At 47.4% G+C, this 72,089-nt stretch overlaps 1 protein-coding gene, 1 long non-coding RNA gene and 2 pseudogenes across 2 annotated transcripts; all 4 read left to right on the forward strand.

Moving 5' to 3' along the window:
* Positions 1–22,528: 22,528 nt before the first annotated feature.
* On the forward strand, positions 22,529–23,186 carry LOC136551869 (uncharacterized). The gene is made up of 3 exons (XR_010782681.1): positions 22,529–22,709; positions 22,789–22,863; positions 22,943–23,186. It is a non-coding gene; the product is annotated as an uncharacterized lncRNA (long non-coding RNA).
* A 275-nt stretch (positions 23,187–23,461) lies between these two features.
* LOC136548717 (uncharacterized) lies at positions 23,462–25,399 on the forward strand (annotated as a pseudogene).
* A 4,404-nt stretch (positions 25,400–29,803) lies between these two features.
* LOC136551870 (uncharacterized) lies at positions 29,804–31,043 on the forward strand. Its single transcript, XM_066543408.1, has one exon. The coding sequence runs from the start codon at positions 29,894–29,896 to the stop codon at positions 30,392–30,394; it is 501 nt and encodes a 166-aa protein (XP_066399505.1). The 5' UTR covers positions 29,804–29,893; the 3' UTR covers positions 30,395–31,043.
* A 12,794-nt stretch (positions 31,044–43,837) lies between these two features.
* LOC136551871 (uncharacterized) lies at positions 43,838–55,217 on the forward strand (annotated as a pseudogene).
* The last annotated feature ends 16,872 nt before the right edge of the window (positions 55,218–72,089 follow it).

The raw sequence follows: 72,089 nt of genomic DNA on the forward strand, positions 1-72,089 counted from the left end.
GGACCTTCCACTGCAGCCGCAGCCGCAGCCGCAGCCGCAGGACATGATACACGGAAGGTGCAATTATGATTTCGAGCAAACAGGAGGACATATTTGCGATTCCTGGGCCTTGGGTTCGAAGCTTGTCTTCTTTTAGCTGCCCGATTGGCACCCTGCGTCCATTGCAATCTCGCACGAATCCAATCGAATCCAAACACAACTCTCTTCTCCCCGAATTCCTCGATTCCCAATGGCATCGGTGGACGATCTCAAGCAACCCTACTCCACTGCTTCCCCGTCCCCCATCGACTTACCACAGCCACCACCACCACCCGCCGCCAACATTTCCGCCCCCTCGATACGCCCTTCCCAATCCTACCGTGCGCGTGTCGCATTCCTAATCCTCGCGGCGCTGTCGTCCGCATCGTGGTTCGTCGAGCAGTTCGCTGCCGCCGCAGGCAACCTCCGCCTGCCCATGCCCGCCGCCGCCGCCGCCGTCGTTATCGTCCTACTCTTCGCAGCGCTCTTTTACGCTTCGATCCACTTCTTCAGATCTTTTTTCCTGGCACGTCCACCGGTCGCCGCGATGCTCCAGTGGGAGAGGATCGGTGCAATCGCCGCTGTTGGGGCCGGGTTCGCGGCCTGCCTCGTCGCCGCTAGCGGATTCGCGTATCGGTACGAGTACCCTCCAGCCCGTAGTTGATTTAGCATGGGTGGGTTGCAGTGGTTATTAGACTTGATATTATTGTGCACTTTGGATATAGTACGGTATAAACTAGTACAGTTGTAGGTTGTACACTTTACTGATGTACTAGAGTGTTTGTCAAGTGAAAATACAAAGAAGAGAGAGAGAGAGAGAGAGAGGACAATGTAGAAGAAGTATCAAAAAGGTAGAATGAAATAAAAGCTTTCTTCTGTGAGTTCATTATTTGAATTGTCTTGTTTTCTGCTTGCACGTGTTATATGAACAGGGTATACCTGTTGGACCCCCAAAATTTCGGCAATGTTCTACGGTGAATTCAGTATGCAGGAGTGCTTACCCGTGCTTGTGAAATTGCAGTAACTGCTTTCATTTGGCACTATCATCAATTAACATAAACTTGGCTGAAACTGGTTGAAAAACACTGTTCTGGCTGAATTATTGTAAGAGAAAAACACTGTCCCGGCTGAAAAAATAAGCCGAACAAACTGAATATAGGGTAAGCCGAACAGGGATCTAAAGATTGAGGTGAGAAGATTATGCCCTGTTTCCACAGACATTAGAAGCTAATTTCTTATTCATTACTGATTTACTGAGGACGCTAAGAGATTCACTGTCTGTGCACTTAAATCAATTGCTCGCTAGTTTATCAAAAAGAAAAAAAAATTGCTCACTACATTGCTATCTGTTCATTACTTATTTGCAGCAAGTCTTTCTGGTGGGTCTCAAATTTAGAAAAGGGGATATCTGTGCAGTACCGGAAATCAAGTTATTAAACAATGCTATTCAATCATCAAATACTGGTAGTTTGGTACTCCATTTGATAAGTAGCACCACTGAAAATTGAGCAGCAAACAATCCTTCTAAATAAAAGTAAATGTTCTCCAGTATATCAACTGAATTAATCTGTACATTCAGTTGAAAGTTATAGGAAGCTACATGCTAACTTTTCTGATTATGCCTTTTATTCCAAAAAATCTTAACATATTTGAACTTTCTTGAAGATTTTTTTACATGTTTGCGCGGTAAACTGATGAGCCAAAGCTAGCAACAGAGCACTCCCGTTCAAAGAAAACCGAGAACAAGATCCACATCATTTTTTCGTGACACTCCCAGAAATTCCTTAATGCAATAGGATGTTTTGGAACTTTTACTTTTACTAATTGTACATACAGGAGATGCAGGATGCTACTCCACATTTTGAGGTATAAAACATCTTTGTTCTTGTACTGTGCATTGATTCAGAAAATGCTGGGATGTTCATATTGTGCTGTGTGTTTGGCAAAGTAAGAATAATGCTTCTCAACAAGATTTCATTTGGTCATTGGTAATCATCATATGATGTCATACATGATCTAGCACAATATTCTTGGAAACAATTGGAAAACCAGAGTCAGCATTGACTAGAGAATCATGAGATCTCATCGTGATGATATACCACATTTTTGTAAAAAAAACAACAGGGCGTACCCAGTGCAGGGGGAAGGGTGTCAGTGGCAAGCCTTACCCTCGCCTGTGCAATGCGAGGAGACCGCAACTCGAACCCGGGGCCTTCCGGTCACAGGCGGTAAGACTCTACCGCTTACACTAGGCCCGCCCTTCATTTTTGTAAAAAAAAAACATATCAATTTATTTGTCTCAGGAGTTAAATGATGTTCTCCGGATTAGAAAAAAAAAGATTTGGCAGTAGGGACATGAATATTGAATGGTTCCTGCTTTGGTCTATGAGGCTCTGATTCTTTCTAATTGAAATATATGGTTCCAATGACTTATATAATTTAGTTGAACAAATCTATTATCACCCTTTTCCCTCTTAGAACAACTTGCCACATCTGGCACTCATATAACTGGTATCCTAAAAGTGTTGCTACTTTTGTTTTCTGTGTTAGTTGTGCTTAGACTGGGAATGTTTCCCCATCTTCGCTTACTCTCCTGTGTTCTGACTTGTTTAATTTGCATTTTCTAAACAAATTCTGACTGTTGAGATCACTATGCTTTTCCTGCAACCTTATAATATTTCCTGTGGTACTGTATATTACATTTTAATTGCTATTGACCTTTATATCGATGTGTCTTTACTGAATTGGTCATCTGAAGAGAGATCATTCGATCATGATAATGCTGCAGGTTGCAGGTTTTCTGCTTTTCCTGCAACCTTATAATATTTCCTGTGGTACTGTATAGTACATTTTAATTGCTATTGACCTTTATATCGATGTGTCTTTACTGAATTGGTCATCTGAAGAGAGATCATTCGATCATGATAATGCTGCAGGTTGCAGGTTTTCTGCTTTTCCTGCAACCTTATAATATTTCCTGTGGTACTGTATATTACATTTTAATTGCTATTGACCTTTATATCGATGTGTCTTTACTGAATTGGTCATCTGAAGAGAGATCATTCGATCATGATAATGCTGCAGGTTGCAGGTTTTCCAAGTTAGGCTGTGTTTAGTTCGTGAATTTTGGGAATTTGGCTACTGTAGCACTTTCGTTTTTATTTAGCAATTGTTGTTCAATCATGGACTAATTAGGCTCAAAGCGTTCGTCTCGTAATTTTCAACCAAACTGTGCAATTAGTTTTTTTTCGTCTACATTTAATGCTCCATGTACTGTATCGTAAGATTGGATATGATGACTACTGTAGCATTTTTTGGGAAAGTTTTTGGGAACTAAACAAGCACTTACCTCATTCTTCTATCACCCTGTTCGCTTGTTGGTTTCAGCCAGCCAACAGTATCTTCCTCTAACAACAAACCAGCACCAGCTAGCCCAAACCAGGCCAGAAACCAACCAGCGAACAGGCCGTATGTCTGTCTCTCTGCTAGAGTATGCTATTTTGGGTAAAATTGCAGTTCCGGTGGAAATTTGTGCAGTTTGTGTATGATGCCGTGCACCAATGACTCGTTCTGAACCTTCGTACCTTTCGTCCCCGGATTCCTCCAAAAGGTTGCAGTCCAGGTTAGAGGAGAAACAGGATTCTGGTAAGTACTGTGTATGATTGCTATCTTTTGCATGACTGCATGAGCGAGATATCTCTTGACTCTTGCCTAGCTAGCTCTGAAACTTCCTTCTGCAACAGGTATGCTGAGGAAGCTATCCACACAGACACAGCTGTTGCAGTGTTGCCTGTTGATGTAGCCTGGAAGAAGCTTCCAAACGCAGAGCAGGAGCAGCAGCAGTACTACTACTACTAGGAGTAGCAGCGGCAGCGGCAGCGGCAGCGGCAGGAGGAGTAGTAGTAGTAGCTGTTGATGTAGCCTGGAAGAAGCTTCCAAACGCAGAGCAGCAGCAGCAGCAGCACTTCGAAGCTTTGCATATCCAAACCTGGCGCTGCCTGGTGGCCAATAGCTGGAAAAAGGACTGACGTCTTGGGGCGCGGTAGCGCACGCGGTAGCGCGCGTACGACTCCTGCCTTGGGCCTTGTTGAGTTCCCTTCAAAGTTCCAGGTTTTTTCACTCTCTCTCCATCACATCAATTTTTGGACGCTTGCATGGAGCATTAAATATAGGTAAAAAAAAACTAATTGTACAGTTTAGTTGGAAATCACGAGATGAATCTTTTGAGCTTAGTTGGTCCACGATTGGACAATATTTACCAAATAAGACGAAAGTGCTACTATTCATCAAGTTGAAATTTTCTTCGATCTAAACAAGGCCTTGTTTAGTTCCACCCTAGATTCTCAAAAAATGCTATAGTACCTATCACATCGAATATTTGTGGTCCGTACATGGAGCATTAAATATAGATAAAAAAAAACTAATTATACAGTTTGGTGGGAAATTGCGAGACGAATGTTTTGAGCCTAATTAGTCCATAATTGAACACTAATTACTAAATAAAAATAAAAATGCTATAATAATTTCAAATTTCTTCCTGAAACTAAACACGCGCTTGCCACTCCGGTATCAGACCTCTCTCTCTATCTGCTACAAAGACCCCACGGCGCTACCATTCCATTTTTGGGCCTGAGAACTGAGAAAGCGAGCGCAGACCATTGCATTCTATGGGCTCGTACGTGCCAAAAGATGCGATGCCGTGTAACGCAGACAGTAGCAATTTATGGTCAAATCGAAGGTTTGAGCCCTTGTTTAGCCCTCTTTAGTTCTCGATCTAAAACTTTATACCCTGTCACATTAAATATTTGAACATATATGTGAAGTATTAAATATAGACTAAAAAATAACTAATTATATAGTTTGCGACTAATTTGTGAGATGAATCTTTTAAGCCTAATTAGTCCTATAATTCGATAATAAAGTGCTACAGTAACACATATGCTAATGATAGATTAATTAGGCTTAATAAATTTGTCTCGCGGTTTACTGGCGGATTCTGTAATTTATTTTTTTATTAGTATCCGAAGACTCAATGCGATATCCTCATATAACATCTGATGTGACATCCCAAAACTTTACATGCTGGATCTAAACAAGGCCTTATAGTTCCCACACCAAAATTTTACACCATGTCACATCAAATGTTTGGACACATGTATTAAATATAGACTAAAAAATAACTAATTGCACAATTTATGACTAATTTGCGAGATGAATCTTTTAAGCTTAATTAGTCTATAATTTGACAATAAAGTGCTACATTACACATGTGCTAATGATGGATTAATTAGGCTTAATAAATTCGTCTCGTGGTTTACTGATGGATTCTGTAATTTTTTTATTAGTATCCTAACACCCTATACGACACCCCATGTAACATCCGATGTGACACCTCAAAACTTCACGGCCAGGATCTAAACCAGGCCTGAATTGCTAAGGATAGGAATAGGATAGCGAGCTAGCGACCAAACCGCGCGTGTCATTTCTTCAGTCCGTCCAACTCCGACCCCGAGCCGACCAGACACGCACATACAGTACACACCAAACAAAAGGTAAGGCCATGTTCGCTTGGAGAAATTTGGAGGAAATCTGAATGAATATGAAGGGAATTTGAAGAGAGAGTGAACAGTAAATTTCAGCCATGAACAATGAATTCCAACTAAAATTCACACCAGCCGAACGGCCCCTAAAAGTGGAGGATCGTTTTTATGCCGTCGCGGGATGTGTACTCGCGCGCTAAATCAGCTCACATATCTATGTGTTGATCGACCAGTTCTTGTGTAGTACCATTTGTTCAAAAATTCAAAAAAGTCGCCTGTTCTTGCAATGCACTGTAGAAAATCATAACTAAACCGGTTTATTACAAAAACTAGGTAAAAAAAGCCACGCTTAAATTATACCGGTGTGTCTTGTAAAATTATCGGCACAAAGTGAACTGTGCGTAGATATGGAAAGCATTGCTAGACAAATTCTGCCTCCGATCCAAACGCAACTACTCATGGTCAACAACCAAAATTTGTCCGGCCGGGTTGCTATGGTGTACACCCATCCATCTAAACGTGCCCAAAGAGCCACCATTGTAGTGTAGGAACGTCTAGCGATGTCTCTGACAATGACAACTTTACTTGAATAGAGATAATTTTTTACACTATACAAGCAGTTTACTAAAGTATGTTTTCCTTCTTGTATAAAAGAATTTGTGACGCTGTATGAGATGGAAGTTGGTATTGTTAGTTTTTTTGTGCAATGATCGATGGAATCGTCTACACAAGCCCCCTCTTGTCACGTTACGGAAATGATTTCCTGGGAGAATATGTGCCGTATCCGATCTCGGGTTCGATGGCTCAGTTCGCATGGAGCGAATTCCATCCGAAGGGGCTCACGATCTTTTTTTTCTTTTCTGATAAGCCAGGCTGAAAATACTATTGACTGATTTGTCATAAAAAAACATTATTCGTTTACTAAAAAAAATACGGCTCATAAGACACGTAAATAGGGCCTTAGCTTCTCCCGATTCTGCTCCACGTCCAATTTAACGAACAAAACATCTTCCTCTCTTCCCAGTCCTCACCCGTACTATCTCTCTCTCCCGAAGCTTTCCCCTCCCGGCTTCCAAATTGTGAATCCGCCAATCGCCAACTCTCGGGATATTTAACTTTTTATCATCATAACGGATGACGCATCCTTAAATAGTAGCTTTAGGTTTGACGCTACGCTTTTAGCAGTAGAGAGAGAGAAAAACGATACACATTTACCACTTTTGCTCGCGTGGCACGCCAACTCCGCTTGTCCAGCTCGGATCCGAGTCAGCAGGCTCAGGTAAAAAGACCTCCCCTGCCCCTTGCGTCTTTATCCTCCCCGCGCGGCCCGGCCCACTCCACTCTCCCTCCCTCCCACTTCTGACTCCGACCCGCTCCTCCGGGGATGCGTCGAATCCCTGTTTATAGCTCATCTCCGGCTAGCGCAATCAGAGCCGACTAGGACCAACCGACCGGGGACACCCGCTCGGTAAAGACCAGGAAACAGACAGAGAAAGTAAGGCGGCGCACTCAAGTCAACTGCAATACCAAGGAACCATACCCTGTACACCTGCAGGACAATACCCTGCGACCTCCCTGACATGATAGAACCCAAGCAGTGTTATAGACGCCGACATTTTCCCCTACAGTGTTGTGGGCGCCGTCAACTCTCATACCAGACAAATACGGTAAGGCTCCCCCCACGCGCCTCTGAGGCATCGACAGTGTTGTGGGCATCGGCGTTTACCGTGCCAGGCGAACATGGTAAAACCCTCTGCATGCCTTTCGGCATCAACAGTATAGCAGGTACCGACATCTGCCATACCTGAAGAAGACGACGCAACCACCTACGTGCATCTGACATTCAATAGTATTGTGGACGCCTACCATCATCTTATACCCGTCGACGTGGGTAGCAAGACCTAGCAGCGAACATACTCTCTCCCTCTCACTTGTAAGGCCATCCCCTACATCTATAAAAGGGGATGCGCTTTCTTTCAATGGATAAGTCGATTTAGATCGATCAAGTTCACTAGTACACAACAACAGAACCACCGGGTTCAAACCTCGAACACATGCTCGAACACATAGCACACAGCGGAGCTCCCGTCGCTCTCGGCCTCTCTGACCAAACTCCGACCGGACCTCTTGTACCCTCATCTTTCTCCTTCTCATTTGTAACCCCACTGCAAACTTCGAGCACCTGGGCTCAGGAATAAAGTCATCGACCGACTCAAACTGGACATAGGGCACGCTGTCTGAACCAGTATAAACCCTGTGTCATTGAGTTATAGGCCACCTCCGATCACAACATACGGCAAAACTACAAATATTTACGTGTTGGTCACTTTCTGCACCGACAGTTGGCGCCATCCATAGAGAAGACATTGTACGTTCAACACTTTTGGTCATCAGATGGCCCACTTTTCCGCCACCTTCTCCATGGCAGGCTCAAGCTATACGACTCGCTTAGGCTCGCTGGAGTTTCCCGCACTCCCACCTGTTGGGATGCGGGTTCCATCCGTCTTCAAGCCTTCCTAGGCCTTCCTCTTCGAAGCCTGGACGTCGTCGCCGACCGGCTCGGCGTACTACACCTCCGCGAGGAGGCACTCGTTCTGGCGCCCGTCGGAGGGGCGCCCTCCATCGGCTCTGGGACACACGACGACTTCAACGACAAGGCGCCTGCGCTTCATTCTGAGCAAACTCTCTGCTCAAACCCCGCTGTGAGTAATGTACATGCTGTTATTTACTTGCTATTCTCTATCTTCCGCCGATTATCCGGAGGGACCCCATTGTCCCTGTCGCGACCGCCATGTGACCGGTTCCCCTACGGCCTCACGTCCCCCGTGGACGCATGCGCTCGGAGGCTTCGAGGGACGCTGGCGCCTCCCTCTCACATCCAAATTCGTGGGAATGGCGAGCTATCCTCCCAACACTTTCCACAAATTCTTGGATGACGAGGTCAAGAGCGACGGCTCCAGCATCGGCGACGTGGTGCCTAGACACCGTCCGTCCCGGGAGTGAGCTATGGCGGACGCTCCGAGGCAGCCGCCGGTGGTTGCGGAGTCTGCATAGACTCACACCCCTCCGGACCCATGTGCGGGGGCCCTCGTGTTTGCGCAAGAGCACGCTGAGGAACTATGACAACGGCGACAAAACCAGCCGCCGCTTGCGCTGGCGCGCTTGGTGCAGCACGTTGCGCCCCATGAGCATGACCCGGCGGGCGGCGCCCGGGGTCGCGCCTGCTAGGTCCAACACAACATCATGAACGTGGGGAACGATCTCCCATAGTTCGCTCGGGCTAGCCAGAACATCGCTGCTGTGGCAATTTTTCTGCGCGGCATTCCCGAGCCTGTTGACCCCTAGGAGCGGACGGTCTACCGAAACCTTCGGGCGCTGGTAGAAGCCATCGCCGTTCAACAGGCAGAAAGCTTCGTGTCATGACTCCGACACGCGCCCTCTCTCCCTACTAGGGGAGTGGGGACGTGCCAGACGGATCGCTCCATCCGCTTGCTACTACAGCCGCCAAACGCGGCTTGGGAGGCAGCGGCCGCGCTGCGGTTTGGCCTAGCGCCTGCTCTACACCTGACCACCGGTACGCGAAACGGCCCGGTCCGCACCAAGACGCTCACAGCATCATCAGCAACCGGCATCGAGCCTGGCATGATGATGACGTCCACTAGGTGGCGATGAGGGCAGGCGACACGGGTCCTGGCCAAATCATCGAGGGGAGCGGTGAAACGCGCCCCAGGCATGGTTGCTGGTCTAGACGACCGGAGTCCTAGCCCTGAGGGCCTAGGACCACGGGCCTTTGACCAGCGTATCTGAAGAGCGCCGTTCCCACAGTGCTTCTGACCGGCCACCAACATCACCAAGTACACCAGGGGAGACAAACCCCGGTATTTGGCTCGAAGATTTCTGGCTCGCCTGCCGAGCTGGAGGGGTGGATGATGACTATTTCATCATTCAGTATCTTCCCATCTACATGGGGGAACATGTTCAGGCATGGCTTAAATTCCTCCCACACGATAGCATCCATGACTGGGCGGACCTCAAGAGGGTTTTCGTCGGAAATTTCCAAGGGACGTATGTCCGCCCTGGTAACTCCTGGGACCTCAAGAGCTACCAGTAGGAGCCCAGCAAGTCCCTGCGGGATTACATCCATAGGTTCTCCCAATGATACAACTCCCTCCCTAATGTCATCGACACGAACATCATCAGTTTGTTCCTCTTCGGGATGACCTACGAGTCCCTAATTCACAAGCTTGGCTGCCTGAAGCCCCATACCACCTGCGACCTGCTTGACATCGCCACTAACCATGCCTCCGGCGAGGAGGCGGTCAGAGTGGTCTTCAATGGAGGCTAGGACAAAGGCAAGGCCAAGCGCGTGAACCAAGATGAGGGCCCCTACACATAGAGGGGCAAGAAGAACGAAAAGGATCGGCGCCGACCGGACAACACCGTGTTGGTCGCCGTGGCTGATCGCACGGGCAAGCAGCCCCAACAGGGACTACCTAACCAATTCAATAAGCTCATGGATAGCCCATGCACCAACCATGTCTACCCCGTCAAACACCTCTACAAGGACTGCAAGCTCCTCAAACGTTTCCTACGACTAGGCCGGTGGGCCAAAAGAAGGAGTCGGCAAAGAAGCGGCAGCCAAGAAAGGAGGCATGGCGGGCAAGGACGGAGATGGCTTTCCTGACCCTGAGGAATGCATCATGATCTTTGGTGGATCCGACGCCATCTGGTCCAAGCGCTAGCACAAGGTGCACTATAGGGAGGCATGCGCCACCGAGACGGTCGTCCCCTCCTTCCTTAGCTGGTCGGAATCTCCTATCACATTCGATTAGAAGGACCATCCCTCCCACGTTGTGAGACCAGGACGATACCCGCTCGTTGTTGACCCTATCGTCCGCAAGAAGTGCCTCACTAAGGTGCTGATGGATGGAGGCAGCGGCCTCAACATCCTCTATATTGACACCCTCAACGCCATGCGCATCCCAGGAGCGCAGGCATACCCGCTCGGGCAGATTGACCTGCCCGTCACGTTTGGCAACCGAGCCAACTTCTGCTCGGAGGTCCTCACCTTCGAAGTGGTAGACTTTCTAGGGTCCTACCACGCCATCTTGGGGCGGCCATGCTATGCCTAATTTATGGCAATCCCCAACTACACCTACCTCAAGCTGAAGATGCTGGGACCTAACGACATCATCACCGTGAGCAGTGCCTTCACGAACGCCTTCACGTGCAACCGTGAGCATTTCGAGCTCACCACTGTGGTCATCAACTCATTCGAGCTTCCGTGGCTCGGGGAGTCATCGACCCCAGCAGTCCCAGACTACAACAAACCAAACTCCTCGACGGCCTTCCACCCGCTCGAGGAAACCAAGGCGGTGGGAATCGACCCCACCGACCCAACCAAGATGGTATGGATTGGGACCCAACTCCCAGCCAAATAGGAAAGCGAGCTCGTCGACTTCCTGCACGTCAATCATGATGTCTTCACATGGAAGCCATTTGACATGCCGGGCATACCGTGGGACGTCGCCGAGCACGTGCTGCGCCTCATGCCAGGCTCAAAGCCTGCTAAGCAACGCCTGCGTCGTTTCGACGATGAGAGGAGTAGGGCCATAGGCGAAGAGATTGCCAAACTCCTGGTAGCCGGATTTATCAGAGAGGTATTCCACTCTGTCTGGCTTACCCATCCCGTTCTTATTAAAAAGAAGACCGGGAAATGGAGAATGTGTGTTGATTATACTGGCCTCAACAAAGCATGTCCAAAGGATCACTTTCCTTTGCCGCGCATAGACCAGATAGTCGACTCCACCTCGGGTTGCGAGATCCTATCCTTTTGGGATGCCTACTCAGGCTATCACCAGATCAGTGATGAAAGAGTCCGATCAGCTCGCAACCTTGTTCATCACCCCATATGGTTCGTACTACTATGTAACCATGCCTTTCAGCCTGAAGAATGCTGGCGTCCACCTACCAAAGGTGCATGCAGCAATGCTTCGCCTACCAAATTGACCCTACTCATCAGCCTGATCAAGCCGAGCAGGCCAAAATCAACAATCGACGTCTATGTTGATGACATAGTGGTCAAAACGGCTCAAGCTTGCGACCTAATCGCAAACTTGGCCGCAACAGTTAGTGAACCTCCTGAAGGTTCAACATCAGATTGAATCCTGAGAAATGTGTTTTTGGGGTTCCAAAGGGGAAGCTACTAGGATACATTGTATCCGAGCGCTGGCATCAAGGCCAACCTCGAAAAGATCATGGACATTTCCAACATGGGCCCCATATGCAACATCAAGGGCATACAAAGGCTCACCGGCTATCTGGCTACCCTAAGCCGATTCATCTCCTAGCTCGGCGAACGAGGGATACCACTCTACAAGCTCCTAAAAAAGACGAACGCCTTCGTTTGGACTGAGGAAGCTTAGCAGGCTCTGGAGAGCCTCAAAGCATCCCTAACATCGGCCCCAATCCTCGTCGCTCCTGAACAGGGAGAACCCCTCCTCCTCTATGTCGCAGCTAGCAACCATGTGGTAAGCGCCGCCCTTGTCGTCAAAAGGGAGGAGCCAGGACACCACCTTAAGGTCCAGTAGCCCGTATACTTCATCGAAGAGGTACTCACCGACCCCAAGGTCCGGTACGCCTAGGTGTAGAAACTCCTATACGCCGTACTAATGGTGACCCTGGAGCCCCTGTGCTATTTCACCGACCACAAAGTTGCAGTCGTCACTTCATACCCGCTCGGGGACATCATCCGCAACCATGACGCCATAGGACAGATCTCCAAGTGGGCACTCAAACTCATGGGCCATGACATTAGGTATATCCCCCGTACTGCCATTAAGTCTCAAGCTCTCATAGATTTTATTGCCAAATGGACGGAGGTCCAGCTACCGACCCCAGACGTCACCCACGAGTACTAGGACAATATACTTTGATGGATCCGTCATGGCATCCGGCTCAGGGGCTAGAGTGGTTCTAATCTCCCTAGATGGAGTAGGCTCCGCTATGCCATTCGCCTTTACTTTTAGCCTCAAACAACGCCACAGAGTATGAGGCCCTCATCAACGGACTACGCATCACCATCGAACTTGGTGCTACACGACTCTACATTCATGGCGACTTAGAGCTGGTCATCGATCAGGTCATGAAGGAGTCTTCTTGCAAAAGCCCCCTCATGGTAGCATACTGTCAAGAGGTGTGTAAGCTTGTGGACAAATTCTAGGGAATTGAGCTACATCATGTCCTCCGAAAGGACAATGATGCCGCCGATTTTCTCACAAAATTGGCCGTCAGGCGAGATCCATCCACGAGCGGGATCTTCATCAACAATCTCCACGAGCCGTTCGCTCGTGTCCTGGAAGGTTCGATCCAGACACACCACGATGCTAAGCCAGTGCCTGGGGGCTCTGACCCCAGTGCCTCTATGACAACGTCACCCGCCGATGTCGCCGTGTTGGCACTCGATCAATCCGACTAGCGAGCGCCGCTACTCGCCTACCTCCTCGAGGACATTCTCCCATCCGAAAGGACCTAAGCACGATGAATCGCCCGATGCGCCAAGACCTTCGTCAAGATTGGAAACGAACTCTACAAACAAAGTCTGTCGGGAATACTCATGAAGTGCATCTCGACCGACCGAGGGAAGCAACTCCTCCTTGAGATCCATGCCAGAATCTATGGACATCACATGGCAACAAGGTCGCTGGTCGGAAAAGCCTTTCGCCAAGGTTTTTACTGGTCCACCGCACTATAAGATGTAGAGGAGGTCATTCGCAGGTGTGAAGGATGCTAGTTCTATGCTCGACAAACCCATTTGCCAGCACAAGAGCTCCAAACCATCCCCATCACTTGGCCATTCGTGGTCTGGGGCCTCGACATGGTAGGACCCCTCAAAAATGGCCCAGGCGGCTTCACTCACCTACTCGTGGTGATCAATAAGTTCACCAAGTGGATAGAGGCCAAGCCCATCACCAACATCTACTCAGAAGAGGCGGTCAAATTCTTCCTTGACATCATCTACCGGTTCGGCGTTCCTAACTACATCATCACTGACCACGGGACTAACTTCACCAGGAAGAAGTCCCTGGACTTTGGTGATGGATACAACATCAGGTGTGGTAGAACCTCCTAAATTATAGGACCCACATGCACTTGTCACTGTCCAACGACCTTTGACAACAATGCATATGTTCCTGGTAACTTAAGAAGTCTGTCGGGTGTCCTCGGGGAACCCCGAATCATCCACGATTTCCAAGCAGGATCACATTACAAAGTTATTGCAGTATTACAACATTTATTCAAATATCGACACCAGAGTAAAAAACAGCGGAAGTCTTACGGTAACATAGTTTACAAACTAGTTGTTTCAAACCTTACAAACTAAGTTCGATAATTATTACAAACCATAGTAGTAGTGGAGTGGCATAATTAACATATACATTACATACAAAATAAACATCCTACCCAGGGATCACACATTTACTTCTTATCGTTAGAATGAACAATAGTCATGCAGTATGATCCAAAACAGATCTGCTCATGAGGCTCACCTGCAACAAGGGTCAACGAACTCTGAGTATAAAAGTACTCAACAAGACTTAACCAAAATATTAACTGATAAACTTAAGAATGCAGGCTCAGGGATTCAAGGTATAGCTTTACAATGATCAAAGTCCTTTTGCGTAAAAGCTCTTTTAACAAAATTCTTTATATAGAAAACTTCATAAGAATTATATACAAAGCTGACACGATCCGTGTTGAGATCATGAAACTTTATATCCAACACCTTCATAAGACTTATTCGAGTTCTAGTTATTAATACTATGATGATGAACAGTGAGTTGAGTCTCCATAACCGAGGAGCAACGACGATTCGAACCAATTATAAACCCAGCTGGGAATTCTAGACCACACGACATATGCAGGTCCCCGACCTACATATACCAACCTACCCTCGGATCCTCTAAAACAAGAATGGGTCCACACCACCCGAGAATACAGTACTCCACCATTCCAGCCCATGGCCATGTGGGTACATGCTATTCTCGCCATCTCTCCACTCCTAGTGCGCGAGTAGCCATTCTCATAATAGAATAGCTGAGCAAAGGCTTACCGGAGTATGTGGTTAGTACTACAAATTCTCACCTCATGCAATTCAATAACGGACGTGCCTTGATCGACACAGGCGGAAAGACCCCGCTCACAAGACCTCCATGTCTGGTGGCTCATACTCACCGAGTCCGCCCGGTCTAGATTTATTACTCCACATTCCCATATCACATGCTAACATAATTAACCAATGTTCCATTTAAAACTTGCAGGTGGCAGGTAGTCACCCGACTTTCATTGTTCTATGCATAGCTAAGCAAAACTAGGCATATACGAGTTTAAAACTGGTAATATGGTAAATATGGAATAACAAGGGTGGTAATGCACCAATTAGGCTCTTACTTAACTCCTAATCACTTAATGGAGTAACGGAAAGCAAAAGCGAAATTAATTTATAAAACACAAGGTAGGGTTGTATGCATCCGGGGCTTGCCTTCGTTGACGGAAAAGTCCGGTTCCTGCGACGTTTCACAAGTATTCGATCCGACCTCAACAGATGGATTAACCTCCTCAACAACTTGATTAACTACCATGTGTTCACCTTCGTTCACTACATGTAATAACAATGCCATGTTTAACATGATGCGGAATATGGAACATGATGCTCGATGATGGATGCAAAAATTAACAATTTGAATACAACTTTCCTTCGCGGTACAGTTGCAAGTCAAATAACTAAATCTTTTTCGTAACACATACATCAATTGCCAAGGATCATTATCAACTAATGACCCAAGGTCATCACTTAATCCAAAATTGCAAACAAAACCTAAATCATTAAAGGTTACTATTTGCTTTTATGAATTAATTATTTAATTCAAAATTATGAAATAAATCAACTTATTCTAATTGAGCTAAAAATTTTAGTAAATGTTCATTACATGATAAGTAAGTGGCAAAACAAATTTCATAATTTTTGGACAATTAAATAAGCCTAGAAAAATCATGGAAATCCATTTATTAATAAATTGAGCAATTTTTATCACTTTCAAAAAGTGCTGAAAAACAATATTTCATATTTTTATTAAATAATATATATCACAGAGGAGTCACACAAAAATTTTCATAATTTTTGGAGCTCTAAATAAATCTACACAAAAATAACAAAAACAAACACTATTCATTCAAATCTGAAAATAGAAAAATCCATTTGAACGCTGAGTCACTGACAACGGGTCCCACCTGTCATCCCTAACCTCGCGCGTTTGACCACAACGGCGACGGCGCTGACCGACGTAAACTCGTCGACGGTGAGTCCAAAGGCGACGGCCAACGTACCAAAATGATCACCAAGACTAGGCGCATCGATTGACGTCCCTACCAGCACTGTTTACGGCCCTATACTAGCTCGTCGTCGGCCACGGCGGATGCGGTGGCACGGCAGCGCTACGCTGGCGGTGTGCGACCGGTAGAGCTCAAACAAGGGATCCAAGAAGCACCGGTGGCTCACCCCGAACGCGTTGAAGCAAGGAGCGAGGTCGGAGAAGCAACGGAGAGGCGTGACGACGATCACGGTGATCACGGCGGAGCAAAGATCATTGGTGAGGAAGAACTGGCGACTGCAGTGATCAAAACGAGCAAGCAACACAGGATTAAGTACCACAGCATCGAGACGAAGCCATAGGTACACCGATCAAGGCCAACGGCTCACCGGAGTAGGCTGGCCGCGGTGAAACAGAGTCCCGGGTGAGGTTGCCGGCCGCGAGGAAGAAAGCAACGAATGGCGAACTCACGGCAAAATCAATCGACCAGAGCTAGCTAGCTGGGTGCGTAAGGAAACTGCGAAGCTATCTAGCACTATGCCTGTGATGACGTAGATGCAGGTTCAACGGCGAGGGCTCGACGGAGCTACGGCGGCGGTGACTGGAAAATAGAGAAGAGAAAACGAAGAACGGCGACGGTGGCTGGCTTATAACGCGACCAAGGAAGCACAAAGAAGCCACACAGAAGCTGTTTCCTGTGCCAGCGTGACGCCAAGGACGGCCACGACGCGCCTGGAACGCCGAAGAAGGTCGCCGGCGGTGTAGCGCAAGCGGTGAACACTGTTCATCGAAATTACAGAATTGCAATTCACCAAATTTCACAAATTACTCCCAAATTTTCATAACAACTCAAAAATCTCCAAAAACAAAAGTTGTTCAAAATCAAAAGTTCTACAACTTTGCTTTTATAACCATCTCCTAATTCGGTCTAGATTTTGAAATGAACTTTTGAATTTGAATAGGGAAATTTAACGAATTACGCCTTTTTGAATTACTCGAAATTTTTCTAAACAACTTGAAAAACTCCAAAGACAAACTTTGTATAACTTGCCAAGCTCTACACTTTTGCTTTTAGACTCAACCCCAAAATATGCTTAGATTTTTAAATAGATTTTCAGGGTAGGATTTAAATGCTGAAAAGCGAGTTTTTCTCGAAAAATTCAAAATCCAAACAAACTTTGAATGTGAGTCAAACAATACAATGCAACACATACCACATAAATATAAACTTGTTTTAGTGTATGCATCTCCAAGTTTTCACCAAATGCTAAATGCTTTGCAATGCATATGATGACATGTCAGATTTTAATATTTAAACACCCGAGGTGTTACATCAGGATTGACTAGGCCTCGATCGGACACCCATGTACTAATGGTCAGGTCAAGCATGCCAATGGCATGGTCCTCCAAGGACTTAAGCCACACATCTTCGACTAACTCAACAAGTACATCGGATGATGGATTGTAGAGGTCCCGGTGATCCTTTGGAGCCTGAGAACAACCCTGAACCGATCCACAGGGTTCACGCCCTTCTTCCTAGCCTACGGAGCTGAAGCAGTGCTGCCTTCCGACCTTGACCATGGCGCCCCAAGAGTGAAGGCTTTCGACCATGACCGAGCCATGAAGGCTCAGCAAGACATAGTCGACCTGCTCGAGGAGGCCCACGAGATGACCGTCATCCGCTCCGCTCGCTACCAGCAAACTCTTCGTAGGTACCACAAAAGGAAGATAAGGGGGAGAATCCTCAAAGTCGGTGATCTCGTGCTTCGAAGGACCCAATCGACGAAGAAAAAACATAAACTCTCTCCACCATAGGAAGGACCCTATACGGTGACCAAAGTAATCTAACCGGGCACCTACCAATTGCAGGATGACAACGGCAATGTTCTCACCAACACTTGGAACATTAAACAGCTACGTCATTTTCCCCCGTAAATTTGGTCTTACCGCTTTTTAGTCAACACTTGCTCCTGTAAAGCACCCCAGCCCGGACATTTTTAGTCTGGGTCGCTCAGGGGCTCCATAAGGGTGCAATACTAAATACTACCTCTCTTTCTTACTATCACATGGTAGAAACTTTTTACCCAAACAAAAGGGCACTCCATTCCTTTGATTACCCTACGTAATTGTGTTCTTACTCCTAACCGAACACACCCCTCCATGACCTACGGTTATGAGCAGCCGAGCCCCGCGGGTCATGCCCAGGTTCTTAAAAGCTGCAGCCTATGGAACGAACGGGCGGGTGCGAAAAAGAAAGGATAAAAACAAAGCTATGCTAGGATAAAAAATAAGGAACAGATAGTGACTCTATCACAAAAACAGAACTAATGTATTCATTGATATAGAAACTATTCAAACACGGGGGCTCTCCCAAACTTAACGATTACATTTGCTGACTACTTCTACTCCAAATACTACTGTGGCCGCTCGATAGCATCGGCTAACGCCAAAGGAGAAGCCACGACACACGCTGTCGGACATAACCACCGTCGCAAGGGCCCCGCCTAGTTTCGCTCCCTCGACTTTGGCGAGTGCAACAGGTACCTCAAGGGACCTGCCTGGTTCTGCTCCCTCGACTTCGGCAAGTGCAACGGGTACCTCAAGGGCGTCACACCCATAGATGCTCAGTAGAAGAGCATGGAGCTCCTGACCTTCTCATGCAGTTGAGGTAGCTCCTGGGCAGGGATGCTGCCACCGAGGTATGGCCACCATGGCTAGAAGAGATCTCATCAAACTTTATGAACTGGCCAACCTGAGCAGCTACAGGCACGGAACCCTCCACTAGCATGATCCTAGGCAGCTTCCCCTTTGACAAAGCTCACCCGGTGAAGATCCACCGGAAAGAATCCACGCATGGCTCCATCCTAAAAAGGCCTCGTAGATGAATCCAGCGCGCCACCCCCTTCGGCGGAAGCCACCCCTTCTTAGGCAAAGACAGCTAGCACCACCTCAGGCAGCCTCTAGCTTGACATTGCGCTCTAGATTCACGAAGGGATCTATGAGTCCTCCCCCTCGCTTACCCTCTCTCTCACTTAGGAACCGCCACAGGCATATAGGCACTCTCGATGAGGAGGAAGAAGGAGGAGAGGCGATAGTTGGAGAACATGCAAAAGACTATGATGAGAAGCCCTCTCCCTTCCCCTATCTAATGAGGAAAAGCGACAGCTAAAGAAGGGAAAAGGATCAAAGCAAAAAACTCTCTCCCTTCCCCCATTCAATGCAGACGTGAAACGATGGGACGTGCCCTGACCGATGGGACGTCCACTGACCGACGGAACGACGCCTGGTCAGACGGGACGTGGCCTAGGTATGGCCCACCACTACCACACATAGGGCACAAGAACCAAAGCGCCACCATGCGTAGGCAGCTCTCCACCTTCCCAGGTAGGACTTGAAAAAACCCAAAATAATGGGATCTCTGCCAAGAGAGACCATCGGGCTTCCTAAGTCAATCAAATGTCTTAGGAAAATGCCGAGAGATAGGTAAGGAGCAGAGGAACGCCCCATGTGGCCCATGCCGACTCTAGTCACGAACGACGAGCACGGGTCTCGATCGGACATTTCCGATTGGAGCTCTTCAAACCCCGTCACTCGAGTCATCAAGGTAACACTACCAACCCTCGCTATTTCTTTATATAATCATTCATACATTCGTACACGCATTCATTCCATACGCACTGTGCCTCCCGAATGATTCGGGCCCTAAATTGCCTGGGGGCTCAGGAACTAAGGCATCGCACGTGCAGTGAAATGCATTACAATGCTCCGTGTTGCATCACGAAGCGGCAGTTGCCTCATTCAACATGAGCAATGACCGATCGGGGTTCGAAGGCCAGCCCACAAAGGGCTCGAGGCCGCCTCGCGTCAAATAGAGCCAGGGAAGAAAACATAGATGAGCCCCGTGTGACCCTCGCCCAGTCTGCCCTGAAGCAGGACAGGATCATCTCAACCTTCTCGTTCGATCCAAAATCTCTCACTAAACCCACATAATCTCCATCGAGGGGAGGCCAGTGGGCCACTTGGGTCGGTCTCCTGGAACGACCCAGGTATCTACCGAGTTGCAGGTAAAGGAGCAATGGAATCTCATAAGAGGGCTATGCCTACCCTGTCATAAACTGACGGACCCGGATTCCACTCGATCATACCTGTTAGCAAACTCACTGAATGCGTCACTCGGGCCCAAGCGATCGAGGCAAGCGACAAAGCTCGGCCCCTCCGGTTGTGAGAAACCAAGGACAGGGTAACGCACAAAAACTCAAACCGACCCCTACCAAGCCCAACGGGGCCCGGGGGCTCAAGATCCCAAAACTAACTGCCTCGGCTACGTGGGCTACACCTGAGGCCAAGATCCATGAGCTTTGCCTCGCCCGATCCCTAAACTAACTGCCTCGGCTGCATGGGATGCACCGAGGCTAGGATCCGTGAGCTCCGCCTCATCCGATCCCAAAACGAACTACCTCGGCTGCGTGGGCTGCACCGACGCTAGGATCCACCACTCTGACTCGCCTGATCCCATGGCGCGCACCGACGCCAGGATCCGCGAGCTCCGTCTCGTCTAATCCCTAAAACTAACTACCTCAGCTTCGCGGGCTGCATCGACGCTAGGATCCATGACTCTGACTCGCCCGATCCCATAGTGCACAACGACGCCAGGATCCACGACTCTGACTTGCCCAATCCCACGACGCGCACCGATGCCAGGATCCACAAGCTCCGTCTCGCCCGATCCCTAAACTAACCGCCGACCCCGTCTTGACTAAAATACATGCACACACGCCCGCTAAACAAAACCCCCTAGACGATTCTACCCAAATCGCCCAGGGGCTCGGGGGCTACACCCGTGGGTGCGCTCGCGCGCACCCGCCATTGAGACAAAAATCTCCTAGACGATTCTACTCGAATCGCCCGGGGGCTTGGGGGCTCCTATCATGTTCATAAACCAAGAGTCCCTTATGGACCGGCTTCCCAACAAAAGCTCAGCCTAATAGACAACGTTGCGAGCAATGTGCAACTCATGGGTTGGCCCAAATACCTAGATGACAGGCCAGAAGGACGATCCAATCTTCGACTGGAAGGCCTGGCCGGGGAGGAACAACGCCCGCTTCCGACTCTGGCCCACCTTTCTGACCGGAGCGTTCACTTCGGTCTCCAGCCCGCCTCCGGACGGCCACTCCGACTGGAAGGTCCTGACTCAACACCACTTCTGACTCTGACCCGCTCCTCCAAGCGAGGATGCGCCGAACCCTTGCTTACAGCTCCTCTCCGGGTAGTGCAATCAGAGTCGACTAGGACCAACCGACCGGGGACACCTGCTCGGTAAGGACTAGGAAACAGACAGAGAAAGTAAGGCATCGCACTCAAGTCAACCGCAATACCAAGGACCGTACCCTATACACCTACAGGACAGTACTCTGTGACCTCCCTGACATGATAGAACCCAAGCAGTGTTGTTGGCGCCAACATTTCCCCTACATTGTTGTGGGCGCCGTCAACTCCCATACCAGACAAATATGGTAAGGCTCCCCCCCACGTGCCTCTGAGGCATCGACAGTGTTGTGGGCGTCGACATTTACCGTGCCAGATGAACATGGTAAAACCCCCTGCATGCCTCTCGGCATCAACAGTATAGCAGGTATCGATATCTGCCATACCTGAAGAAGACGACGCAACCTCCCACGTGCATTTGACATTCAACAGTATTGTGGGCGCCTACCATCATCTTGTACCCGCCGGCGTGGGCAGCAAGACTTAGCAAGCGAACGTACTCTCTCCCTCTCACTTGTAAGGCCATCCCCTTCATCTATAAAAGGGGATGCGCTCTCTTTCAACTAGATAAGTTGATTCAGATCGATCAAGTTTACTAGTACACAACAACAGAAACACCTGGTTCAAACCTTGAGCACACGCTCGAACACATAGCACACAACGGAGCTCCCGTCGCTCTCGACCCCTCTGACTAGAGTCCGACTAGGACCTCTTGTACCCCCATCTTTCTCCTTCTCGTTTGTAACCCCACTACAAACTTCGAGCATCTGGGCTTAGGAATAAAGTCACCTGATCGACTCAAACTGGACGTAGGGCACATTGCCTGAACCAGTATAAACCATGTGTCATTGAGTGCTAGGTCACCTCCGATCACAACGTACGACAAAACTACAAATATTTACGTATTGGTCACTTTCTGCACCGACAACTAGGTGAAGGTAGTGGAATTGCTGGAAATGTAGGAGGCAGTGGTTCTAATGTACCTGAGAATGCAGAGGGCACTGGTTCTAATAGTTCAGTTGGTTTTATAAGGTATGGTAATTAATTGAGAGCTTATATGGAAAGCTAAAATCGTCCCATTATTTTACCTAATGTCCTGTTACTGATTGACATCAGAGCTTGGGCATAAGCGCATTGTTTGGAATACTGGACATAGGAGCGTTAAGGATTTGTGATCTGGATTATGGTGGTACAGTGACTAGGAATGTACTTGGAGTTCAATGCTTGGGGAATGAGTTTTCTTCCTACCTCGGGCACACTTTAGATGGTTGCTGTAGTTCTTATATGTACTTTTGACATTATTATAGTTTGTATATGCACTTTTGACATTTATTATACAACAATGTTACACTTGCATGGAACTAAACGCTTCAATTTTCATGAGCTTTTATTGCTTTCGACGCGGCATCATGGGTTTTGGAACCAAGTTGTTAAAGCTGCATTTTGGATATTGAATCAGTTGTTTCTAGAACGTTTTGCAGGATCACCAGCAAGATCCAAATCTCCAAATGCTTCTGTAAGTTTCCTTCATCATTTTGATAATATTTTTGTTATTTTTGTTGCATAATTTTATATCTGCTAAAATGTCTATGTAGCCCGCAAATGGTGAAGCAGCAAGCCCCAGGAAGCAGAGTCCAAGCAGGAGCCCATCTGGCTCACGTTCTCCTGATGTAAAATGATTCTACTCGTATTTTCTGTACTTAATAGCAAACATAGCTGAACTGACAACAATGCGATCAAAATTTGTAGGCGAAACCTGAATAAAATTAATATGCTGTCGAGGATTGCAGATGGAGTCCAGAGATCTTTTCTAGATACTTATCCTCCATATTGTTCTAGTTCCATCTTTGTCTTAGCAACAGTACAAGATTCGATGATATTAACTATCAATATCAACTTGTATCGATGGACCCCTGTGTTGTCACTGTTGTGTTGAATAGTGCGCTGAAGGGCCCATTTACTTATGCTTAATTTTCTATTAGTGATTGTTGAATGCATGCTACGTGGATTTGTGCTATGTTGACTATGCCCCGTTCGGCTTGCTGAAACTTGGCTGAAAAACACTGTTCTGGCTGAAATGTTGTGAGAGAAAAATACTGTTCCAGCTGAAAAAAAAAGCTGAACAAGTCAAATATAGGGTAAGCCGAACGGGGCCATATCATGTTGTTTTGGATCTCATGCATGTTTTCTTCATTTCCGTAATTTATTTGGCGGTTGCTGCAGATTATGCTCAATTTTGCACCATGTGAAACACATAGGTTCGTTGCAATGATGCTGTCCTGTAATCTTGAGCTTTATTTGACTAGTGAAATAATGCTTCCCAGTAATCTTTAGCTTTATTTGACTAGTGAAATAATGCTGCCCTGTCAGCATAGTTAAACAGCATATTAATTTACACTGGCGGCGGCAGCGGCAGCGGCGGTGACGGGCGGGCGTTGCACGGAGCAGACAAAGACCGAAGAGGGGGGAGAGTGGAGTGGACCGGGCCGTGCGGAGAGGATAAAGACGCCAGGAGCAGGGGAGGTCTTTTTACCTGAGCCTGCTAACTCGGATTTGAGCTGGACAACGGAGTTGACGTGCCACATAAGCAAAAATAATAAATGTTTATGGTTTTTATCTCTCTGCTAACTTAAAGCTGTTATTCAAGGAGGTGGTTATGACGGTAAAAATTTAAATATCCCCCGACTCTCCGTGGCGCGCTGGGCTGACCTGCCACCAGATCTCCTCCGCCACATCGGAGACCGGCTCGACCTCAAGTGGTATACCATCGCGCGGGGCGCCTGCACGACGTGGCGCTGCGCGCCTCGTGCCGCCGTGCCCCGCGCTCCTCGTGTTCGCCGACGACGCCCCCTACGCCGCCTCCCTCCCCACGCGGAGGTCCTTCGAGCTCACCGCCATCGTGTCGGGGAGCCGCTGCGTCGGATCCAGCAACGGCTGGCTCGCGCTCTCCGTCGCCCTCTCTATCGACCAGACCATCTTCGTGCTCCTCAACCCCGTCGCAGCCGTGGAGATCCTCCTCCCGCCGCTGATCTACTACGGGCACGAGGACGGGATCCGCCGGGACTGGGTTTCCAAGGTCGTCTTCACCCCGAGCCCCGCCAAGGACGACTTCGCCGCCGCCGCAATCTGCGATTTAGACAGGATCGCGTACGTCACCGCCGGTGCCAAGAGGTGGGCCGTCATGGACCCCGTCCGCCTCACCAGCGAGAAGGACCAGCTCACTGACGTGGTATACACTGACAAAGGTAAGGTCTACTGCCTCACCAAGTGCGGGGACGTTCATGTGCTCTGTCTCCCTGAGCGCCGTCGCCGGAAGCCTGCCAACGCCGATGAGGCAGGGCCCTCATTGTCATTGCCAAAGTTCTCTTTTCTCCGGCCGTCGCCACCTGTTGGACGAGTGACTATTCTACGCTCACGGCGTCTGGAACAACAGAACGATTTTCTAACGGTAGCCCGAACAAGTGATCAGGAGCTATTGATAACGCTCATCCGGTACAAGGTGGTTCCACCTGAATTGTCACAAGGACCACACCTAAATGCGCCGGTCACTGTTGAGCCCCTGTTGCCACTGTCTTTGCTCCACCTTATGACACCGTCTCTGCGTTCACTAGTGCGAAGAACTTGGTGTTCTGTGAGGGCAATCTGTAGGAACACAAGCTGCACCGTTACTCTGAAGCTGCCTGCAGGGGGTCAGCACCGTGTCGCGGAAAATGAGATATTGGTGCTGAGGTACTATCCTCAATGTCAGTGTTGCTGCTGGGATGTGGTGAAGGACCTATAGCCCGATCGGCTGGGGCTGGTTGGCTGGGCTGGCTGGCTAGCCCCCTCACATGAATACTATTTACATGAACCAGCCAGCAGTACTTCTCTCTCACATAAACGAACCAGTAACGATACGAACCAGCCAACCGGCTAGGAGGTTACTCATTTTTTGAGGGATGCAACAATGCAGTGTCAATGTATGCAGAGGGTGTGGCAGGACTGAGAAGCAACTGTGTATACTGGATTGGCGGGCGCGGTAGAGATCAGGACATGGTCTTTGACCTGGAATCTGGGAGGAACACGCCGTGCAGGGCTCCTCAGGCTGGCCTTTTACCTGGTCATCATCCGCATAGCACAATCTGCTGGTACTTTATGAGCGATGTAAGGAGCATCAACAACAGTAGCAGCAGCAGCAGTGGATGAAGAAAAGTTTATCAGACCTGACTCCTGAGCAAGAGCACGAGCAGTCGTGAGCCACAAGGCCTATAGTTGCTACCCCTTCGAACTCGGAGCAGAAAACAGAAATCCAAGGGCAAAATGGGCAGTCATCTTAGCCCTAGCCTTGGGTTAAGGATTTCTTAGTCAAGATCATTTGCATACAACATTGATTTAGCTGCAACGTCATGTGGAAGTAACGTTGGTGATCAAGTGGCTGCAAAATGATAGTGGGGCCTGAAGATTGTTGATGATGTAGATAGCTAAAGCTATTTTTGGGCTTATGTATCAGTTCTGATGTGGTACTGTAGACTGCAGTAGCAACGTTTCTCTTTAGGTTTGTCGCTGATTTGTTTTTTTTATAATTAAAAGAGAATTGTCGCCGATTTGTTAATGCTCCAAGGTTCAGAGACTGTTTGTAGTATTTCTCATTGAGCTCATTTCCAGCTTGTTCTGAAGATATTTTTTTTCCATACTAAATGGAAACGGGGTTGCCTAATTTCTAACAGAATACATTGAATCATTCATACATGCACCTTTTTGGTAGAAACAAAAGAAATACGTAGTGGACTCCCAGACTCCCATACAAAATGCGGACATATATATTGCTGCATTAATCCATGTTCAATTCCACTTCTATGTTGGAAGACCCTGAATCTTCTGCTGCTATCCTTTCTTGGGCTCAGAAATTTGATGATTTAACTTAACTTACTTTTATGTACTCATTGCCTCACCCTCAAAATACCCTGTATGTCCCAGAACATGACATATTTATAAAAGTTCAGGCTGGTAATCACCTGCCGTGGTTTTCATTAAAAATAAAAGACTTCCACTACTATCTGCTAAAATAGTAACATTTATTTCTATGAAATGAAAAACTCAAAGCATGTTTGAGTTCCAATACAACAAAGATAATACAAATATGTGGGGGAATTGTTCTCCGTGATTTCCTCCAAAAAAGACCAGTGATACAACAATCAAATATGATAGATGACTACTTCGGAAGCGGTGTGTTTGCATGTATCCAAGAATAGCGCTCCAAGGCTGGGTAAACACTTGGAGCTGCTGCTTCGCATGTAGGTACTGCATCTGAAATCTCTATCAGGTCATCCTTAGTTAGCTTAATTCTTACAGAAAAGATGTTACTGCTCAGGTTCTTCAGCTTTGTAGTTCCTGTGGTCAGAGACAGTTTAGAAAACATTAGGTTCCTTCAAGCGTAGCACCAAGCATATAATGCAAGTTGCAAGCTATCTCAAACTACCCTTCCTGAATACTGAAACGCAAATACTAACTATGACTCCTGATGGTTTTTAGCATGGGGATTTTTTGGAAGGTTTATTCAAAGTTGTTGGGTTTGAAAGTCAGGAATGCCTAACTTAACTGAACAAGATATACTACACTGCCATTTATTATGATATTACGCACTTTCCAACTTCATCTATGTTTATTATGATACTGCTTATGGTGTCATTTATGGTATTACCCTTGCGCTGGCTCCAGCTACCTTTGACAACTTTGATACCATGATTTCATATGCCTTCATCTTTGGAGGGTCTCTTTACTATGGGGTGACCCTTCTCCTCTTTCAGGTTCTGAAGTAATGATACCATGATCTTTTTAAACCAATTGTTGCTATAGGTGAATAAAGTATAATGCAAACTAATTTTCCCTGTATTCCTTCCAGCAAGCAATAGATGGTAAATTATTCACTTAAAGAATCACTTAGGCAGGTACCAAAGGGGGGAGTGGTCTCGGTCTATAATACTAATCCAGAGCCAAGGCTTGAGCGGCGGATCGATCCACATTCCCTGCTCACCCGCTAACTGTAGGATCTAGGATGAAGTGATGTGGGCCGTTTAATTCCAAGTTGGTTCGTATCTTGTCCGTTAATCCACAAACCTGGTGCTCAACCTTTTGCTTTAAGTGTTGTAAAACATAGATATTTCCTTCTGTCAGTTGCAGGTGTAGCTTACTGTCGACAAATCTATTAATGGAACATAGATCCTTTCGGCACGGTCTTCATTTTGTCAGGTGACCTATGCTTGCCCTGTGATCAGCATTCTTATTTACTGATGGAACAAGTCCCTAGTCTAGTTTGCTATTTTTATCAACTTCTCATAATGTCAGTTCAATTAACATCATTTTACCTATAGCATTTTCCAGATCTCCGGATATTGGACAAAAAAAGGAACAAAAGACAAGAAGCTTTCTGCAGCCTTTTGACCAGACCATTTGCTTGTATAAAATGTCTTTGAGCCAAAAAAAAAAAACTTGCAAATGAGCTACAGGTTTGAGGAAAACAGTTCTGATTACTATTTTGTATGGTCGCTACTGTTACATTATATAGGTTTCCTGAAAGAGCATTTTAAAACAACAGCAGATTATTTTCTTGCAAAGAAGTACTCTGCGCACTCCTGGACAGTAAACCTGAAACTGTGCCCAGTTGCCAGTTTGTGACATCTGGAGAAGTTCAAGAGCTGCTGGGAGAAGGTTCGGGGGCTGGCAACAAGACCAGAAAAGTTATCGTAACTGGTTCCTCCTGATGGTTTGCCCTCGACAAGCCTTGGAGGGAAACAGCGAACAGATGGTGATGACACCCCGGGATCAAGCTTTCTTCTCTATGTTGTTGCTGGAAGTCAGTTTAAGTCTGCCGAGTCTAATCAATGGCGACTGATGTGTGTGCTGAGCAGTGTTTTGCTCTTGCCCTCGTCCTCGTGTGAGAGAATGCTGAGCAAAAACTATGTAAAACGCTTACTAAAGTTGGTCTTTTGCAATGCAGTACTAGAGGGCTGTGTTTTTTTTTGGCCTTGGAACTCTAAAAAAAACACATCATGGCACTCTGTGTAGCTTGCATCCTTGTCTGGGGCATGTTATTGTTTCACTTCTGAATGCATGATATTCTAGTGGTTCATATTTCAGTTACGTACTTTATGTTCAACGAGCCCCTGAAATTTCATCTGTCATCAGGTTTCCAGCTGAAGCTTGTCTGCAAAGTGTGATCCAGCATTCTTGCCAGGTGGTAAGTTTTTCGTACCTGTGACCCAGCATCCCTGTGCACATGTAGATACAAACCTTGATTTTGGCGGAGGAACTGTCCTGTCGCATGATGGCACTTTGCGAGTAGCTTGCATTCTTAAGGTTCGTTTGGCTGCACTCATCTCCACCTCAATCCACATATATTGGGGTGGATTGAGGTGGAAATTAAACTAACCTATACCTTTATCCACTTCCACCATATGCAGATTGAGGTGTGTACACTGGTGGAGCCAAGGGAGGCTGGCAGGGGCCATGGCCCCCCCCAATGTTTCACAACAAAAAAAATTAGTAGTATAATTTAATATTTTTTTGTTTATATTAAGAGGGAGATTATATAAAATTCTTGTCATATATACCTATTAATATCTTATAGATAATATAATCATACAAAACACAACTAGATAATAAAATTATCGCAATGAAAAAGACCTAGCCGGTCCCCCTAAGTATAATTCCTGACGGCCGGACCCCCTCTGAGTATAAATTCCTGGCTCCGTCACTGAGTGTGTACGAGTGCATCCAAACAAACCCTTACGTGGGACATGCACTCTTGCCCCTGGTTGTGCATCAGGGGTCATACCAGCGCCATGTTCTGTGCTACGGTATCAGCATTAGTGTTCCGTGGATGTTCTGTGCTACGGTATCAGCATTAGTGTTCCGTGGAAGGTGCTTCTACTGCGTATTGTGTGTCGATGATAAATTGAGATAGCTGATGTGAAACAAGCAGTTTGTGAGCTGCTTTGAGCCTTTGACTCAGAATCAAAATCCTTTTAAAACAATCGGTACTAACAGACATCCTGAAACCGAACGATGCATCCATCGTTTCACATACAATCGATAAGTACAAGGAAAAAGCTAGGATTACAAGCTCTAGATTGATCTAAATATACCAAATTGTATGAGTAGCTTTTAACAATCTCCAGCTTAAATGTTGAAAATCCCACAAAAATTCAGCTTTCGCAGCTTCTAACTAGTTAATTTTACTCACTCCATTCCTAAATATATAACCTTTAAAAAAACAAATATATGACGTTTTAATTAGCTTTTACTAATAAGAAAAATAAAATCTATAATCCATATTTTTACTCTAACTTTCCTTCATCCAAAATAACTGTACCCTTAATTTATTAAGTTTGATCAAATATATCCAAAAAATATACTAATAATTATGATACATAATAAATGCTATTACATTAATAATGAAATATGTTTTTATAATAAATATATTAGAAGATAAAAATGATAATAATATTTTTATACAAATCTAGGTGTGCTATTAGTATTTTGGAACGGGAAAAATGTCTACACAGCCTCTCACGCGCGTTCCGCATTTCCATGCTTGGTTTGCCTTGCCAATCTACGCAAAACAACCAGCAATCTCCGAGCTCCAGACTTCCAAAGTTGGTCGCTGAATCTCATTCTCATCGGCGCTCCCCGATTCACCCAGCGGCATCGGAGAACGAGTCCATGGAAGCCCATCCGACCTGCCCCGCCATCCCTCCTGGTCCAATCGCGGCACCACAGCCGCCACCCTCCACCACCACCACCACCCCGCCGCCCCCAATCGCTGCACCACAGGAGCCAGCCGCCACCGTCGCCGTCACCACTGTACGCTCTCCCCACCCCGCGCGTTTCGCATTCCTCGTCGTCGCCGCGCTCATGTCCGCGTCGTGGTTCGTGGAGCCGTTCGCGGCGGCGGCCGCCGACCTCCGCGTGCCGTGGCCCGCCGTCGTGGCCACCCTCGTCTGCTTCGCCGCGTTCTTCTGCGCATCCGTCCTCCTCTTCGGGTCCTTCTTCATGCTCCGGCCGCCGCCCGGCGCCGCCGCTGTCATGCCTGCACAGTGGAAGGGGGTCAGGGCCGTCGCCGCCGTCTTCGCCGCGGTGGTGGTTGGGGTCGCCACCTGCCTTGTTGCCGCCGGCGCATCCGCGGATGTGTATGTCGGTATGCACCAGCTCGTTGCTGAATAGCGTGGCTTGTTGGCTAGATACTGTGTTATTACTGTATATTGTGTCAGTATACTGTATATTGTGTTATTACTGAATAGCGTGGCTTGTTGCTGAATATGCATCTTGTGCTGTGTTTTGCTCTTCGTGTAGTAGATAGACTACTTACATGTCATACATAGATTATACACGCATATATGGTTTGTCAGAGGACATTACGGAAACGGTAAAGTAAAATAAAATGTTCCCTTTGTTGAGTTCATCATGTGGATTATGGATTTTTTTTTTCTTCAGTGTTCTGTAGAACCAGGGGATCCATGTTGGGACCCAACTATTTTCAGGGAATTGGATCTGTGAAAAATTAGGCAGTGTTTTATGGTGGAATCATTTAGGAGGGGTACTTATCCATGTTTGTGAAATTTTAATGTTGCTTTTATTTGGCACAATTATCAAACAGGAAAATGAATCTGAGATTGACACAATAAGGATCTGTGCAGTTTCCTGTTTGTTGATTATCTTCAGCTCCTCACTAACTACTGATCATACTGATAATTTCATAACTAACCACATTTGTCAGAACATAATTGAAATTGATGTATGTGCAATACTGAGACATCATCTAGCACTTTTGTGCTTGTAACCAGGTTATTATTGTCTCTATTCCAATCAGGGTATAAACAGTACAATCAATACATGGTCTGGCAAAAAGAATTACTCCATTTGCTATGTAGTGTGTTACTGAAAGTTTGTGTGTTCAAGAAAAAAAGTGTTACTGAAAGTTCGGTAAAGGTTCTGTTCAAACAAAAGGGCGATTCAGATAATCTCTTGCCTATTTTCTTAAATGCTATTTCTATATCCAAAATGCTGAATAAACTAACTGTGCATTCATTTGAAAGTTTTTTATAAAGGCCCATACTCCAGATCCTAATCATATTTTCTATTCTCCTTAATGTACTAAAAATTTATTGAAGAATTTGTTGGACACATGCATGTGGTTAATTGGTGACACAGAGGTAGCAGCAGAGCACTCCTATTTGATGAAAAAGAAGAATTAAAAGAACTGGTTTACATTCCATGTTTTTCCTTTTACTGATTGTACATCAAGCAAAAGCAGGCGTTACTCCACATATAAGGCCTAAAGCAACTATTGTGTCAAGGTGTTGATTGATTCAGAGAATGGGAACTCATGTTATGCCCTGTATTTACTGTTTAGCAAAGTAAGAAAGTTCTGCCAAGGAACACGTTTGACACATTGGTGATCATCATATAATATCATACATGGCACAAGTTATCCACCGCCTTGGTCCTGTTTTTGTAAACAAATAGAAACCAGAGCTTAGCATAATTGACTAGACTCTACAGAATTATGCATTCATTGAGGTTTTTGACCATTTTGTTTGTATAGCGTGAATTTGTGGTACTCTCAGTTGGATTTAGACATCATTCTATGGATTAGGAATTTAGGATGACCAGATGGGGAGGAGAAAGATTTGGCAGAAGGATTATGAAGTATCAATATTACTGCTTTGTGTTATGATACTATGGTGTTTTTCTTATTCCATTTTATAAGTTTTAATGACACACACAATTTAGCTTTATAAAGCTCTGCATATTTTGTTTTTGCAGAATAGTATACTGCTTTGTTTCCTATATCTGGTATGCAACCCTGTGTTCTGATTATTTTCATTTGTGATTTTCTTTTATTTCTTTCTTTTTCTTCGTCAAATTCTCTTGGGTGTTGTGATCACAATCTCTCTTTTGTAACCTGTAGAATCTTCCTTGTGTTGTCAATGCTTTTTAGTTTTTAGTAATTTGCTATTGGCCTGTATATCTATGTGTTCTTTACTGATTTGGTCGTCTAATGAGATCATTTAGTTCCAAGTCTAATAACTTCATTTGGTTATCCCTCTGCTAGTATGTGTTATTGTTGTGGACTCCTTCGTTGGTCGCCAGTATAGGCGCCGGCCTAGGCGTCCACATGGGCCTAACCGTGGCTAAGGCCAGGTTTGTTAGGAAAGGCAACTTTGGGGAGGATTTTTAGGAGATTTAATACCTATTTGTTAGGCAAGTGCACCTTGATATATAAAGGGCACCTTAGATTGATTTGTAATCATCGAAGAAGGAAATAAACCTCCCCTAGGCGGGTTGGGGTTTACCTTCGATGGTGGCTGTGAGCGCTTCAGCCGTAGCCACCGACGACAATCCCCCACCGCCCTTGCCTCGATATCCTTTGCATTCTAATTCTCAATCACAGCTGCTCCTCCGATCTCCTCTAAGCTCTCCCCGCCGTACACGCCGTATCAGTTATCTGGGCAGAATCCAGTTATGTGCATAACTTTATTCTTTTGAGTGCAATGCCACATACATCAGTGTACATCAGTGAATATCTGAAGTTTCATACTTTCTTTCCCATCTTTCTCAGGCTAGAGGAGAAATAGGAGTCTCTGGTAAAGATTCTTTTGTGTAATATTGCTATGTATTGCATGATAGCATGAGCGTTACATAGGTGTTGGGACTTGGGATATGAAGACATTTAACTTACTTGTTGGAGCTCTTCTATTTTTATTGGCAGAAGCTTTGTTTTCAACTCACATGATTCTAAATTATATTTTTCTTTCCAAATATAATTGACCTAAGCAGAAGGTCCCTATAATATTCTTTGAAAGAACTATGGGGTGGAAAAGGTACCTTGTGCACACCTGGATAATAAACCTTGTAACTCTGGCGGTGGAACTAACGATGGAGGGACCTTGTGAGTAGCTTGCAGTTGTAACTAGCCATAATATGTCATTGCTGGACGTGTGACATCAATTATTGAAATTTCGGTTTATCTCCTGTATTTTTGTTCAGCTACCTTCTGTCAAAGTTTTTTCTTTTTCGAGGAAACAGGGAGCCCCTACTGGATATATAAATAGATAAAAAAGAAAAAGAAAAAACAGCCAGTCCAAAAGAAAAAAAAAACACAGAGAGAAAAAGATTACAAGAAGCTATCTAGCCAGTCACTAAGACACTAATGCTAGGAAAGTAACTCTTCTTCGCACAATGTCTGTCAAGGGATTAGCAGTTGAAGCTTACTGTCTGCACAGATTTTGATATAGCATTGATCTTTTTGCTTCAGCCTTCGTTTAATCATGTGACATGATTCTTGCCTCTGTGAGACTGTGACCCAGCACTTTTATTTAGTGATGCAACATGTAATCAGTCCAGGTTGCAATTTTCTGACGTTCTTAACTGTCTTTTTTATAGTGTCAGCTCATTTTACGTCCTTTCACCTATACGAACATCTGGTTTGAAATATTTAACAAAAAATGAGAAAATTACTGGAAGCGTTGTGTAGCCTTAATCAGACCATTTGTTTGTATACGGCACCTTTGAGTCAAAAACCTTAGAAATCTGAAAGTTACAGATTTCAGGAGAAAAAGGAGTTCTGTCGTTCTGATTACTATTGTGCACTGCTAGTGTTGCATGGTAGTAGTACATCTAACTTGTGGAAGCTCTTGTATTTTGATTGGCAGAAACCTTATCCACTCATAGTTGTATCGGCTATAATTTTTGCATCTGACTGATCAAAACTGAAGAGGTGCCCTTGCGAACACCTAGACACTAAGTCTGGCTGTATGTAGCTTTCATTTTTACAGGCATGATATTCCAGTGCTGAATGCATGATATTTGTCCTAATTAGTATCCGAACGTCAGATGTGATAGGGACTAAACTTTAGTCACCGGATCCAAACACCCTAGTTGTTTGCCTCCTGTGATCCAGCATCCCTGGGCATATTTGGATGCAAAGTTGCAAACCTTGATTTTGGTGGTAGAAGTGGAACTGTGACATGGTAGCACTTCGTGAGTAACTTGTGGAAGATCTTCTAATTTCATTGAAAAGCTCTTTCCTGTTCACAGGTTTCTGAGTGATATCCTTTTGCAAATATGTTTAATTAAAATAGAAAGGCCTGCAGAAAACTTTGTTAGAGAGCTGTGCAGTGGAAGAGGCACACTGTCCATACCTGGATAACAAATCTTGAGGTCTGGTGGTGAAACTGGACGTGGAGACACCTTGAGTAGCTTGGTGTCATATTGGGGCATTATTGTGTTATTGCTATAGGGATGGTATCTATTTGACATTTCAACTGTCTCCTGTATGTTCATTCAGCTGCCAAGGGACTTCCTTCTGTCTACAAATTTTGTACTTGAGCCTTACCATTCACAAGCAGCCTGTTCGTTTCATCGTAAACGATCGTGGATTATTTACTGCTGGCTGGTTTGGTGTGAGAGAAAAGTACTGTTCCAGCTTATAATCCACGATCGTATACGAGCAAGCGAACAGAAGTTGTTGATGTAACCTGGACCCTTTTGTGGCAGTTTTTGTTTTGTCAGGTGAACTATGATTGCCCCTTTGACCCAGCATTTCAATTTTTTGATGCAACATCTGTTCTTCCAGGTACTTACTATCTGACGATATCAGCATCATTTGATGTGTCAGTTCTTTCACCCTTATAATTTTCTAGTTCTTAAAATGGTGAACCTAAAACTGGGAAAAAAGAAGAAGAAGCATAGGGGAGCCATTTAACCAGATTTGCTTGTATACAACATCTTTAGCTAAAGATCTTGCAAATCCGAAAATTACAGGCATGAATAGGGAAAATATGTCCTCGTGATCATAGAACATAGGTCAATTTCGTGCTACATTATGGTGATCAGGTCCGATAGTACAACCCCAATTTTTTTCAATTTGACCCTTTTTAAAAGAAAATTTACGTTCGGCCCCCTAGGTGACCCTTGGGAGACTAAACTGATCTTTGGACCCTGGGGATCGGCGCCAGAACACATGGCTCTGAGGTAATACGTTTTGGTGCCACTACCTATGGCGTCGAGGTGCCTAACCGCACACAACATGGCAAACGAGGTGGCACTGACGTGGTCGGTAGCTCGGAGCCACAGATCTTGGCGCCGAGCTCGGAGCTAAGATTTGTGCCGCCGACCTCGGAGCCAAGATCTATGGCGCTGACCTATTAAACCTACACAGGCAGAAGCCCCTCTGTCTCTCCCTTTCTCTCGCACTCTTTCTCTCCCTCTCCCCGTCGCCAGCTTGCCCGTCGCCGCCGTCAAGCCGCCCGCGCCTCCTCCACCTGCTGCTGCTCGCGCCACCGTAGCAAGTCGCCGCCCGTCGTTCCCCGCGCGCCTGTCCGCTCCCTCGCGCCCTCGTCTGCTCCCTAGGCCATCCTCGTCGCCCCATCGTCATCCTCAACACGCACCGACGGCGAGGGCAGCCCCCGCTTCTCCCTGGCATCCCTGCCGACGGCCGGGCCTGGCGGCGCCGCCGCCCTCCCCCGGCCTTCCCCTGAGGCCACCCCCTCCACCCTCGGTCGGACCGTTATCCAAGTGCCATCTCATGTATTTTTTTTAATTTCGTTTGTTTAGATAATGTAGTTATTTATTTTATATATAGTTATGTAGTGAGATAATTTAGTTAGCTTTTTTAGTTATTTACTGATGTAAATTAGTTAGCTAATTTAGGTAGATAGTGAGACCATTGAATTATGTAGGTAGTTAGTTTATTTATTTAGCTAATTCAGATTAGTAGTTAGATAGTTAGGTAATTTAGTTATATAGGTAGTACTTGTAGTCAATGTAGTTAGTAAATTTACTTATATAGTTTGATAGATAGTTAGGTAGTTTAGATACTTATTTATTTAGGTAGAGACTTGGATACTTATTTATGTATGTAATTTAGCTATATCCGTATTAGTTTAACCCGTAATAACTTTGGTGTTGTGTATACCAACTAGATGGACAATGTAGTCACCCTTTATCATGGAGGAAGTGTGGAGGAAGATGAGTTTGAAAATGTCAGTTTTGTTGGAATGCAAAGGGTGTCTGTGATATTCGATGATCGGCCGTTGTTCCGTGAGTTGTTTGGTAGGGCTCGTGATGAGCTTCAATGCAATTCAAATGATGATGCCATCTCAGTTGAGGGAGTACTTTACTATGGTAAATTGGGCCGTATTTTTAGACGGTTGGTCGCAATTGCATCAGAGTCTCAATGGGACAAATATGTCAAAACTGTGATGAAGAATGAGTTTCAATGTTTGGATTTGGTTGTGCGGAAGTTGTCCAATAATCTCATCCCTCATGGGTATTCACCCTCTAATGGGCATTCACCACCTCGTGGGTTCACGACAGAACCAGAGAATCCAGCATCCTCTGAGCCTTCGTTACCCAACCGCGAGATGGATGTGGAAGATGTGGTTGTGGTGCCCGATGCTCAATCCACCTCAAATGAGGTTGGAGTATGTCCTGATGTTCGTGCAAAATGTCGGACTAATGATGTTGTTGCTGCCCCTCAGGAGATCTCTTTGACCTAGAATCATCCTAGTAAGTGACGTAGTAACACTTTAGTTTTTCTTATTCTTCCTTCATTCCATTCATTTGTCTCAATTATTTTAATATTTGTGTTTTAAATGTAGGAGACAATCCTAATAATGATGGTTGTCCTCCTGTTCCTCCATCAACCAACGTGGACCCAGGGTTTATAGCCTCTAACAGTGTGGATGTTGATATTACGGATGATGAAGAGCTTTATGGCACAGCAAGGGCTGTTGATTCTGATGATGACCGCCTAGTTACAGCTTTGAGCGAACAAGAAATGGAGTCAGACGTTTGTGTCCTGATCGTGATCCACTAGTTCATGAATTCAGCGACCTCAGTCATTCTCAACATGGTTATGGAGAAGAAAGAGACGACAAGCTGCTAGAGGCTCCTAAGGCCCGTGACAGTGTGGAAATTCAGAAGGACATGGTCTTCAAGGATTTACCCACCTTGAGAAGGTGGTTATAGGAATATTCCATGAGATGTAAAAGATCATTCAAGGTGAGGCACTCCTATGTGGAGCGCCATTACACAGTGGTGTGTGAGAATGATGATTGCAATTGGAGGGTCTATGCTCAAAAACAGAAGGCCATAGGGAAGTTCAAGATCACCAAAATTATAGGTCCACACACTTGTGCCTAGATAGATCTGAAACAGAAGCATCGACAGTTGACCTCTACCCTCATTACCATAAGGTTGTATGCAACATTGAAGGGTCAGCCTAACTTGAAGGTCAGGACAATTACAGAGATGACTAAGGAGAAATTTAAGTACGACATAAAGTATGAAAAAGCATGGAGGGCAAAGCAACGGGCCTAGAAGATAATATATGGGGACTAGGAGGAGGGGTACGAGCAGTTGCCAACAATGTTCAATATAATGAAAGCATCTAATCTAAGCATGCATTACAAGTACATCCCAAAGCTGAATGAATGGAAGGACAGGAGGTAGATATTCTTCCGTGCATTTTGGTGCTTTCCCTAGTACGTTGAGGCCTTTAGGCACTGTCGTCCAGTGTTATCCATTGATGGTACTTTTCTACTTGGCAAGTACATAGGCACACTATTGGTAGCCATTTCTTGTGACGCAAACAACACATTGGTTCCTTTGGCTTTTGCTTTGGTGGAGAGGGAGAACAAACACAACGGGGGGTGGTTCTTGCGTCTTGTTTGGATACATGTCATTGGCCCTAGTAGGGAAGTTGGTGTCATATCTGATAGACACTAGAGCATACTTAGTGCCGTACAGGAGTAGATTTCGGGGTATGCACCTTTACACCACTGTTGGTGCACTCGGCACCTTGTCGAGAATTTATCGGAAGGATGGTACGAAGGACAACTTTCCTCTATTCAAGGAAGTTGCTCGCATGCTTGAGGTGACGTTCTTCGAGGTGAAGTTGGAGCAGCAAAAAATGGCAACAAATGGAGAAGGTAGGTAGTGGCTAAGAGGATTACACATGCATCCTCAGATCCATAGCCAAGACAGCCAACACTTTACTCTTACCATTGTTGTCTTACCTGGTGTGGCACTGCTGCACCTGTAGAAAGGCACTGCCGCACTTGAGCCACGGCACTGCCGCGATTCAAGTGACCGTTGAGGCTAGGGGGTATTTATACCTTTCCTCTTCCTCCCCAACGGCTCTCTGAAACCTCCTGCTCATTCTAGCTCATCAAAAACAGAAAAGAGCTACTCTTTCTCTCTCCCTCACTCACCATTGGAGCCCCTCAAGCTTCTCTCTTTGATTCCCTTTCAAATCCAAGAGAGTTTGAGCCTCCAAACTACATTAGAGAGCAGCCCCAACTGTACTTCATCTCCTAGAGCACTTGGTTCACATTTTGGTCGGCGGTTGTGTTTATTACTTTTGGATCTTTGCTTCTAGCCGGCTAGAGCGTCGTCCGTGGAGCTTACCAATTTGTGTGGCAGCCCCGGGAGGTTTGTAATCACCCCAAACAGCTAGCGAAATCACCTCTCATCTCAAGAGTTCATTCTTTTGACTTAAGAACGAGGAAAGGGTTAAAAGAGACCCAAAGCCTTTGTGGCAACCTCAACAACATGGACATAGGCAAGCCTAGTGGCGAGCTGAATCACGGGATAAATCGGTATCTCACTTGTGTTCTTGTGATTTGCATTGCTATACTTGTATTTGTGGTGGTTCTAGGGGTTGGTCCCGATCTACTTGCTCGTGCACTTTTATCAACATCTAGGTGGTGGAATAGGCTCTACACTATCCCAGGAACATCAGTAATTTGCTCGATCTATTTTTCTTTGGGCAGTTTTTGAATTGTAGTTCGAGCTTGTCTACAGAAGCGGTAGTGCCGCACTTTTATGAGGTAGTGTCGTAGTGCGGCAGTGCTGCACCTTGGGAGCAGCAGTGCTGCACCTAGAATTTAACTTTTGTTGCGAGTTTGTTTTAAACAGGTCTATTCACTCCCCTCTAGGTGACATCAAGGTCCTTTCACATCCACTTCTTGTCTTCTGGTTTTATCTCAGTGTCGATCCATTGCTTAAAATCACAGAGCGGTGAGAAGGGTCTACAATGCATGCAATTGTTACACAACAAATAAATCATGCATGATTTCATATTACACAAAATAATTAATACACAACGTCAATTTCTCATCATCTTGTTAATGCAGCGCTGACAAAGTGTAGGCTGAAACACAAAATTGGCGCACATTCAATACCTCTGTCTATATGTGTCCTCTTCATCGGACTTGGCTATCTTGCAAGGATCACCGCAAAAGCACATGGACACTGGAACACCACTAGGCAGAGGCAATGGATCAAAGGCATTTCCAGTCATCCGACCATAACCACAATTGAACCAATTTTTTTTCTAAGAACTGAAAGTAATGAACATTAACCCCTAAACCTAGGGTTTTTCATTTATTGCACATATATGAAACCATAATATAACACGATGATAAGAGATTACCTTGGCTTACTAGCTTTACCACACCTTGGCATCCTATCGTTACATAATACAAAAAACAAAAATCACTTCAAACACTAAGTAATAACCTATCTAGGGTTGTAAAATAGACGTAATATATACAAAATCAATGCGTAAAAAATGATGAGGGGAGAGAGAATACTTTGCTCGCGAAGATCAATGGATCAAATCCAAGTTTCCAAGGTCAAATTCGTCGATTCAAGAGATTGGGTGGGTTGAGGAGAGCAAAAACCCGAGAGGGAGGAGGAACAAATGAAAGCAGCCTCGGCCAAGGAAACTTGGCCATGGTTTTTGAATCTATGCTCAGTGCCAAGATCCATAGCTCTGAGGTCGACGCCAAGCTCCACGGCTCCGAGCTCGGCGCCAAGATCTGTGGCTCCGAGGTACCTGCCACATCAGCGTCACCTCGGTTGCCATGCTGTGCGCGGCCCGGCACCTTAGCGCCATAGGTAGTGGCGCCGAGACGTGTTACCTTAGAGCCATGTGTTCTGGTGCCGATCCCCAAGGTCCAAAGATTAGTTTACGTCACTCAGGAAGCCAAACGTAAATTTTCTTTAAAAAATGGTCAAATTAAAAAAAATGGGTAGTACAACAGACCAATATGTACTTGCAGGAAAGGCTGATACGTTAGAGAATGGAAGAGAGGGCTGCCTAGTCATTTGGAGGTTCTTGCGACAGTAAAAATTCAGCATTGGGCAATGTGCATGGTGGGTGGTGAGTAGATTTCTACAACGAAAATTACAACATATAAGTTGTTAATCCATCAAGTAAAATGACAAATTAACACAACATGAATTTGGAGAACTTGATTGGAGGTGGCAAATTTCCATGAAGTATCCAAGAATGGTGACCGTCGAGAAATTAGACAGAACATAAACCATGGTGAGTAGATTTCTACAAAAAAAATTACAACACATAAGATGTTAATCCATCAAGTAAAATGACAAATTAGCACAGTATGTATTTGGAGAACCTGATTGGAGAAGGCCAATTTCTGCAGAGTCTCTAAGAATGATGACCGTTGAGAAATCGGACATAAAAACATAAACAATTTCCTTTGCTGATATGAGCTACAGATCGACGTCTCTGCCTAAACGGACAGATGATGCGAGACATGGAAAATAGAGAGGCACTAGATCAGGCATGAGGCCGAACGAAGAGAATGGACAACCTGAATTACGTGATGGTCTTGGTACGTGCATATCTATATCTATATATACCTAATATTAAAGATGCAAAATTTTTCACCACCTATTATTTGGTCCGGTCATCTCTTAACTAACTTTGTGAATGTGAAAAACAGCATATAGCCATTCTCCTAATCCAATTAGATCTCTCCAATTTCAAGTGGATAGAAATCCTGATACAAATAGGAAAAATAAAATAATATGGACAACTAAGAATCTTAATCCAATTAGATCTCTCCGACTCCGAGTAGTCGGAATAGGAATTTTAATCCAAATGAAAAAAATATGAATAAAAATTTAATAAAGAGGAAAGAAGGTTAGAATCTCTTTGTTTCGTTTCTTTTCAGTTTTTTTCACTTTTTTTGGTTCGTCCATTTTCAGAGTACGTGTTGTTTTACATTTGGATTTGGACGCTTTTCACTTGGCTCCAAATATGTTCTGATTTTCTAGAGTACATTCCAAATTTTGTCATGACTGTTTTCTGCTTGTCTTCGAGTACGTTCAAATTTTTTTCTCGTGGTTGTTTTTTACACTGGCTTGACTTTTTTTATTTTGTTTTCATTGTTTTTCATGGTTTTCTCTACCCATTTTTTTCGTGCTCTAATAAATATAATAAGAGTACGAAACAGAAAATAAATAAGAGACCACAACTATTTTAATATTTGACTCCTTAAGAAACAAAGATTTCTGTCACTAAGTTAATTTATATTTTTTACTCGAACTCATGACCCGTGCAACAACTCTCTCGTCAAATAATGATATGTATCTTATTTCAATACGTAATGAATCACATTGCAACGCACGGACACATTTCCTAGTATTATATAAGGGGTGGTCTAAAGAGGCAGGAGGTGAGGGCAGTTCCAATGGTGCATTGATGATGATTTCTATCCTCATTAAATGACTTGCCACGTAGGCAAAATGCTGATATGGCAACGTAATGAATGAAGAAAGAGAGCAAAAATCATAGAAATGGTTTCTTCATGAAGAAACCAGGTCTACTCTTGACCCAATGCACCAAGAAACCATGAAATCGCCATTGGGGAGAAACCACCAGTTTCTAGGGAGCTCGTGTCGCACTTCCATTGGAGGAAAAGATAGAGTTGGGAGAGAGAAAGAGAAAATAGTTATTACTCATAGAAACCATGGGTTGGAAAGCAGTACTTTTTTGATGCGGTATCCTATATTATAGAAACTACTAGTTTCTTTCATTGGGACTGCCCTGAATAGTCAAGCATTTGTTCAATGATAATTGCATAAAAAATGCAGATTATTAAAACGGAGATGAGGTGGCTTGGTGGAAGTCAGTTTTCGTTGCTTAATTACTTGTATGTTCTCTATTGCCTCGAGGATAATTCCTCGATGCAGTGATTCTACTTGTGTGTGCTGTATTGCCTTGATAGGGGGATGGCATTGAGCGGTGGAAGCTGAAGATGGTCAGCCAATCACTCCTAAACTGAAGAGCTAAGATCTAGGTGGTCATTTAACATCAGACGACTAAAACAAAGTGATGACGTGGAACACTATGGTGCAAGACAGAATTTAGTGGGTTTTGCTTTATAAGAGATATAGAATTTAGAATATAGATAGATTACATAATTAGTCGAATAATACTTGTTTGGTATTATAAATATTAATAATTTATATATTATATATGATTAAATTTGAGACTAGTATTTAATTTTTTTGAAATACAAGATGAGTATTTATTTTGAGATGAAGTAACCTTTGAAGTTAGGCGCTGGCTGAAATCCAAGAGCCCATGTTCGCTTCAACTTATCAGCCGTGCCGTTTTAGCGAAATAACAGTGTTTTTCTCTCGCAACAAATCAGCATCAGCCGTTTTTTCCAGCCAGCCGAACATGGCTAAGGTATAGTAAAGTATAAAACGTTGCCTCCCAAAAGAAGTCGTAATTAATTTTCATGCGAAACTGCTTTAAACCCAAAAGCTAGGGCGTCGTAGCCCGTCCGCCGTACATAACAACCTGAGCTCGTCCAATGATGATATGTGGAACCGATGGCCATGCAGCCCGCGTCACGACGGCCAGGCACAAAGCCCGCATTTTTGGCCAGGCACGAGCACGGGCCGGACGGTGGCGAGCGAGCACGGGCCGGCCGGTGGCTTACCCCAGGCACGATGTGCTAGCCCGGCACGGCCCGACCTACAACGGCAGGCCCGGTAGCTGCCCGGCCAAAACCCCCCACACCCCACGCCCTAACGGCTCCCCTCCTTCCCCCCCTTATATATATACCGCAGTCGCGGTGTCCTCTCCCTCACCTCTCGAAACTCTAAATCATTTCCCTCCCCTCCCCTCCCCTCCCACCCGCCGCGCCGCTCTCTGATCTGAGTGGTCTCCTCTCTCGTCTCGGTCACTCGGCTCTCCTCTGGTGGCGTTCGTCCCCGACTCCGGTGACCTCGATTCGCCTGTCGTCGACTCGCCTCTCCCCCATCTCACCCTGAGTGTCTTGTCCGCGTCCGTCCCTCCTCCGCCGCTCGCCGCCCTTGCTAATGTGTGCGTCGTTGTGATTCCTCTGGGTGTCCCTCGTCTTCTTTGGCACTGGGCTCCGGTTGCGCAGGTATGAACCCTGACCCTCCAAAACCTATCATTCTATCTTGACCTGTCTCTCATCTGTTCTATTCCTCCTCCATCTCTTTGTGCAGGTCAATGTGTCGCCCTCTAGCTGTGGCATAGAGCGCCCAGGGTGGCAACACAAACAAAAAGCCTGTTCCCACTAGAATTCAATCACAAGCACAAGGCCAGCCAGCCAGCCTTTCGCCGCGGCCAACTCCTCGTGACATCGCCTGGACGGCCCCGATCCAGCAGCAGGTCCCGTGTTGGACCTTGGACGGCAGATCTAGCCCCCTTGCGCTGTCCGCACACCCACCGTCTTCCTTTTCCGCCCCACGGCAGCACCCTTCACGCACGATCGCGCCTCGCCTTCCATTTCTTGCCATCCCAGTCCCAGCTCTCGTCGGAACGGCGGCCGCCAGAAAACCCCAACCCCCGCGGCGCAAAACCCTAGTAGAGGCGGCGCGGGACACTGCTTGGGTTTTGGGTGATGGAAGAGGAAGGCGGCGCCAGTGGCAACGAGGAGGTGGTGCAGCTAGAGGACGCGGTGGAGCTGCTGGTGGAGCACCTCGTGGCGCCGGTGCTGCCGCGCGGCCAGGTCGACCGGGAGGTGGCCCTGTCGCATGAGACCCATGAGGCCGTGGCGCGTCAGGTGAGGAAGCTTGTGCTTGACCCATTGCTCCTTTTCGTCAGTTGCGACCCGCTTGCGGTGGGGTTGCCTAGAGGGTCGATCGGGGTTGAGGAACGGAGCATGGGGGTTGCGCCTCCTCCCCGTGCGACTCGTTTTGGGGTGGATTTGGGTCACACGGCTTCTATAGGCTGATCCATAACATTGTTCTGCTTAGTGTTCATCACACACTCTCTTTTTTCCAATTGCCGATCGAGCTGCGGCTTTCCTTTTGCGGCGGTATGATGGAGCTTATTGCGGCTTATTTGTTTCATGCTTGGGGCTTTTGGGATTCTCTTTTGTTTTAACAAAAACTCGTCGGCGACTTACCTCACCACGCCGCCATGGATGTGGTTTTGTGTTGCGCAGGTCCGCGCGGCAGTTCTCCTGTACAACTACTACTATAGGAAACAGTTCCCGCAGTTCGAGTTTGCCAACCCCGATCGGTTCTGCCCGTGCGCCTCGCTCAACGTTAGCAACAAAAATCTGCTCATCTACCTGAACCAGGCGCAGAACCGCCTTGGCAACGGAGTGGGGGCCGGGCTCTCGGTTACTGACAAGGCAATCATCGACGCCTGTGACATTGCCGAGGCGCTTGACCCCACGAAGGACTCCCCCGAGATGATCATGTGGCCGATCTCCAAGGTCGCAGTTCTGCTTCTCAATCGGACAAAGAAAGTGTGCTTGCTCGAGCACGGATCCGAAACTAAGGGCGTCTGGTCGATGTTTGAGAAAGATATCAAGACGGCATTGTTTGAGAAAGATATCAAGGCAGCATTAGGTGGTTTGCTCAGCAGTGAGCATGTCAGTGCAGGGGTCGAGTAATAAATCCATGGCACTTCCTTCTGAACCATACGTGCTTCAGCAGATTGCATATTCAGAGGTGGAGCTCAAAACAGGTTGGTGCTATACAGTTCTACGGTTTTTGTTCTTGAACTTACAGTGCATTGTGTGCACCCTTATTCTTTTTAATAATTGAGCAATTGGATGCAGCATTGTGGCTAGTGACTACAAGTCCATGCCTTAAATTTGTAGTGGAATTGTAGTTCACCCACAAGCACAGGGGCACAAATAATGGTCACTTCGTGGAGTTAGGCTAGCTGGTGTGGTTTGACTTCTCTCATTTAATTTGATTCTATACAAGTTGTTTGCTACTGAAACATGATTTTATATGGTCTTGCATCCACTGGCACATCAGGCCGGGGCGTTATTGGTTGCTGTACGAGGCTCAACCAGGCTCGCCAGATGCAATACACACATGATTGGTGGTTTCCTAGTTTAGGGTATCGGCCAGGCTTGCTCCGTGCAAAAGCCGCCCCCTGGCCTGGCTCGTCATCCCGTGCGGATAAAATCCGCGTTTTGATGGCCGCACACACAGGTGAGCACGCGGGAGAGCGTTTCCTTAAAGGCTGGCTGTATTTGCCATGCATTTGTTTATACATTCATCAAACCAAACAGGAACTCTGCTGGGCAGGTTGTTCCCGCGCAATGTATTTAGTATGTTATGCTATAATAGAAATAGGGTTGCCTCCTGTGGAAAAAAGGTTGTTTCTGCGCGAGCAACCAAACATAACCCTCCAGCACGCATCCAGCATGGCTGCTGAGCGCCTGGATGCCTAGAGCAAGCCTAGATCGGCCGGGTAGCCAACCAATCGTGTCCTAGAGTAACTGAGATTATGTACATGAGCTAATGGCAATCAATGTTGTTTTCGAAAGAGAAATACTATACGACACTCAATTTTCCCCTCTTCTCTTCCCCTCTCTCTCTCTCTCTTTGTCTCCATCTCCGGCGGCCTTAGAAGAATTCATGGGGAGGCAGGCAGGCTAGGCGATGGGGACGGGAGAGACAGTGGCGAGGTGGAGGCGGCGGTGACGCTGCCGGAGCAAGCGGCGGAGTAGGCGGCCGGGCCAGGTCGGAGCGGGGAACGACCATGGCCGTGACGGTGGCGGGAGAGGGGAAGATGGAGGTCACCGTGGGCGCGGTAGGGTCTCGCCGGAGCTCCATGACCGCGGCCACAGAGCTCCGGCGAGACCCTACCATGCCCCGGCGGGGCGATAGGCGGTGGGCGGCAATGGCGCGTCATTAGGAGGAAGGAAGTGTGAAGAAAAAAATTTGAGTGCTCGGGGCTTGTAAAACACCCTAGTGTTGTATAGACAGATCCTTTCGAAATTACACTTGGGCCTGTTCGCTTGGAGGAATTTGGATGGTTCGGGGGAATGCTGGAGGAATTTGTGAGAGAAAAACACTGTTCTGGATGAAAAAAGAAGCGGATCAAGCCGGGTTTAAGAGCACGCGAACGGGGTTGTGTGCTCGATACACAAGTTGCTTCGGAAGCGGAATTGTGTGCTTGATTTTGTTGATTTTGCAAATTCTATGCTTGTGCACCTATCTTTTGTATGTCTTAATAGGTATGTCTCACACACTTTTGTTTTAATAGGTATGAAGCGTACAAATTTGCGTTTATCAAAGAACATCGGGTGTACTCACTAAGTAAGAAAAGAACATCTACCATATTGTTCCTTCTGCACTATGATAAGACTGTCGATAGCAAGCTTAAGGAAATGCCTTTAGATGCCCTGATCGAAAGGTTTGCTTTTCCACTATGCCTACTTTGTACCATTGCACGTTGTAGACCTAGTCAAATAAGTACAGTATATACTGCATACCATATCTTAGATTAATGTTGTTAGAGGCAGCAAATCAGGAAAGTGGCTAGATCGACGTCTAATTGAGGGGAATCCTGGGCACATCATTAGCAGGTGCTAATATAGAAGCTTAGCAAGAGTGATTGGGAGAGAATTAAGGGGTGATTGGGCTATGTCATGGGGCCCCTATCAATAAAGATCGCTGGCTTATGGATCAAGTAAGCCTCTCTATATAAGAAGAGGAGATGTATCAATCTAATCAAACAACTATTAGAAGAAAAAAAACTTCTCTTTTGCTCGGCCATGGGGAAGGCCCCTGGCCGGCCCCCTCTCTCACTCGCAACCATAACAACCACCATAACAAATGTCAGCAATGGTTACTTTGCTAAAGCACTTTCCACCCTTTTCAAGATACTCTGTTTCATGTGCATATGATATAATGCTTGCTAATTGTCCCTCCTAAATGAGTTGCTTTGCTTAGTGTTAATACTCCATTTTTCAATCGTAGAAATTTATAAAAGTTGTCCCTATTGAATTTCTTCCTTTTCTCAAACAGGATGAGTGGTCCTATATTTGAAAGTGGTCCGTACCCAACAACGACATCTGTTGTTGAATGCTATTATTTACTGCCATATAAGGAGGTCTTGTTAGACGTCCTGAACAGGTATACATAAAGATTTATTTCAGCTGATTATGCATGAAACCATTGATATCAAAATGTGTCTTCTTACAACTCTTTTAGGTTAATGACTAAAGCTTACTCTTGACATGTTGCAGGGATTGGCCTTTGGGTTCTTCACTGAGCGCGCCAAAGGAGCTGGTATTTCAAAATGGGAAATCTTCATCCCTCTCTGAAATAGATGAAAGTTCGAAGGAACAAGAAGCTAATAGTAATAACAATTCTAAAAGGAAAAAAATTAACCACAGACGTTTCAACTCCAAAGAAAAATAAGCAGGTAGTAAAAGCAGTTGATGATAGTGGCGCCAACAACTGCAGCACCAGCACAAACAGAAAAGACAGCAACACGAACTGCAAAAGAAAATCTGAAGCCTTCAAGACTAAAGTTGCTACCTACGCAGCAGAGCACGGGGATGGTCAGAGCCCCACAAAAGACTTACAAGCCAGTGAGTCTATCCATCTTATAGTACTTCACTACTTCGATTTTACGATCCATTGTTGTTTCTCCTCATCATTTTGATAAAGTCACTTAATTTCAGGTGTCCAAATGGACAAGAACAGAACAGAGAAGAACTCTAAAAGTAGAAATGTCCCCAAGATATCATTCCGGTAAAGAACTCTGTATGAGCTTGACAAAAAGATGCATTGAAATCTGGCGTGATGTTTCTAGTTCAATAATAATTAATATATGCATGTTTATGTGTTAAACTTCAACTTAAAGAATTAATTATCTTTCAGACACCAGATGTTGATCCTGTAATTAACGACCATGCCTTGAAAAGCCAAAAGGAGAAAGTGACTGAAAAGTCTGGTAAGGACAATCCTATCTAAGAAAAAAGAAATTTCTTTTTCCTATTATTGATTACTTCCATATTGATGCTCCCAAATCTTAATCTGTATACATCAAACTGCATTTCAGGTGGCATCACAGGTAACATGAATGTTCAGAAGTATGCGACACTGCAATTACTTCAGAGGATGTGAGATGATACAGTATGTTACATATTATTCATTTCTGAAGTTACAGTGATGCTTGTTGATCATAATTCTTCTTTTCCTTGATAACCTAATGTGTACTCATCTTAGCCTATCTACGTTTCAGCTCCGTGAGCATTTTGTGCTTGGAGATCGAAGTGCTGAGTACGAAATGGACATTCAAACAATCTTGACAGGTATTTTACCTTTTCACAACTAAATCTAGATAAAATGGACAATAACAGTGTGAAATCAAATGATCTTGTGGCAAACAACTTGTGTTTCCATTCCACAACGTTACTTAACATAGCACGAGGGCCTTGTACTCTTAGGCTTCGATTTGTATATGTGGACCTTGGTCTCGAATGATGGAGTTGGGTGTCACCATCCCATCCACACAAGGCTGCAGAATACAAGTGCATGAGCATTATCTAGCCTCCCAAGGACAGCTAGCAAGATAACTTCAATTCTCGTAGAATAATTGTAGACCTATATATATCAACATATCTTTTCAACTGTGTGATTGTTGCTAATCATCCTCAATCTTTTACCTTCAAGTTATATCAAACCAGTGCGTATCATTTTCAAACCATGTGCAGAAACGGAGATGACACCTAAAGTAACATCAATCCTAAAGAAATATGAGAATAGTGGGAAGATGATGGAAGTTGCCAATCCAATTAGCTATAGAGAAGGATGCCAAACCATGAACATAAAGAGGAAGAAACTGAAAGAAGCCATACCTTCTACGCAACAAATGCCAGCCAAGAAACATCATCTGATGTACATTATTATCATGACTGCCTCTACAATCCTCTGTCTGACAGTAGTCATTGCAGGAACTGGATGACATATGCCGTGAGAGCAACTGGATTCTTCCAAGATACGGAGTACTTCCTTCAGTTACCGGTGGTATGTGGTTGATAATCACTGATTTTTCAAGTTCCTGCATGCCTTAGCATGGAGTCCTTGGACCATATATGTCAAGGGCGTCGGGACCTAGGGTAGCTGGCCCTCGGCTACGGAGACCGTAGCCTTGGTCCGTCGTCGCCGGTGAGGTTTTTCCCTCTGCCGTCGGCTTAGTTTTGGAGAAGAGACAGGAAAGTAGATTAATAATGTATTGCTTCCTTTTCACCAAACGTGCGGATACAATAATATATAGCCAAAGGCCTCCACCAATCCGAGTCTAACTCTCCTAGAATTAAGGACTAAAAATAGAAACTAACTCTCAAACTTCCTAACTTAGGCACCGATCGTGTCCTGGTCATGCACGTCCTCCGTACGTGCTGCTCGGTATGTTGCCCGGCGTACATCACGGGCCCTGCGACGCCTGGTGTATGCTTGCCCGTACATGACATCTCTCCCCTCCTCGAAATCCAGCTCGTCCTCGAGCTGAAAAGTCGGGTACTGTTCGCGGAAAACATCGAGATCCTCCCAAGTAGCTGACTCAGCCGGCTCTCCACGCCATTGCACCAGGAGCTGACGAACACCGCGCGCAAGACGGGCTCGCTCGACACGAAGAGGTTCCGGAGCCACTGTCCCGTTCTGGATGGAAGGCAAAGGTGGCGGATGCGTCCGGCGGTGTGCCGACGAACTTCTTCAGCACACCTACATGAAACACATCATGGAGTCGGGCACCTGCCGGCAGCTCTAACCGAACGGCGACGTCGTTGATGAGTTAGGTTACGCGGTACGGCCCGACGAAGCGAGGCTTGAGCTTCCCTTTCTGCGCCTGAGGGAGCGATGCAGCCTGACGTTGACGAAGACGCAGCAGTGCCCTAGTCGCCGATCTGGTACTCCACCGCACGGTGCTGTTTATCATAGTGCAGCTTCTGGTTGGCTTGCGCCTGCTCCAGACGGAAACGCACATCAGCAAGGAAGGCCTCCCTGTCCTCCATGTCTTGGGCAACAGCAGCCACCCGGGTCTCCCCTAGGCTCATAAGAGCGTATGGAGGGGGGATCACGTCCATAGACCACCCGGAACGGTGTCTCGCGAAGAGATGTCTGGTACGCCGTGTTGTAGGTGTACTCGGCCCAGGGCAACCAGCGGAGCCAGTGACGAGGACGATCGCCCGTGAAGCAGCGCAGGTACATCACGATGACGCGGTTGGCGGCCTCCGTCTGGCCGTCGGACTGTGGATGGAATGCCGACGACATGTGCAACTTGGTGCCCATCAAGCGCATGAGCTCGCGCCAGAATGTCAAGGTGAAGACCAGGTCGCGGTCGGACACCATGGATTGCGGTACGCCGTGGAGACGAACTATGTCGGTGAAGAATGCCTGCGCCACAGACTCCGCCGTATACGGATGCGCAAGCGGAATGAAGTGGCAATACTTGCTGAAGCGATCGACCACCGTGAGGATGACCGATTTCCCGTTGACGCGCGGCAGCGCCTCGATGAAGTCGAGACCGATGTCAGCCCACACCGTAGTGGGTATCGGCAGGGGCAGCAGAAGGCCAGCAGGGTGCAGATGCTCCGTCTTGTACCGCTGGCAAGTGGTACACTGCGCGCACGAAGTCCTGGACGGCGCGGCGCATGTTGGGAAAGTGGAAGTCACGCCGTAGTCGATGTAGTGTGCGTTGGACGCCCTCGTGGCCGTCATCATGGACAACGGCGATGATCTCCTGCAACAGAGGTGAAGCCGGAGGAATAAACAGGCGGCCATCGTATGTCACCAGATCGTCGACCACGCCCCATGGTGGTGCGCGCGTGCCGGCGCGAATCTCGTTGTGGAAGGCGACCAAGCTTGGATCGGTAGCCTGGGCGTGACGGAGACGATCGACGAGGTCGAAGCGGGGCGCCGAAATGGCGAGCAGCGCGCCCTCATCCGTGTCGCATCGAGAGAGAGCATCGGCGACCGTGTTCGTCGTCCCCGGTTTGTATTCGACGGAGAAGTTGAAACCAAGCAGTTTCCCCACCCAGTGATGTTGGGGAATCGTGGCGAGTCGCTGGTCGAGCAGAAACTTGAGGCTGTAGTGATCTAGTCTTGATGAGAAACCTACGGCCCCACAGGTACGGCCTCCAGTGGCGCACAGCATGAACGAGGCCGATGAGCTCCCGCTCATAAGCGGCGAGGGAACGGTGGCGCGGAGCGACGGGGCGGCTGAAAAACGCGATCGGGTGCGCATCTTGGATGAGCACCGCGCCGAAGCCAGTGAGTCGACGCTGTCACATTCCACGACGAAAGGCTTGGTGAAGTCCAGGCAAGGCCAGCACCGGAGCTGACGTCACCGCGGCCTTGAGCGCGCTAAAAGCTGTGGTCGTGTCGTCGTTCCAGGAGAACCCCTCCTTCTTCAATAACGCCGTGAGGGGCGCCGCGATCGCGCCGTAGTTGTGGACGAACTTAGCGGTAGTACCCCGCAAGACCCAGGAAGCCGCGCATCGCCCGTGCCGACCGAGGCTGAGGCCAATCATGGATCGCCTGGACCTTGGCCGGATCCATGGCCACGCCCGCCGCCGAGATGATGTGGCCGAGATAGGCGACGGAGTCGACGCCGAAAGCGCACTTCGAGCGCTTGACGAAGAGACGATGTTCGCGGAGTAGGACGAGGACAGCGCGCAGTTGGCGCAGGTGATCTGCCCAGGAGGTGCTGTAGATCAAAATGTCGTAAAAAAAACAAGCACAAACCGGCGGAGGTAGGGACGCAACACGTCGTTCATTAGCGCTTGGAAAGTTGCCGGGGCGTTGCACAAGCCGAACGGCATGACCAGGAACTCGTAGAGGCCGTCGTGGGTACGGAACGCGGTCTTGGCGATGTCCGCTGGCCGCATGCGGACCTGGTGGTAGCCAGAGCGCAAGGTCGAGCTTGGTGAAGAACCGCGCGCCGTGGAGTTCGTCGAGGAGCTCGTCGACCACCGGAATGGGGAAGGCATCCTTGACGGTGATGGCGTTCAGTGCGCGGTAGTCGACGCAGAAGCGCCACGACCCATCGGCCTTCTTGACGAGGAGGACCGGTGAAGAGAACGCCGAAGAACTCCGGCGGATGAGGCCCTGGTGCAGCATGGTCGCACATTGGCGTTCCAGCTCATCTTTGTGCATGGCGGGGTAGCGGTACGGCCGAACAGCTACTGGAGGGGCGCCCGGCAGCAGCGTGATGCTGTGGTCGCGGCTACGGACCGGCGGAAGGCCGTGCGGCTCGGCGAAGACGTCGTCGAAGGCGCCGAGGAGCTCCTCCAGTAGGGTGGTGCTTGCCGTCGTGGTGCGTACAAGCCGGTGAGGTGGGACCAGCCAGGCCCTGCCAACACATCCGGCGCCCCCGGAGGTTGAAGGCCATGGAACGGGCGCTGAAGTCCCACGTGATCGGCCCCAGAGCAGCTACCCATCTGGTGCCGAGGACGACGTCGTAGCTGGCAAGCGGCATGACGAAGAGGTCCGTCAGAAACGGCTCGCCGCCCACGGACAGCGGGGCGCTGCGGATGACGCCGGCGCACGTGATGCGCTCGCCATTGGCCACCATGGCCGAGAGGCGTGCCCGGCGCTGGATGGGAAGGCCGGTACGGAGCGCAGCGTCCTCGGAGATGAAATCGTGGGTGCTGCCGGAGTCGAGGAGGGCGACGAGAGACGCGGGCCCAACGGAGACCGGGATCTGCATGGTGTCGCTGAACGTCACGCCGGCGATGGCATGTAAAGAGTAGGCGGGCGACTCTTCCGTGGCCGCATCCTCGACAGCAGCGTCCCCCAGCTCGCCGTCATCTTCTTCGATCACGCTGTCCAAGAGGAAGAGACGGCGACAATTCTTGTTGTGGCCCCTGGTGTACTTCTCGTCGCAATTATAACAGAGGCCCAGACGACGCCGTTCCTCCTGCTCCGCCGTGGTCAGGCGCTTGATGGCCCGTCCTTCCACAGAGACCGTGGCCTGAGCGGCCGGCTTGGCGCCCGGTGGTGCAGGCAAGGCCAGGCGTGGTCGGGGCGCCGGCAGGAGCGCCTTGGGCGTCGCGGCGGCCACGTACTGCTCCCGCAACTCAAACTGACGTGCCAGGCTCATGGCCGCGGCGAGCGTCTGTGGGTTCTGGACCTGTACGTCCATGCTGAGCGGCGGTAGGAGGCCCCCGGTGAAGAGCTGGACGCGTTGCGCCTCGTCGAGACGACCTGCGCGCGGCAGAAGGGCCTGGAAGCGGTCCTGGTACTCCGCCACGGAGCCAGTGCGCCGGCAGTCCGCCAACTCGAACAGCGGCGCGGAACGCAGCGGTGGCCCGTAACGCAAATTCAGCAGCTGCGTGAAGCGCCTCCAGGTAGGCGTGCCCTCATCTTGTTGCACCTGCATGTACCACAACTGGGCGCCCTCTTCCAGATTGTACGACGCCATCCAAACCTTCTCCTCTTCCATGATCCGCTGCTGGTGGAAGTACGATTCGCAGCGATTGATGAAGATCAACGGATCGGACTTGCCGTCGTAGCGGGGGAAATCCATCTTCTGGAATTTCGGCGGTCGATCGTTGTGGTGCTCGCCGGATGCCAATTTGGAGGTCGAGGACGACGTGTGTTCGGCGGTGAGGGCAGCGATGGCCTTAGCGTTGGCCTCGACTGTAGCCTGTAGCGCCTTCATGGCTTCGGTGAGGGACTTGAGTTGATCGGCGTCACCCATGGCAGCGGCTGGGGGCGGTGGATTGGCGGCAGCGGACGGTGAAGATGACCTGGAGAACGAGGATCGCCTGGATCGTGATACCAGGTTGTCAAGGGCGTCGGGACCTAGGGTAGCTGGCCCTTGGCTACGGAGACCATAGCCTTGGTCCGTCGTCGCCGGCGAGGTTTTTCCCCTCTGCCGTCGACTTAGTTTTGGAGAAGAGACAGGAAAGTAGATTAATAATGTATTGCTTCCTTTTCACCAAACGTACGGATACAATAATATATAGCCAAAGGCCTCCACCAATCCGAGTCTAACTCTCCTAGAATTAAGGACTAAAAATAGAAACTAACTCTCAAACTTCCTAACTTAGGCACCGATCGTGTCCTGGTCATGCACGTCCTCTATACGTGCTGCTCGGTATGTTGCCCAGCGTACATCACGGGCCCTGCGACGCCTGGTGTATGCTTGCCCGTACATGACAATATAGGCATTAGAATAATGCAGTCAGATTTAGGCCTTCACAGTCTGCTCTTCTTGCACCTGTAAGGCTGACACATATATAGCGGGCGACAGTTATCATATAAAGCTACCTTTAAAGTCGGACTCTGATAGGTGCTTATACAAGTTGTTCTTATACCATACTATATGCATGATCTTAGAACTTATACATCCTAATCACAATTTGAATTAGTCAAATGTCTGCTGGTAAATATAACCGGAATCTCTTTTTGCTCCAGGTCGGCCTCGGGCAATCTTTCTCATAGCTTTTAATTCCTACATGTTCGATCTTTTACAGTTTGTACTCCTACATCGGCAGATATGTACCAGGCCTTATGGGCCTAGATTTCAACTTGAGTGCAGATGGTGATATGAAGGTCACCCCTCATGAGGCACGAGACTCAGCGGCATCCAACATGCTATCTCAGCTTCAGCCGAAGGCAAGGGAAGACTAGGAAAGCAGCAAGTCTCCACACAACCCCTGATGCTGCATCCTTGTTGGGTATCGACTTCTGAATAAGGAAGCGAGAATGTGACTGGAAAGAACAACCATCACCTTTGCAAAATGAACATGCTGGGAGAAACATCGCGATGTTGTTTGGCTCCCGTGATCTCCAGAGATTACTGGTGTTTAGCACTGTGTTTAAATTTCTGGACACCATTGTGTTGTTCCTTTTGCGAGTTCTCTAGCTGCAGCGTGCATTATTTGGTTGTGAAAACAAAAATATATATACCTATCTATTTGAACCTACAAATTCTGGTTAGATGGTGTTTGCTGCACAAGCCACAACTTTCTGCAGGTGTGGTTCAGTCTGCAGTCATATAGCTGTGATACTAAGCTGTGTTTTCTTGTTGGACGATCTGGGTTTTCACTTGCTACCTTGACTTGGCCATGTTCTTTTTGTTTCGCTGCATTCCCTCTGTTCGCGCATGGTAGCCTGGTAAGAACCGGTGCGAGGAGAGGTTCTTTGGTTTTTAAGCCGTGGATAGACTGTAGTTGTCACCCTGCCGTTGTTCGGAGTCCAAAGATCCAGATGCTTAAGACGAGGGTGAATTAGGCTAATTCTAAATTTCTTGTAATAGTTAAGTCCTACACTTAGCCCATTTCACCCCCTTATATCTCCAAGTGTTTCTACTATTCTACCGCACAAAAGTTCTACACCCTGAGTTTCAATCATACTCTAACGTGGCAATTCTAGGAATGTAAATACATAAATTGAATTGCTAAAATGTAAATGCTCAAAGTAAAGAGAGATGAATGCGATAATATTTTTCCGAGATATCAGAGAGTCGTCACTCCTCACTAGTCCTCGTTGAAGCACTCGCGCAAGGATCCGCGCAAGGATCAAGTGCTCTCTACGAGCTGATTCTTCGACACTCCATCACGGTGAATCGCCCGCAACCGCTCACAAGACGACTTGGGTCATCCACAAGCTCCGCCGGATGATCACCAAGCTTCCAATCACCATCGAGCTGTCTAGGAGAATGGCGATCACCAAGAGTAACAAGCACAAACTCTCACTTGACCGAGACAAGCCTAATAAGAAAGGTGGATGCACACTTGCTACTCTCTATGCACTAATGAGGTCCTTAATCTTGAATTCTCAAATCTCAATCACCCCACTAGGCTCTTGCACTCCAAAGTGTTTTCTCAGATGAACAAATGGACAAGAGAGCTAATTTGGACGAGTAGGAGAAGTATTTATATCCTCCACGTCAAAACATAACCGTTGAGGTCCAACTCAGCATTTTTCAAAGTGACCGGACGCATGCCGGTCGTTTTGACCGGACGTGTCCGATCAGTTCTCCACGGCCACGGTACGTAGGAATGTCAGAGAAGACCGTTGGAGTGATCGGACGCACTGCAGCATCCGATCCTCCTCGACCTAACGCGTTAGGTCCTAAAATTCCCTCTCTAGATGCTCTCTGATGTCGACCGGACGTGGCAATGCACGAGTCTGGTCACTTTCCTTCCTTGTGTCCGGTTAGCTGTCTACCCTACACCTTGTTGCTACAGTTGCCATCATCTACACGTAAGGTCATGATTCTGATCCAGCGTCCGGTCACGATAAGGCCTCGGCTACGCACTCTATGTACTGATCGGACTCTGTGAGCCAGGGTCTTGTCACTGCTTCTTCTGCTGTCCGGTCAACAAAAAAACACTCCATTCACTTCCAATTCGAAAAACTTTGTAAATAAAAATGACTCCAATCGATCTTTGGACTATCCCTGAGCTACCTAGTGCTAAGTTTGATAAGTGTGCACCACACCTAAACTATTAGACTCATCTAGGTCAAGCCACTACCTACTAGTTCATACCCTCCTTAATAGTACGGCCAAAGGAAAAACAGAGTCCTAAACTACTCTAAGTGTCTCTCCAACGCCAAACGACACTTAGAACTAGTTTGTCCTTAACCTTGTCGTCCATTGTCGATAGAATATCGTCGGCAGTCCTCCGATGGGTATCCCACTGAAGATAGATTGATCGGCAGAGATGCGTATAATCAAGAACAAGAAGGCAACAGAGACACAAGAGTTAGACAGGTTCGGGCCGTCAGCGCGACATAATACCCTACTCCTGTGGTCTGTTGGATTGTATTGGCTATCGTATGATATTACGTGTGTTTGGAGGGAAGTCCCTGCCTGTCTTATATAGTCTGGGGGCAGGGTTACAAGTCGGTTAGATCTAGAAGATAACCGGAAAGTAATAACAGATTACAGGAATCATGGGATCATACGTATCCTAACAGATCTCGTAGTATCTTCAGGATATTTTCCCAGGTGTCTTGCGGGGCGCGCCGAGCAGCATCGTGCTCCGCAAGGCTTTGTCTTGTGGGCTGGGCCACCCCTAGGGGTGCAACCCATGTGGTCTGCCATGGGTATCCGGGGTCAGTACCCCCCCACAGGTAGTCCCTAAGCACCTTGTATCCATTGTGCAACGCCTGTCTTGAGCTTGTTCGAGTAGGTGCGAACAAAGCCGAGCAGTCAGACTCATGGTCCGACCACCGTGATGAGTTGTCGAGCAGTTGTGAACCGTGTCCGAGCAGTTGTGAACCATCGCCGAGCAGTGTATCCCAAGTTAGGCTTGCCATAAGGATGTAAGGAGCTCAAGTTCAAATTCGAAAATTTCCTCACAGTGGACCAAGTGTGCCCACTTAGAGTCCGACCAAGAGAAAGGGAGATAGTCTTCTTCAACTTCAGAAGGCATGGAGTCTTCTAGATTAAAGCAAACACACTCACTGCAAGTTGAAGTGTGCCCACTTAGTCCTCGAGCCTGACAGTAGGTGACGCAGTCACGTGGTGCCAGGGTCCAAAGTAGAAGAAAAGCAGAAGACCAGCCGAGTAGGCAGCTAGTCCCTGGGCGTAACCCCAAAATGAGAAAAGCACATTCACCGCAAGGTGAAGTGTGCCCACTTAGTCCCCGAGCCTAACAGTAGGTGACGTGGTCATGTGGTGCTAGGGTCAGAAACAACGGTCAACAGAAGAAAGTCCCCAGTGTGGTGAGGAACCAAGTCATATTGATGACGTAGTCCCCGAGCTACAAGTGGAAATCTTGGAGAAAACAAATCGTGAAGAAAAAACCGGAGTAACGGCTATACAGTAGGAGTTACTAGGCCTTAATGGATTGCGGAGAAGTCGGCGAATATTCGATGAGCAGTAACAAATTGCGGCGAAAAAATGGGCGATACGGGCTGTAGTTGTGCGAAAGCCCAGGTAACAGCCCATGATGCCATTTTGGAGAATTCGGAGAGGCACAAATCGTGGAGCAGTTTCCCAAAAACCCTCGAATGCGAAAGGTGGGAGAGTGCTTTATAACTACACCGCCACACTCCACTGCTCCCACCTATGCCACTTCGCCACTTCAGTCTTCCTCCTCAGCCCTCGTGCTTCCAGATTCATATTCACACGTGCTTTCGCCGCCAATCCCAAACCAGATCTGAGAGATGGCGCCGAAGAGGGGAGTTGGAAACCCGAAGAAGGCGGCCACCGGAGCCAGCCGTGACAATGAGTGGGTGTCGTCGCTCATGGGGGAGGCGGAAGATCAACGAGATGGTGGAGGCGGGCGTTCTTCCTAATCACGTCACCACCGAATGGCGGCTAGCCTATGGTGAGCCCTACCCGATACCACATACCGATGAAGCTATAGTATTTGAAGATTACTTCTGGCGCGGGTTAGGATTTCCCATTCATCCTTTCTTGAGGGATCTGTTGGAGTTCTAGAGAGTTAGTCTGTGCAATCTCCACCCAAATACCATCTTGCACATCTCGATTTTTATCCATTTTTGTGAGGCATATCTCAGGATTCTTCCCCACTTCAACCTCTTCTAGTCACCTATTCTGGCTGAAGAAGAAGGGCAGTGGTGGTTCCATGGTGGTCGGCGGCGTGTATCTACAACTCCGCGATGGGATGACGGGCGAGTACATCACTGTACCGCTGAACACCTCGCTGAAAGGGTGGAACACCAGGTGGTTCTACATGAAGCAGAGCCATCCTGCCATCCACTACGACGTCGACCATGTCCTAGAAAACCAGAAGAGTTGGTCAAAGAAACCGAGCAGTGGTGATATGGATCTGGTGAAGGAGCTTCTTGGCTTGATAAAGGGCATGAAGATGAACGACAGACTAGTGGCGGCAAGCTTCATAGTGCACTGCATCCAGCCCTGCAAGGAGAGGGCCCACATGGGCTTTGACTTCAAGGGGGACACCGATGGCACCCGGGAGAGGACGGAGAGGCTATCGAGGGATGATGTAATACGCCGAGCAGCTGAACTATTTACTCCGAACACGTCATTCAGCATGCAAGGGCAGACAAGAGCCTTCAACTACACGAACCCCACTCCTCAAGTAAAAGTCTCAACTGTTTGTACCTGATGCTTTTTATCCTGTATCGTTGCTGAGCAGTGAACTGATTTACTTGTGGAAAGATCCACTCACAGGAATGAGCGGCGAACTTCTCGGGCATGCCGAGGAGTGATTGGCCAAAGGTAGTGGATGCCTGGCCAATGACTCAGCCTGAGGAAGGTGTCATCAGCGCCTCATCAAAGTCCAGAGGCGTAGACGTTGGTCAGATGGAGAGTCCCCCCCTCGGTGTCAGAGAAAATCCAGGGGAAGAGGGTGGCGATAGATGAGCCAGCCCGCAAGAAAAGGAAAATGGTGGGTGTAGCTCCCTGCAAGCCAGGCGGCATCTCGCTTGGTGGTGACCAGACCACTCGGGCGAAGAGTGATGCGATGTCCGAGTGGTCGGACGACAACGGGGCTCCGGTAGCTCCTCCTCCGAGCACTAAGGCGCCACCACACAACACGCGCATGGAGGTGCAGTCGAGAAGAGGGGAGGGAGTCCCCGAACAACAGGCGAAAGGAGTCCCCGAGCAATAGGCAAAGGGAGTCCCCTAAGCAACAGGCAGAGGAGAGGCCGACAGCGGGGGCCATGAGACCTTCAGCCCAGGGCACGCGGGTTGACCCTAGAGCCATTCTCGGGGGCTCGAGGAGGCAGCGTCGGTTCAGAACCGTGTATCGGGAGGCTGACGTGTAAGTTTCCTTTGCCTTGGATTCAATTTGCTATCGGATCCTTATAGTTGTGGTGATTGATGAGCTAATCTGATGTAGAGCGAGGCGTCTAGATGATTTGGATCCATCCATCTAGACTGGCGAACAGCTAGGGGCTGGTCCCAGCGTGGAGGCAATGCTAGTAGACCCCGTCTCAGGAGTCCCCGGGTGCTCGGCGGCCTACGGAGGAGTCGACCAACGCTGCTGATGGACTTGGTGGTGGAGAACGGTTGGCGCCGACGATGGATGAGTCAGCGGCGGTGCCCTGGGGCAACTGACAGGAGCCGCCGAGTCTTCGGAGGCGGATGCTAGAGTCAGTCGACTGCCGTGTTCAGAGTCTGGGGCAGGAGGAACTGGTGGTGCTAGAAGAGCAAGCGACACTCCCTGAGGCATCGGAGGGTGTGGTCAGCCACACTGTGCGGCACCTGAGCCCCCAGGTGGTGCCACCAGCTACAGAGGAGGACGAGGTGGAAGAGATTGAGCGTGAGGAAACACAACCTCAAGCCATCTAGATCCTCCAGCAAGCGGGGTGATGAAGTGATGGTTGTGGAAGAGGAGGACACCACCAGGGAGGTCAGGAGGCTGGAGTCCACCCTTTCCACAGCGATGAAGCAGATCAAGGTTAGTATTGCATCATCAATGTTCGTCTTTGACGTTGGAGATTGAAGTTCTTCATAATCTTGTTGCTTTTGCAGGGCATAGCATGAACTACTGAATAACGATGACTAGTTGATCAAGAGGATGGAGCCCCTCGCCAAGGAGAACTGCAAAACTAAAGGAGGCGATGAAGCTTATGGAGAAAAATGTCTAGAGGGCCCAGCGCGAGCGGGATCTTGCTGAATCTAACGCGCAGTGACCTGGAATACCAAAAGGGGGCCTTATCCGAGCAGCTAGCGACCATGTCTAAGCAGTTGCACTGGTAGCTTCGAGTAGCTAGAGCGTAGCTCTAAGTAGCTGAGAAGCCTCTCTGAGCAGAAAAAGGTACTGTGGATCGATGAACTTGTTCTGTATTGCCGAATAGCTTTAATGTTGCTGACGATCGTCACTTTTATAGAGCAAGATGCGGAGCTCGGCCAGTTACATCAGGTTGCATCGGTCAACTCTAAGAGGAGGAGGAGAAGGTGTCTGGACAGTGCAAAGAAACTAGCTAAGGAGCTGAAAAGGTGAGTAGTTCATGGTCGGAGTTGTTGCTTAAGTGACTTATTCACTTGACGGATCTTCTCAGTGCTTGCATAATACCGTCGAAGGACCAAGGCCCTAGTTTGACATGCTGGAGCTAGAGGCACAAACCCAAAGGTGAAAGGTCGATGCCATGGTGGCTGGAGTTAGGCCGGTGCTTGACTGCATTCAATATGGAGGCAGCTCCTCAGCCCGATGATAGGCTGCCTCATCCGGACACCATCATCAATAGGTGCAAGGTGGCAGTGGGAGATCTTCAAAAGCTTCAACCGTGATGCCACTATCTCTGTCATGACCCATGCCCTGGCGGTAGTCCAATCTCATTACCCTACCATTAATCTACGAGCGATAGGGGCTAGATTCGCTAGAAGGACTAGGTGCGACAAAGTAGCAGGAGCTAAAAGATGAGGTGGAGGATGCGGTGAAGAGGCTGGCCAGAGACGTCGACCTGTTCGGCGAGGTGGACGGGGAGGGCCAAACATAATGACCTGCTTAGAGAGTAATATGTAACAACTAGAGAGGATAGTTAAAACGCGCGAGGTTGCAGACAAACATTCATATATGTGTACAAATGTTGTAATGTGACATGTGCATGTTTATGTAGTTTGCCAGTGTTTCGGTGAAAAATCATTGTAGTGTTAACCCTAACACGATTATACATGGTATAAGTAGCGTCCGAGCAGTTAGTTCATTACTGAGCTCTTGGCCTTGGCTAGCCCATATTCCATAATGTTGAGCACGGAGCCCATGCACGTGTAGGAGGAATAGACATGACCAAGGAACCGCAGTCGACCACCCATAACGTAGAGCGCGGAGCCCGTAGCACGTGTAGGGAGAGATCGGAGACTGGGTTTTCTCCCAAGAACATAGAGCGGAACGTGTGCTGCTCGGTAGTTGGTGAAATATCTTGGAGACATGGAAAAACATGACGGAGCATTTATGGAGATCACATATTGGAGTTTGTTAAGGAGTAGCTTAGAGCTAGGCGACCGCAAATGGAGATTAAACCGTAATGGAGAAATAATGGAGACAAATTATGGAAACAAAAACTTCATTCATTATGGAGTGGAGAATACATATCTAGAGTGTTTTAAGGATAGAAACATATAAGGTGCTCGATGTGCCATGAATTGGGGATATCGATTCCATCCAAGTCCTATAGCTAGGTAAAACCCTGGTCGGGTAACCTCTTTGACCACTGTAAGGCCCTTCCTAGGGGGAGGAGAGCTTGTGCATCCCTTCAGTTTTCTATTTTCTACTGGAGAACGAGGTCGCCTGATAGCAAATGAACGACCTTTGATGTTGCGGTTGTAGTATCTTCGCAAGCCTTCTAGGTATTTGGCTGTGCGGATGCAAGTGATCAGGCATTCTTCTTCGGCCCTGTCGATGTCCTCTGTCCGAATAGCTATGGCTTGCTCTTCATTATAATGTTCCACCCTAGGTGCTCGGAAGGCAATGTTCGCTGGAAGTATGGCTTCTGAGCCGTAGACCAAAAAGTATGAAGACACACCAGTGCTGTGACTAGCTTGAGTGCCTAGTCCCTAGACCACAGCTGGGAGCTCTTTGAGCCATCTGCCCAGATGCTTTTCCTCTTTCTGATATAGCCTTTTTTTGAGGGCATCAAGGATCATGCCGTTCGCCCATTCGACCTGGCCATTGGCTCTAGGATGGGCAACAGAGATGTATTTGACGGAGATGCATCGGTCTTCGCAGAAGTCCCAAAAATGATGACCCATGAATGTAGTTCTGAGGTCAGTGATAATGCTATTTGGGAGACCTGAAACTATGGATGATATCTTCGAAGAGCTCAACTGCTTTCTATGCAGTAGCCGAAACAAGCGGTTTGTATTTGATCCACTTGGAAAACTTGTCAATGGCGATGTACACATACCAAAAACCACCTGGCACTATCTTAAAAGGCCTAATCATGTCCAGTCCCCAGTATGCAAAAGGCCAAGAAGCTGGGATGGTCTACAACTCCTGTGTCGGCACGTGTATTTGCTTGGCAAAAAAATGGCATCCTTCACAACGTCGAACAATGTCTTCTATGTCGGTGATGGCCGTGGGCCAAAAAAACTAGCTCAAAAAGCTTTGCCAACTAGGTTTCTCGAGGCCACGTGATTGCCATAGGAACCAGAGTGAATTTCGAGAAGTAGTTTCACTCCCTCTTCTTAGGTGATGCATTTCTGCAGTATCCCTTCCTTGGCACTTTTCCTGATCAAGTTCCTGTCTACCAGCACGTAGTGCTTGCTACAACGGATTAGGCGTTTAGTTTTAGTCTTGTCGATGGGTACGTCGGCGCTGGTGAGGTACTTGATGAACTATTCCCTCCAATTGGTGTCCGATGAAGGTACTATAAGTACCAACTGCTCGGTGGGGGGATTTCTTGAACTTCCTTCTCTTCCTTAATGGATGGCGTAAAGAGGTCTTGAATGAAAACCCTAGGCAGAATCACAGCATGAGAAGATCCTATCTTAGATAGGTGGTCGGTGAGCTGATTTTGATCTCGTACCACGTGGTGGTACTCGATACCGTAGAACTTTCCTTCGAGTTTCCTAATTTTGACACAGTATGTGTCCATCTTCTCACTAGAATAGGACCAATCTTTGTTGAGTTGGTTGATGACTAGCATGGAGTCTCTGTATACCATGAGGCATTTGACGCCAAGCTCGACAGCTATACGAAGTCCATGGAGACATGCTTCATATTCGGCGGCGTTGTTGGAGGCTAGAAAATGAAATCGAAGAACATATCAGAGCTTGTCTTTGGTCGGCGTAATGAATAAAATGTCAGCACCAGCACCATTGATGTTGAGGGCGCCATCGAAGTACATCACCCAGTGCTCGAGGCAAGTAGCGGGGATGGGCTCTTGAATCTTGGTCCACTCAGCGACGAAGTCAGCGAGCGCCTGTGACTTGATGGTAGGCCTACTTCTGAATTCGATGGAGTAAGTGTTGAGCTCGATAGCCCACTTGATGATGCGACCAGTTGGCCTTTTTGTTTCAAAGGATGTCCCCAGAGGAAACTCAGTGACCACAACAATCTTGTAATACTCAAAGTAATGGCGGAGCTTGTGTGACATGACCAGAATGGTGTAAAGCAGTTTCTGAACTTGAGGATAACGAGTTTTAGACTCATTAAGGACCTCACTGATGAAGTAGACCAAATGTTGTACCTTATAGGCATGTCTAGCTTCCTCACGCTGGACTGATGATAGCTATGCTAACGACGCAAGAAGTGGCAGCGATGTAGATCGGTAGGGTATTGTCTAGTCAAGGCGCCATCATGATCAGAGGCTTTGTTAGAAACAACTTGAGCTGCTCGAAAGCTATGTCTGCCTCATCTAACCAGGAGAAGCGCTCGGAGGCCTTGAGGAGTTTGAAGAACGGTAGTCCCTTTTCGCCGAGGCATGATATAAAGCGGCTGAGAGCAGCCATGCAGCCTGTAAGCTTCTGTATGTCCTTTACATGGGTTGGCCATTTCATGTTGGTGATGGCGGAGACCTTGTTGGGCTTAGGCTCGATGCCACGGGCGCTGATGATGTAGCCTAGGAGTATGCCAGATGGAACTCCAAAGATGCACTTTGAAGGGTTCAACTTCCATCTATATCATTTCAGGTTGGCGAAATGTTTCTTCGAGGTCGATGATGAGATTGTCGGCGGTCTTGGACTTGACGAACACATCGTCAATGTAAGCTTTCGATGTTATGGCCTATCTGTTGATCAAGGCACATCTGGATGGCCCTTTGGTAGGTCGCCCCGGCGTTCTTGAGTCCGAAGGACATAGTGGTATAGCAATACACACCGAAAGGCATGATGAACGACATTTTGATCTAGTCGTCCTCTTTGAAACATATATGGTGATAGCCGAAGTAACAGTCGAGGAAGGAGAGCAGTTCATAGCCGGCGGTGGAGTCTACAACCTCATCTATCCGAGGCAGACTGAAGAGGTCTTTAGGGCAGTGTTTGTTGAGATCAGTGTAATCAACACACATTCTCCATTTTTTATTCTTTTTTGAACAAGAATAGGGTTTGCTAACCACTCAGAATGATACACTTCTTTGATAAATCTGGCAGCTAGGAGCCATTTTATTTCTACCATAATAGCCTCCTTGTCTGGCATGAATTGTCAGAGTTTCTGCTTGATCGGTTTGGCAGTCGGCAAGACATTCAAGGAGTGCTCGATCTTCTCCTGTGGTACCCCTGCATGTCTACAGGTTTCCAAGCAAACACATTGGTGTTGGCACGTAGGAAGGAGACGAGCATGCTTTCCTATTTGGGGTCGAGGTGAGCCCTAATCTTGATGGTCTTGGAGGGGTTGTCGAGTCTGAGGCCAACCTCCTTTGTTTCCTTGGACTTGGCGGAGGCACGTAGAGGCTCTAGCGCTGGGATTTCTAGGTCATTGGTGGGCACCGTCTTGACGTCGGTGACCACACTAGCCATCTAGATGGAGAGGTCGGTGGCTTTGGTGAGGGCGAGACTCTCTGTCTCATAGGCGTAGGCAATGGAGAGGTTGGCCCATAGGGCTAGAACTCCTACAGGCAAAGGCATCTTCAGTACTAGATAGGCATAGTGCGGTACAGCCATGAACTTGGCCAGAGCTGGCTAACCAAGTATGGCATGGTAAGTAGTGTTGAAGTCAGCAATGTAGAAATTGATGTGCTCGACGCTGGTAGTTGCTAGTCATGCCAAACTATACTAGGCGGGTGATCTCTCCAAGCAGTTTGGATGCCCTGCCAGGTACCACACCCCAGAAGGAGGAGTCGGAGGGTGCAAGGTCTCCTATCTCAAGGCCCAGCTCCTTTAGGGTTCTGGCGAAGAGGAGGTTCAGAGCAGTTTCGCTGTCAACGAGTACTTTCCTGAAAAGCACTTTTCTGATGGTTGCATCAAGAATGAGGGGGAAATGCCCTATGTAAGGGATGTCCACCCACTTGTCGGCCCTACTGAAGGTGATGGGGACCTTAGACCAGGGTGATAGCTAGGGTTGGCGATGACATCTTCCGCATTGATGGCGAGCACCTGGCGAGCGGTGAGCTTCCAATCTCTTCTGCTCTCGATGGCGGTGAGGCCCCCAAAGATGGTGGAGACCACTTTGTCATGATCCTAGAAGGTGTTGTTGTTGTTGTCCCTAGGTGGTCGGTGGCCTCTTGCTCTGCCGTTGTTGTCGTTGTCTGGCTTTTTAGCCTAGAACTCCTTAGCCAAGCCAAGGCAGTCCTTCATCTTGTGCTTGCTATTCTTGTGGAGGGGGCATGGGCCTTTGAGGATCCTCTTGTACTGCTCGTCATAAGTGTGCTTGGCACGAGGTTCATCAATGGTGGCGATGATGTGGTCTGGTCGGCGGCAGCGATATTGACTAGATTTGGATCCTTCTGGATGATCATAAACACTGTCCCGATGATGACTACTGTAGTCGTAGCAGCAGTCGCTATGGCATTGGTCGTCGGGTCGCTCATCACTATGGCGAGTTGCGCGATGAGTGCACATATCCTCGTTGAAACATACTTTGGCCTCTTCGGCATCGGCGAACTGATCGGCGATCGTAATCATCTCGCTAATCCCTTTTGGTGGCTTGCGATTGAACATGGAGCAGAGGTCACGGTGATGGAGTCCTCGGACAAAGGCGGTGATGACCTCAGCTTCCGTGATGTTAGGAATAGAATTCCTCATCTTGGAAAAGCGTCTGGTGTAGCTACGGAGGAGCTCAGACGGCTTCTGGTAGATGCGGTTCAGATCATGCTTGGTGCCCGACTGAGTACACATAGCCGTGTAGTTGTCAATGAAGACCTTCTTTAGCTCTTCCTAGGATCTGATGGAGGGGGGCAAGGCTTGTGAACTAGTTCATCACAGTTGGCGTGAGCATGACAGGAAGATATTTCACCATGACGCTTGTATCTCCTCCAGCACTGCGCACAACAATGGCATAGGCTTGTAGCCACTGTGTGGGGTTCATCAGCTCCAAGGCTTGCCGGTCATACTGCTCATCCAGAGTAAACAGGTATGTGGTCAAGTGCACCACGGTTGGACTATCTTCTTGTGCATCCCGCCCTTGCAAGGCCTCCATGCGAGCCCTCCATGCCTGCCGATTCCTGTCCAAAGGTGGAAAGAACCGCATGGGAGTATAGGCAATGGGCTCCTCATAGATCTAGTAGAGGTACCGTAAGGCTTTGCGGGCCACAACCTGGTAGGTGTCATTGAAGCTAAACCCGATTGCAGTCACACTCTAGGCTTCAGTGAGGTCGGGGAACTCTTCACTCTTCCCAATGTAGATGGTAACCTCACACCGATCGATGCCATGCTTCTCATACTCACGGCCCTCATACTCGGGATGATCTTTGACTCCAACCTTTTGCAGGGTGGCATGCAGGATTCTAGGAAAACCCTCAATGTTCAGGTAGTAACTACTAGCCCAGGCTCCTGCCATTTCTAGCGGTGGTGGTGAGGAAGACTGAGCAAAAAGCTGGCACAAAGGAAAAGCTAAGCGAGCTAAAGTGCACCGAGTGGCGGTACAAATGGCTAAGCCAAGCTCTAGTTATAAAGGCAGAGTGTTTAGTGGTCCTGGCGCGGTCCACCAGGGTTCCCGCGTGGGATCACTACGACGAATCGACCAAATTCCGCGTGTTCAAGGCGAGCAACGTGCGATGCCATTACTGACTGGTACGACTGTCGGGCAAGTATCCGACAAGAGCACAGAAAAAGGGGTACGAGGAGACGTGGGTCATGATAGGCGTGAACCATGGGCGAACATGGAGCACGAAGCCATAGTGCAAACCTAACTCTAGAACAGGAACGAGTCAGTCGTGCACAATATGACACGCGTGACACCTATAGAGGGCGTATCTACAAGCAATATGAATGCTACAATGCACAAACATGATATGCATGAATGCACGTCCTATATGTCCTTTCACTGTTGCCGACATATAGGGCAACCGTTCTCAGATTTTTGGCACATTGTTCTCTCCCTGTAACTAGTCGATACTATCGGACTATGTTCGAGTTAGTGTACCTGCAGAAAACTCGATTAAGTCTACCTAAGTTAGCAGAGTGCCATCTATCCTGGATACATAACCATAGTAATAGGGCTACTTATATAACTTCGCATACAAGTGTCCTAACTTTTGAAAAGAATATGTTGTCAAATTTTAGTTTAGAAAAGGTTTTCCAAGCCTTATTTCCTCATTTGCGCTCTGATATCACCTGTGGCAGAACCACCTAATCTAATGCCTCCCAGGAGTGCTTATCTTCCATTAGACACTAAGCACTCAGGGGAGAACACTAAATTACTTGGTTTCATCGGGCACACCCTAAGGGAGAACCTAAAAATCCACGTTTTTGCCATCAGGATCACAAATGAGAGAATAAAGCTTATATTATTCTTAACCATTTCTTACATCACTTTACATGTACACCAGAGTATAACATTTATTATTATAACAGCGGAATGTAATCATATTATCAGAGTTATGAACAATTTAATGTAACAGCGGAATATAAACATGTTATCAGAATTACAACGGAAATAAATATCTATACATGACATGATGAAGCATTGGTAAATAACTAGGACAACATATTATAAAACTTTCTTTTATAAAAACATTTAGTAAGAGTTATAAATAAAACTATGATCACAGCGTAAAGGAATCCTCATTGAGCCCACCAGGAGGTATCCACACACAAGGGTTAGCTCTAGCATCCACCTATCACCTGCAATAGGGAGAATAAAACCCTGAGTACTCAATTGTACTCAGCAAGACTTACCCAACAGGATGAAAGAAAAGACTCTAAGGATATGCAAGGCTAACTGGCTTGTGGGTTTATTGCATTTGCAGGAAGCATTACTAAGAGTGCATCCTTATATTCGATTTTTATTAACAGCTGCATTGGTTCATTAACTAACCATTCTATGTAAGCACCTGTGCTACTTTCAAGTAGGTGGTAAGCAATTAGAGTTCCTTTTTCCATTCCATCTTTCATCTTTCAGTTCTTACTATGGTGCTAGGCATAAGACAAGCCGTACCGGATCGTCCGACGATTCACGAATCAATGCCCCCAGCTGGGTACCCTGAAAATACATGCCTCGCTTGTGCCCAAGGCATAAGCAGGACCAACCCGTCACCCTCCTATCCTAGGGTCCTAGGTCCCGTCCAAACTAGGACTCCAAGCCCCTGCCCCTGAGTCCCGAACTCAGTGCGGTGCAAGGACCTCCTCCACCAAAACAAAACCCTAACAGTCGGTTCAGAAAGAGCCGAAACCCATGACAAGAGAGCAATAAGTCTTCCAAGCGCCCATACCTAAGTATGTGCTCGGGATAATAAGTCTGTGACTTGTCTCGATGGCTTATGCAATGATCGGTCCTTAACCAATACAGCCAGGGAAAGCAGTGTAACCAAGCTATGCCCCGCGTCCACGGCGACATAACCTCTTACACCCACCAATACCCAAACCATATCCCTGCCCGGTCACCATTTTCCTTTCCACCATTTATATATTCCAAGTGATAATAATCCAATAATATATTTCCTATCTCTCGCGAGTGACAGCTATCACTCGAGCCTCTTCGGCATCGGCGTACTGATCGGCGATCGTAATCATCTCGCTAATCCCTTTTGGTGGCTTGCGATTGAACATGGAGCAGAGGTCACGGTGATGGAGTCCTCAGACAAAGGCGGTGATGACCTCAACTTCCGTGATGTTAGGAATAGAATTCCTCATCTTGGAAAAGCGTCTGGTGTAGCTACGGAGGAGCTCAGACGGCTTCTGGTAGATGCGGTTCAGATCATGCTTGGTGCCCGACTGAGTACACATAGCCGTGTAGTTGTTGATGAAGACCTTCTTTAGCTCTTCCTAGGATCTGATGGAGGGGGGCAAGGCTTGTGAACCAGTTCATCGCAGTTGGCGTGAGCATGACAGGAAGATATTTCACCATGACGCTTGTATCTCCTCCAGCAGTGCGCACAACAATGGCATAGGCTTGTAGCCACTGTGTGGGGTTCATCAGCTCCAAGGCTTGCCGGTCATACTGCTCATCTAGAGTAAACAGGTATGTGGTCAAGTGCACCATGGTTGGACTATCTTCTTGTGCATCCCGCCCTTGCAAGGCCTCCATGCGAGCCCTCCATGCCTGCCGATTCCTGTCCAAAGGTGGAAAGAACCGCATGGGAGTATAGGCAATGGGCTCCTCATAGATCTAGTAGAGGTACCATAAGGCTTTGTGGGCCACAACCTGGTAGGTGTCGTTGAAGCTAAACCCGATTGCAGTCACACTCTAGGCTTCAGTGAGGTCGGGGAACTCTTCACTCTTCCCAATGTAGATGGTAACCTCACACCGATCGATGCCATGCTTCTCATACTCATGGCCCTCATACTCGGGATGATCTTTGACTCCAACCTTTTGCAGGGTGGCATGCAGGATTCTAGGAAAACCCTCAATGTTCAGGTAGTAACTACTAACCCAGGCTCCTGCCATTTCTGGCGGTGGTGGTGAGGAAGACTGAGCAAAAAGCTAGCTCAAAGGAAAAGCTAAGCGAACTAAAGTGCACCAAGTGGCGGTACAAATGGCTAAGCCAAGCTCTAGTTATAAAGGCAGAGTGTTTAGTGGTCCTGGCGCGGTCCACCAGGGTTCCCGCGCGGGATCACTATGACGAATCGACCAAATTCCGCGTGTTCGAGGCGAGCAACGTGCGATGCTATTACTGACTGGTACGACTGTAGGGCAAGTGTCCGACAAGAGCACAGAAAAAGGGGTATGAGGAGACGTGGGTCATGATAGGCGTGAACCATGGGCGAACATGGAGCACGAAGCCATAGTGCAAATCTAACTCTAGAACAGGAACGAGTCAGTCGTGCACAATATGACACGCGTGACACCTATAGAGGGCGTATCTACAAGCAATACGAATGCTACAATGCACAAACATGATATGCATGAATGCACGTCCTATATGTCCTTTCACTGTTGCCGACATATAGGGCAACCGTTCTCAGATTTTTGGCACATTGTTCTCTCCCTGTAACTAGTCGATACTATCGGACTATGTTCGAGTTAGTGTACCTGCAGAAAACTCGATTAAGTCTACCTAAGTTAGCAGAGTGCCATCTATCCTGGATACATAACCATAGTAATAGGGCTACTTATATAACTTCGCATACAAGTGTCCTAACTTTTGAAAAGAATATGTTGTCAAATTTTAGTTTAGAAAAGGTTTTCCAAGCCTTATTTCCTCATTTGCGCTCTGATGCCACCTGTGGCAGAACCACCTAATCTAATGCCTCCCAGGAGTGCTTATCTTCCATTAGACACTAAGCACTCAGGGGAGAACACTAAATTACTTGGTTTCATCGGGCACACCCTAAGGGAGAACCTAAAAATCCACGTTTTTGCCATCAGGATCACAAATGAGAGAATAAAGCTTACATTATTCTTAACCATTTCTTACATCACTTTACATATACACCAGAGTATAACATTTATTATTATAACAGCGGAATGTAATCATATTATCAGAGTTATGAACAATTTAATGTAACAGCGGAATATAAACATGTTATCAGAATTACAGCGGAAATAAATATCTATACATGACATGATGAAGCATTGGTAAATAACTAGGACAACATATTATAAAACTTTCTTTTATAAAAACATTTAGTAAGGGTTATAAATAAAACTATGATCACAGCGTAAAGGAATCCTCGTTGAGCCCACCAGGAGGTATCCACACACAAGGGTTAGCTCTAGCATCCACCTATCACCTGCAATAGGGGGAATAAAACCCTGAGTACTCAATTGTACTCAGCAAAACTTACCCGACAGGACGAAAGAAAAGACTCCAAGGATATGCAAGGCTAACTGGCTTGTGGGTTTATTGCATTTGCAGGAAG

The sequence above is a fragment of the Miscanthus floridulus genome, chromosome 4 (genome assembly GCF_019320115.1).
Source record: "Miscanthus floridulus cultivar M001 chromosome 4, ASM1932011v1, whole genome shotgun sequence".
NCBI classification, from domain to species: domain Eukaryota; kingdom Viridiplantae; phylum Streptophyta; class Magnoliopsida; order Poales; family Poaceae; genus Miscanthus; species Miscanthus floridulus.

Bases quoted from the DNA above. Each gene is read 5' to 3' on its own strand.
- LOC136551870 (XM_066543408.1), top strand. From the start codon at position 29,894: ATGGAAGCCCATCCGACCTGCCCCGCCATCCCTCCTGGTCCAATCGCG.